Consider the following 60,948-nt stretch of genomic DNA (forward strand, 5'->3'; position numbering starts at 1 on the left):
TATTTTTTTACTTCAAAATGTAAAGAATTAATTTATATTTTTTACTTCAAAATGTAAATAATTAATTTCTATTTTTCACAGTTATCTTAAAACAGGAAGCTATGAGAGAAAAAAAAAATTTAGACAACAGCCCAGCAACTGAACAGATTACTGGATGCCATCCCCAAAACCTGGTTCACAAAATATCTGGCTCACTGGTCAGGGAAATGGGAAGTCTGTGCAGTACCTGATCTATTATTCTGAGCTGCTAAATTTTTCTTCTTACCTCTCCATCCCTGATGCATTTTAGCTAGCACAATCAGTGTGATTAAGAAGATGTTCTAAGACAGTGCAAGTGATCCGTGAGACAATAGATACATAAAAGCAAGGGTCAGGAAAAGGAGCTGCTTTGGGGCTTGGATTGAGTTGCCCCTCCATCGTGCAGCAGAGTGAAAAAACAGGTGTCTGCTTTAGGACAAGGGAAACATTAAGAAAAAGGAAGGTATAAAAAAAAGAAAAAATACAACTGGTGGGTTTCCATTTTCCTTTTTCTTTCCTGCCCCCCTCACCACCAACAGAGAGATAACAAATTAAAAGACTTGGTGTTGTCAGTGAAGCAGGGTCCAGCCTCCATCAGCATCTAGAATCCAATTTGAAATCATCATGCCATTTTCCAGGTAATAGATATAAAAGTTTCTGTAGCAGACAAAGCACCTGAAGTTGGATCACATCATCAGTTTTGTACTGATGAGACATTGGATGGGTTTTCTATTACATATCCGAAGACTGAACATCTGTCTTACCAGAAAGCTTATTCAGGCTCAGCCAAAAGCTTTCATTTTCAGGGATACATGTCATAATTCGAGCCTAGTGAACTGGAGATATTCTGGGGGAAGCAACATGCCAGTACAGAATATTTTAACATGGCTGAGATTGGTCTAACATGGAAAGGACGCTCAGAAAAAAGGGAGCCTTGGAGTTTTCTATTCCTGTTAAATTTTGAGAAAATGAGCAAATTCTTTTCGCTGTAATTCTAGTCTGCTATATACACACTGGGCACCTAACAGGAGATAAAACAACAAAAAACCACATTGGCTCTAAAATAAATTTAAAGCATGTGGCTTTTTTACAGCGGCATAACAGGAGAATTCTCCCAAGATAAGGCATGCTCTGGTTTGCCTGCTGAAGGTGGCTGCCTGTGCAGTGACCAACCTCCTCACCACACACCTCCTCAGAACACCTAAAGTATGCTGGGGTAAATATTGCCCAATGTGACCATAAAATAGAAGCTTCCTGGAGTCAAACCATACTATAAATCAAGCAGCTGTTAGAAAATTTATCTTCCCAAGAGGACTTTTAGAAGACAATCCATTTTGGATGCTTAAGTATCCAGGTACAAAACAAGAGGGTCCAGCCTGGAAACAACTTTTTCACACAGGCAGCACCATCAATTGTAAAGTAACTATTCACATGACTAAATATTTTTCAGATTCATGGCTTTATTTCTTAAGTACTTTTTGTAGAAATGGCATCCTAAAGCCTCTTATGGAATTAAATAACACTGTCCACTCTCTTGTATCTGATATAAATTACAGAAAACAGCATCATAAAGATATTGCACGGTGAATAAATTAAGCCATTCAGTCGTAAGGCCAATGACCGAAGGAAAGAAAAATTAAGAGACATAGGCAAAGGAGGAAAGATATGTTTCAAGATCGGGTTTGAAAAGAGAGAGAGTTGATGAGGCAGAGAGACATATTCATGCAGTGGGACTGAAAGTACCAAGAAAAACTTTCAGATGTTCTGATAGCCAGACAAACCAACCATGGACAGGCTTGACTAGACACATGGTACATGGAGGCTGTCACACATCTTCCTACACAAACAGCAATTCTCACACCTCACGAATTAATTATAGGGAAAAGCCTGGTGCTTGACTGGTCTATAACTTGTTATGTCTCTAGTTTTTCAGTTCACTGCCCTATAAAAGGCATTTATGCTAGCACAAATCCAGCAAGACACTAGGAGTATAGCTTCAACCCATAAACCAGAGACATACGGAGTGTTTCCTGAGAGAAATAACAACATTTGTGAAGGTGCTCCAAACCCTTCTGCGGTTATGTGCAGCCATCTAGGGATACCAGCAATCCAAGGTGCTAAACAGGTGCACAAGATTATTGCAGACACAGCAGTACAGGCAGAAACTCCAGTCAGGTGGCATTGGGTTTGGTTTTCACGTCTATCAAAACTCATGGGCCACACCCATGTTCACATTTAGGTGTCCTGTGCCACTCACTGCAATGGACCTTAGATACCTAAATGCTTCCATGAGCACAGGTTGTATGCCTGGTCTTCAGCAAGTCATTTAAAGATTGTGTAACTCACACCCTTCCCTATCAAGCTGGGAGGTTAGCACTTGGTAACAATAAATTAGGCCACTGAAAAGTTCCTGTAATAACACACAGCACTAGAGCCATGACATCTGCCTAACACTTCAGTGTTGCATCAGCCAAGAGACAAACACCCCAATGCCACATTGGCCATATAGGGCTTACTGCCCCTACAGGCAGAGCAAAACACTGTCAGACCCAGAATGAGATTTTGAAAGTTCAGTTAAAACCTGCTTGTATCTCAGTTTCACCAGAGTTGATGGAATAAAGCTGGAGTCGATGGGAAAACAAAGACAAATTATTCCTTCCATCAGATGCAGAGATAAAAGGTGTACACCTTTTTCCTGCTGCCATACTGGCTCTTTTCTCTTAAGGGAGGAGGGATCAGTTGTATGATTATAAAAGACTCATTGCACTACGTACATCTTCACTCCAGGTCTTCTTGTCCCTGTTCCCACATGCTCCTTCTCCCAGTCATTGTGCTGATCAACGTCCCAGCCTTTCTATTCCTGCCACCTTCACCAAGAAGACTCCCAACCCCATCCGAATCATCCAAATTTTTATGTTTCCCTAGAAAACTTATCATCTGAAGTTCCCACTCATGACAAACAGCTTAGGTGTGACCTGAAGAGCGGTGCTGCAGAAAGTGCCCTGGGGGTCCTGGCCAATGGCAAGTTGAATGGGAGTCAGCAGTGCCCTGAGAGCCAGGAGGGCCACCCATGCCTTGGGGTGCATCAGGCACAGCATCACCAGTTGGCAAGGCAGGGGATTGTCCCACTCTGCATCACTCTCGTGTGGCCTCACCTCAAGTGTTTTGTGCAGTTTTGGGTGCCACAATATAAAAAAGACATTAAGCTATAAACCAGTGTCCAAAGAAAGGCAATGAGAAGGGGAAGGGCCTGGAGAGGAAACCTCAGGAACAGCTGAGGACACTTGGTTTGTTCAGTGTGGAGAAGAGGAGACTGAGCGGAGACCTCATTGTGGTTTTCAACTTCCTGAGGGGAAGCAGAGGGGCAGGATGAGGCCGGTCTAGTAGACTGCCACATAGAATCCTAGATGCCCATGCCAGCAGGGTTGGAACTAGATGAGCATTTAAGTCCCTTCCAACTCAAGCCATTCTATGATTCTATGACTTAAACTAGGAAATCCGCAAAACAGTCACATTGTTCAGCTGCTACTAAAACATCATGCTAACTTTTAATACTCTATTGAAACAACTACTGATGAATAATATGGTCTATCCTGCTAAACAGAAAAAGAGATAAAAATCAGTTGTCTTGTTTTTGTCTGGAGACAAGAGGAAAATGTAATCTTACAGGTCTATTAGTTGAACAGGTAATAAGCATTTAGGTTCTCAGCTTTGGCAAAGACTTTTCATCTTTCCCAAGCCTAGTCACACCAGCCTGTGTTTTTCATGGTGCTATCTTTTTTTTTTTACATAATGATACACCATAGACTATGACTCTCTGAGCACCTCCATATTCATAGAATCATAGAATTGTAGAATTATCAAGGTTGGAAGAGACCTATAAGATCAGCAAGTCCAACCATCAACCCAGCATTGCCACTGTAATCAGATTATTTTTATCTGGAGATACAGCCAAATCGTGCTTCCATGAGCACTGGTTGTGAGGAGTCAAGGAGATCAAAGAACTGATGAAAATGCACCACTGCTCTTGAAAACTTGGATATTAACAACCCTTCCTCTCAATTTTCTCCCTTAGTGCAGAAATGTTGTACCTGCTCAACACAACAGGGTATATTGAAGTTGAAATCAAGCTTAGAATTAATATAAGACTCTTGGAAGGAGTTGCCCCAATGGAATGATTGCTTAGCAAATTCCTCCTAGGAAAGGGAAGGGACACATCTTATGTCTTATTGAGCTTGACTGTTGAAGTGAGGCTCCAAAGATTGCCCCCAAAGATGGCAAGGTCAGACGTTTGCAAAACAAACACATTCTTAATATGCTCTTTACATACCTCTTACATACATACATATATTACCTCTCTGAGGTACACTCACTAATTCTTCATTAGGCTGATAATCCCTCTGCATGAAAGGACAAAGACTACAGATTTTTCCATGGCCTGGGAGCCATGAGGTCAGCTTTACTGAATTAATTTATCAATAGAGTTAGAGCTTCAATTTATCTAATATGTTTTACCTAATAAGGCAGTTCCTGTCGTAATTACTGTTGTAGAGATAGGGAAGTTAATCTTTTTAGTGATGGCTCTGGAGTCACCTGCTGAGAGATGATCTGGAGCTCTTCAATAAAACATTCATGCCTCCTCTGCTACACTTAAATCTATGTTAACAGTTTCAAAAAGCTAAAAAGTCAGGTATATGCTCTGCAGTGATCAGTGGCACCACAGTTAGATATCATTGCATTCAGCTCAGTCGGATAAAAGTTCAGTCTTTGGTAGATTTAGTGGTGGGTGGAAATGACAGATGGAATTTGTGTCTTTTGTTCAAAAGCTTTGTTCTCCTCCTGTATTAGTTCAAAGAAGTTTTCTGTGGTGTTTTGCTTGCTATCCAAGAGACCTGAAGCACCAATCATTCTGCTTTGTTCCCCCTGGAAAATAAAATAAAAGAAAAATACCATATTTACTGAGAACAGCGTGGGGAGACAGAAAAGGCAAAAAAGGGACATACATCCACCCTTTCCCTCTGAGGTGACCCTAAGAAGATTGCACAGGGTAATTGAAAGATTTATAATACAAAGAGCTAGAAGCAACTGATAAGAATGGCAGAACTTGACAGGAATGACTCTGCCATGTAACAAAAGTTAGTGTGGTTGAGTAGCACTTACAAACTAGTTACACCATGCTATTAAATCCAGGGGACAGTGGTTGCTTTCATCTGTTAATGACAGAGTTGAGAAAGACTGTGATTATCAGGTGAAAAATGGTGTTCAAGTGTGAATCATCAAGTAATTTTAAACTTTTGACCCAGTTAAGGTTACAGATACCTGCAATCTCAACAAATGGGAAACCAGTAAACTGCCACCAGCTCGCCAAGGAATTCAGCTGAAGAAGACTCTGAAGAAGAAAAGCAACAAATATAACAGCTGAAGGTTAAAGTCTAGTTAGCAGTGGCAAGGTCATATACAGTCCTGGGCAATAATTTCCTCAGAAGTTGAAAGAAATATCTCTTATAAGGCTTTTTTCAAGCCACATTCAGAAATTTTGTTTGATGTGCTTCTTCCTGAAGAAGATAGTCAGGCATAGAGGAAGAACTTACAGAACAAAAAATTCTGCAGTAGACTAAAACATAAGGATTGAGATAAAATTATCAGTATTTCAATCCCTAGAAGGAATGCCTTTTGTTTCATCAATATATTTTTCTATGAACAAAATGGAACTTGAAAAATCCTTGAAAAATCTTACTAAAAAAAGGCACACAAGGGTTAGCATAATTTGGAAGATGCAGCATAAGTGGAGCCATACTGAATATGAAGATGAGACACATTTAGTTTAAACCTCAGAAAGGGATTTTCTCAAAGGAGGATGAAACATAATGTTTGCTATGTGCAAAACATAAAGATTGCATCACCATCCTTTTAGATACAGCATATGAACATATCTGCTGAAAGTCAAAAGTGAAAGACTCTAGGAAGCTGCCAGACCTAGGGAAAATGAATATTCTGCAAATATATTTATTTTACATGTAAAGCAAAGCAAAGAAAAATGTTGTTAAATATTTACTCATCACCCAGTAGCTTATTAATCTTTGTTGCAGCAAATACAGCTGACTATAGAGTGTGGGCAGAGATGGTCCTTACCAATAAATGAGCAGAAGAATCCCCACAGCTTGGGGCTCCTAGGTAAGCAAAAGCCCTAACAGGGGCAGTCACTCAGCTGCAAGAAGAGCAGATGCACAGGCAAGCCTGGCCATTACCCTTACATCCTCTTATCTCTGTTTTTGCTCTGTGATTTCCTTCATCTGGCCCCCAGAGCTGTCCTGCTCCAGCAGACATCTCACAGCTCTTACTGCAGCGCCGCTCCAGAATCACCGGAGTCCAAGACATGGGCTGTATTCTGATTACCTACCTTAGGCACTTAATATTGAGGGTTACAACACCTGAAAATCAACTGCCTTGTCCCAGCCTGGACTCAGGAGCAAAGGCTCCTCAGCTGGTCTGTGGGGAATCTGATTCAGGCTGTCAAATGTATTTTTCTCCCCTTTGTCCTTTAGGTTTCCCAGACACAGAGCTTTCTACCTCCACCTGGTAGGGAATGCTGGTTCCCAGCAGACCTGCACTGGAGCTTGGTGCAGTTTCACACCACATCTGCTGAGAGGAGTCAGGAGTTCAGGCATTCTTGTGATGGATCGAGCAGCCACAGTGATTCCCTTTGAACACAATGTGGTGGCAGATCCCCAAATCCAGGAAGAGGAGACTTAAAATCTGAACTCTACTTCAGACTGAGGGGAACAACCCCACCAAAATCCCATTTTCCTAGGAGTACCTGGCTGTACAGGAAAGAATGTTCCCTTTCTTAAAACTGTGCCTTTTTTGTTTCCTTACACACTTCTGTGCAGGACTCATAGCACCAGAGAACAGACAGGGAACCTGCCTGCGCCACCAAGAAGAAGTCAGAGAGGTCTGATTCATGGTTGCTGTCATTAAGTGGCCCTTATCAATTCAAAAGAAAAATACCAAGCCTCTTGGAGCAGGACACAGATGGCCTTGAGAAAGTCTCCTCCTCATGGATGGCATAGAGGAAGTTCCTTGATTAGCTTTTGATTGAAAATTCTTTTTTTAAAAAATTAAATTAACACATCACACATGGAAAAGACCACAAAATAGTTAACAGAGAACTTCACTGGAAAATGTGCTAAGAGTTGCAGTGGGCCCTGGCAGTAAAATCATGACTGACTGTTTTCCTTGGGGATACACTGGCCTTCAAGTGTGAGTTATTTAGCCAGAGTCCAGAGGTCTGTCTTATGCAAGAAGGCAGATTAGATGGTCATAGCAGTCCCTTCTGGTCTTTTGCAATTAATCTATGACATGATGTCAGAAGGTTGGTTCATCACAGCCCAAAAAAAAAAGCAATTTCCTTGCTGATAAATGAAAAAGTAAATCAATTTTTAGTCCTAGATGAGAATGGGATTCCACTGGTCCCCAGGGGCTGTTTCCCTGTTCAGGCCCTGAGCAACTGAGCAAGGGACTGCTGGACCAGACAGCATGTGCTCTTGCCAAGACCTGGATTTATTCTCCCTGTTTCCACCAAAATCACAGCCACAAAAGGTGAATTCTGGCTTTTGAAGACACTGATGAGTTTAAATGGGGTCTTGGCTTCTGAAAGAGTACAGAATTCTCAATGATACTCACTTAAACAAATTATGGAAATCAGGATATTTATGGAAAAAAAGGATATTTATGCTGCTGGATCACAACCTCTACATTTTCCCCACTAATTTAGTTTTTCAAGTCAAGATTGTACACTGAAAGACAGTTTTCAGGAAATTTTACTACAGAATTGTGCAGGTGTTGAGTAACTGATTCTCAAATACTTGTGTGGTACCAGGGGCAATGCTCTTCTTACCTCCAGTTCCTTCCCCAGGGAGGGAAGTAAAACATGAGAGAACAGAGACAAAGGACAAAAGCCAAATAAGTAAAAGAGAAGGGTCTGAAAGTGGAATAAGCAACTGTCTGAGGCCCATACTCCTACAACCAAGCTTCACAATCCCTCAAAGTTCATTCCTTCCATTTCCAAGACTCATACAACTTAAATCTCCGCGTAAATTTAAATCTCCATTTAGCTAGCACTGTTTTCTCTTCCCTGTACTGGGATCCTACAAACTGAGAAAACAACAGTGGTCAGAGCATGTGCCTTTTTCAGCTGTAGAATGGCTGCAATACAGAATGGCAGAAGGGAACCTAACCACAAAGTGAGTTATACACCATCATCCTCAAGCACTGAAACTGAGTGGATTACACGGCCACTACATTCTTAATGATACTACTGCCAAGAGGATTTCTCTGCAGCAAATGTAAATGTAAATTTTTCATTAATACAGTTGCAGAAATGATGTAATTTATTATATTTTTTTAATTTCTCATTGGTTATGTTTAAGTGTGTAGCAGAATAATCGATGTGCATGTCTACAAGGACAGACACGGAGAAACTGCTCAGAAATAATGTGAAGTGGAGCCAGAGTGTCTTTATTTTGTATTTGAGGCATCTTCCCAGTCAATGAACCTCTGTGGAAGATTAATGTCATTTGAACTTTTATTGTGGAATATCATTCGTGCACTGTCACACTTCACACAAATGGTGCTTCAGTCACAGCTGGGTAACACTCCAGCATATTATTTCCCAGGCATTTGAGAGTTTAGAGAATTATTGAAGGGCAAACTGTACTCATTTTGTAATAAGGCAGAGTGCAGTTGCAGTCTCCATATGAATTCAACAAATGGAATCAATGTTAATTTCATTGAACGTAGCAAAATAGTGGTGATAATAACCCCAGTGAAATATTCCACTAGAGAAAAGAGACGGAGAATAGTGTCACAGTGTTTTATATTATCCACATGGGGAATTCTAGACAAAATACAGAAATGGGTGTGGAAAAAAATACCTTAGTAATTTCTGAAAAAAATTATACTCATATGAAAAATCAAAACTGTTATTTCTCCCAGTCTTCATGCTTTGATTTTAAGAATTTGTTGCAGAAGAAAGAACTAAAGAAACCAACTGAGATTCACTTCCTATTTTTACCAACCACATCCAGCTTTGAGGCAGTGTAGATGTTTCAATTTGGCACTACTGTTTGTGCAAATACATGCTATGCTGATCCTGAAAGTAAACATTTCCCAAAGCCATGATTTGTTAGCACCGTCTTCACATATTATGGTCAATTAGTCAATAATTAGTCAAATAATTAAAAATATAATTATGCAATGATGTTGCCTTATTTTTAAATTAAGGACTTACTCACAAGCTGATTCCTTTTTCTGATTATATGTTTCTTTGCTGCTAAGCACAGAAAGTTTAAGTACATAAGCCTTGGTTGCTTTTTCTCCCTTTTAGATTTAAAACAGGATCCTGTTAATAAACAGACAAGTGCTTATTAATATGCTGTCACCAGCAAGACACAAATGTGCAACTAAATACTTATGCATCTCCCCCAGATGCAAATATATCTGTAAGAGCCATCACTGATGTGTTAGAGACCTCTAGAGCTGTAGCTCTTCTCATGAAACTACAGTTGCTGATGTTATCAATTATTTTATTAGGGCTGTGGCTCAGGTATACAATATCAAGATACAATTTTAAAAACTAAACAAACAAAAAGACCCTATAATAAAACAAACAAACTCACTAACTAAAAAATAAGAGGTCCCTTGCAGAATTGTCAAAATATCTTCAATACACAATCACAAAGTGCTCAACACTCCAAAATGGTTTCAGTATCTTTAGACACTTGCTTGAAACAGGGGGATATGAGCCTTCAGAAGCGCCCTGATGTCATGCAGAGGACATGGCACCACTGCTAGACAAAGAGAGAAGTGTCAGTGTTGTGTACTGGCACCCAGAAAAGTAACTTCTACATAAACATCACAGCCATAGGACAACCAAAATCAGGAATTCAGTGTGTCTTTAACCATCCATTCATTTATCTGGCTCCCATCTATCTATACCATGGGACTTGCAAGGTCTGCAAGGAGGATCTAGGATAGCTGGGAGTGAAGCAAGACACACACTTCTCCTTACCCTTCAGAGCTATATCTATGTTTCTAACTTAAGAAAATAAATTTATTACTCCAACACTCTCCAGTGACTATATGCACCCTCCTATGCAGTTACCTTTTGTAGTTGTGTTAATGACACACTAATATTCTGAGAATTTCTTTCATCTAGGCACACAGTTATCAACAGGACTGCCTAGTGCTATGCCATGCTCCATTGCTGCCACCTCCTTCCTCTTCACCTCAGGGCTGTGAAGAGACCTTATCTCCCAGCAACCTCAAAAAGTTAATGCTGGTCACACAATCAAAACTAACACAGGACTATCCATTTGTTCACCTGTGGATGGAAATGGAAACTCATACAGAAGAGCAGATAAAATTTGGACAAAACATTTGCCAATCATCTCATGTTTTTAAAAATGCTATTATTTATTACATGTAAACCATTCCTATCAAAAACTCATAAAAATCACCTTAGGTTATTCTTAAGTACATTTTAAATCACCACTATGGGCCAAGCCATCCTCAATTAAATCTCACCAACAATTGCATCCTAATGATTGGAGGGTTAAATACTGAATCACAGAACCACAGAATGGGTCAGTTTGGAAGGGACCACAGTGGGTCATCTGGTCCAACCTCCCTGCTCAGGCAGGGTCATCCCAGAGCACATGGAACAGGATTGCATCCAGATGGTTCCTGAATATGGGCTGTGAGGGAGACTGCACAACTTTTCTGTTCCAGTGCAGTCACCCACATAGTAAAGAGGCTCCCAATATTCCAGTGGAACTTTCTGCATCAGTTTTTGCCCATTGCCTCTTGTCCTAATTGTTTGGCACCACCAAGAACCTGGATCCATCCTCTTGACATTCCCCATTCCAACACTTATGTACTGATGAGGACCTCCCTCAGTTGTCTCTTCCCAAGACTGAATAGGCCCAGCCCCCTCAGCCTTTCCTCATAAGACAGATGCTCCAGAGCCTTTATTCATCTTTGGAGCTCTGTGTTTCTCTTGCACAGAGGAGCCCAGAACTGGACACAGCACTCCAGATGTGCCTCACCAGGGCTGAGTAGGACAATCACCAGCCACTTCAGACCACTTACGTGAGTGGGGTTCTTGCCTGAACAAGGTGTGAGCAAAGAGATCAAGACTTGACTGTGGTTATGAAGGCAAACATGCTATTCCAGTCACACATAACATAAACTTCTAAACTAAATGTATCCAGGGAGCTATCAAAAAGATTCATTTTTGTAATATGGATGTTTTTCCAAGAAAACTCTCGACCATAATTGGTACCAAGATGTGGGCTTGGCAGGTGTATAGAAAACTTCAATTTTTGTCTCTTAATACATGGTACTAGAGATGGGAAACATTTTTGCCTTCATACAGGACCCAGATGGCAAACTGTGAAAGCTTAATTTCAAGAGCATTCAGGCTGACAGCTCTACAAGCAGCTAGCTGAATTTAACTTATGTGATTATGACACATGCACAGGACTCTTCAACCAAGTGGTCCAACACTCCACCTATTAGAGGCACGGCTATGGGATCTGTGTGTGCTGCATCAAAGCCTTTACTCTGCAGAACAGGTCTGGATTGCTACACTAGGAATCACACGTGCACATCCATACAACTTACTTCCATGGCCTAGCTTGTCAACCAGGATATTGGTTCTATTTCTGTTTTTGTAAAGGGTAATGAAGTCTAAACCTGAAGGGTTTCACTTGTGTTATGCCTTACCCAACTCCATGCTGGCACACCACCTACTGACAGCCTAGCGTTGCTTTCCGTGTTTATTAAAATCCTGTCCCTACGTGAGCCCAAGACCTCTGACCCTTTGATGTATGGCTGTGCAAGCCAGAGCAACAGCATTTGTCAAGAGTCTAAAAAGAGAAGGCATTGAGAGAAAGGGTCTCCAGGCCACTGGTGGTATATTGATAAAAATTAATAAGCTCAACTGTTCAGCATTTCAAGCCAAGCAGTGGGAAACGAATTGTCTCCCAGTCGAATGAGAAGTAAGCAGTCAGACAGCTTATCAGCAAGCAGTTAATGAGACTCTGGTATTCTGAGAATCTCTTTCATCCAGGCACAAAGTTAGCAAAAGGAGTAATAATTGTATGGTAATATCCCATCCTCTGTTTCAGGCATCTCCTTGTCTCCCAAGCACAAAGTTCAGTTTAAGTTTCTTTTGATTCCACATTATTTTAAGGTGTTAGTGTATTTCAATGGTTGCAGATATGCAGTTGGACTGTGATACATTGAACAGAAATGTATTAAAGCACCACCTTTTATATTTTCTGACATTTCTTTGTATACTCTTACTGCATGGTTCCTTAAGGCTGAACTTCCTGGCACTATTTTTGGCAATGTTTGATATTCTTTTCCATGTATTTACTTTGAAAAGTAGCACCCTTATACCTCACAGGCTATTCTAAGAGAAAACCACAACAAAATAGTTGATTCTGATAGTGAAGTTAAGCATGTCTAGAGAGAATTGACACCAACTAATGAACCCCCCTTTCTACAACTTGCAGCTAGCTGACTGTACATTAAGTTAACCAAGCATTCCTGAACTTAGTAATGCTGGGATTTGACAGACACTTCACGTCATCCTATCATCTTTAACACTACTTGAGGTATCCTGACCACTGACTTTGCCTCCTTCAGCAACCCAGTGGTAGCTACTCATCTCTATTTCCCCCTGACTTCTCATGGCACCTTGATTTCCAGATCTCAGCCCATCTTTTTTACCTTAACTCACAAGAATACCTTAAAAACACTGTTTCTGGAACTTTTGGTGCAAGGAACACGAGTGATAAAAAAGGAGGGAGAAGCTATTACATGTCTGACTGAAGAGCTGTGTGATCATCCTCCTTTTCCTCTGCTCACAACATGAAGAGTACACAGTCACATCAATGGAATTCATGTTTCTCAGTGCCAAGATCATCATTTGCTCGTTAGACACTAAATAGACATTTAGGATAACAAAGGAAGTGATATTTCCTATGGAGGTTGCTAGTGTTGCAGTCTCTTAAAAAGATTAGTCTCTGGAAGTATCTGGTGTGTCTAATCATCTCAAGGGTCAATTGGAAAGAAGATTAAGACTGGTCTGATCCAATTAACAGGGATTTGAGAAAGAAACAAAAAAAAAGTTGTAGATTGACGTTTAATAAATCCTCAGGCACAAGTCTGAGGAATTGATACAGGATCTGCAGAGCTGTACAACTGTGTGTTCATTTTGGTATGTGTGGTCTTAATGAGATCACGCTGCTGCAAGGGGCTTTGCCCTCCAACTGATGTTTCCCTGTTTGGTGTGTGTAGCTCAGCTGAGATGGCACAGGGCATCCAACTCCCTCTGCAGCCACATCCAGCCTGGACCACCATCATTAACCACTCTGGGGCAAAACCCGATGCCTTAATTTGCCTGGCTTAGGGTTAAAGTGTGAAACATTGGATGAGTTCCATAAGTCACACAGGTACAGCAGGGAGCATAGCCCTGGGATCACCAATAAAAAAATCACTGTCCACAATGAAGACTTTTCTACCTGGAGACAGAAGAAGCAATAAGAGTTAATCCTAAAGTAATATCACAAAGACCATCAGGAAATGGGCATGAGTTTCTATTGCACAAAGGTATTTGTAGGAAAAGCACGCTCTTTATCTCAGTTTTAAGTGTTGCCACTAAAATTCCATGAAATCTAACTGCAACAATTAAACTAATGAAGATCCAGCAGACGTTGGATCTGTGATATTTTATAGCATTATTTTAATTGGGGAAAGAATCCAGTTTTGCTAAAATATTAATGTAAGCATGCTCATTTTGCTTCTGGATTCACAAAATGCCTCTCTTCAATAGCTTGTTCCTGTTTCCAGTTCCCACTGTTGCTTCTTCATCATACTAGTAAGACAGCAAGAGGGAAAAACAAAGGACTAATAGTCTTTGTGCAGTGAACTGTTGAATGTAGGCTGTGAAGAGGACAACACAGAGCCTGACATGAACACATTTTTTCCTCTATGAGTGCACCTTGGAAACATGTCCAGTTGAAGCCAAATTGAGTTCAGACCCCCCAAATTTCCTTTTGATTATGTCTATCCTGTATGAACGAAAGTCACAGGAGACTTTCCAAGTTTTGAGTTTCAAACTGCAAATCTCATTTTGGCCAAAATGCTCCATAGTAAATTGGGAGGTTTTCATATAGCAACTATGTTTGACTTACTATGAAAAGATAAAAAAAATCTCAAGTTTTGCACTCAGCCTAAATCATGGGACCACAACCATCTAGGCTTGTCATGAGACCTTGCCATTTGGAACATTTCTAAAGGCCTAGAGAAAATTCTTATTTCTGACTGACTGTCAAGAGGAGTTCTCTTTTCTGTCCCCACAACAGAAACCTCAAACTCCGTCCTTTCTATAACAAGCAATCCTCTGCTGTTTTTTTTTTTCTGAATCACTCTGCTATATGTGCCTCTCTCCTGTTATACATCTGTTGTGGCACAAGCTCATTTCCCCACTGTCATTTTCTGAGTCAGTATTTGTACTTCTGTCTCATATTATGAAGAAAACATCTCTAGTGGCACTACATTTTAATTGGTATGAAAATATTTGGTAGCATAGTCAGTAACACCCACAACTTTCACTTATTGCTTCTCTCTCTCTATGGAATACTGGCATCATCATCCACTTTTAAATAGCATTATTCAATCCCTTTTTTTTTAATTTCACTGATGGGACTCTTAGTTTTAAGCAGTCCATTCTACTCATATGTCAGACTTTTTCAAGGAAGTATCCTAGAGACATGAGAAGGGAATTTAATCATGACACAAACATCAGTAGACTTTACACCAACATCTTCAGCTGCACTTACAACCAGAGCCTGACACAAGGCCAGATAGGACTATGAAACAAAGTTATTCCTGAAATTTCTGTGGGCAGGTTTTCCTGGTCAGCAGCTGTGGCCACAGACCAAGCTGAGTTCTGCTGGAAAGGTCCCATGAGTGAAATAACCATGACCATGTATCCTGTGTGTTACACACTGCTAGAATATCAAAGTCTTTACACCTGCAGCAATTTTATGAAATTTTACTTGTATGTGACATAGGGTATGGTAATGAATATGTGGGTGGCAGGAGGAAGTCTATAAACAGACTGCTGTCTATTCAGAAACATTCAGGTAACAAGAAGAGCCTTTTGAAAGAATACGCACAACATTTCTCTCTCCTACACGCACATGCATCCATACCCACCAAGTCAACCGATCTTCCAGAAATACATTTTAAATAAGGTCTACAACAGGAAAAAATCATTGTCTCTACTTTCTGTCCCTTGGAATAAAGTGCATACAGGGCATTGTGAAAAAGATATTCTAGGTTCTAAGTTAAAATGACTTTTTGTGCCCCTTCTGTATTGATCGTCTCCACAGCAGTGGCACTAATTTCCTCTAAAGTCACAGTTAATTCCTCTATTTTTTAGAAGCTAAGCCAAACTGAGTGGAAGGGCATTGCTTCCTAAAGAAGATGCTTGGGCCTCAAATTTTGGCTGCATTAACCTGGGCCTAACTTCATTTACAGTAGCACAGCTAAAGGGTGCAGACCTCTCCTTTGCCTCACTCAACCTTGCACATACCCATGGGCCAACCCCACAGCCACAGCAGCCAGGAAGCTCTTGTGCTGCCAGCACCATCCTTGCAGAGGAATCAGCTCTCTCTAGGAAGGGAGGAGCCAGGCTGCCATCCCTGCTCACAGCGCTGAATGAGGCACAACACGGTCCAAAAGAAAAATAAACACACGCAAAACCTCAGCCACTTCCAGGAAACACTTTTTTGTGCTTCACACTAATTCCTCATTTAAATGGACATTTTTCCAACATGTATCACCATGTGGAAGACCAGAATAGATGAAGAAGAGGAGCACTGCTCACATTCCTGTGTTTTATAGTCAGCCAGAGGTAAGGACAGTGATGGGGCATAGGGTGAAAACGTGTTACAGCAGCCTTAGCCATGTGCTGGGCAGCTCTGAGAGCCAACTCAGCCTCTGTGACTGTTCATGCACACTAAACTCACAAACCTACAAACCTACAAACTCCTTGGCAATACCTGGGGCCTGGCTCAAATGTGGGTCTGGAGGTCGAAACAAAAGGGACATCCCTTGCTCTGGAACCAAAGCATGGCCTAGAAGGAGGCATTTATTTGCAAAGAACCTGGGCTGAATTCTGATTTGTGCTACATTTGGGATAAAACTAGGATTAAGTTATCCTGTGCTGTCAGGTAGATCAGCTCAGGACTTCTGTCACTCAAGCAGGTGGTACATAGAGCATAAATCTGCAGATATTTACACACAGACATACAAAACCCACTATCCATTCCATTTCATGGGTCATTAAGAGTGTCTGTAGCGCTTTATATGCAGTTATGAATAAATTAATTGTAAAATATAAACAGCGGTCTTTATTTAGAGACAAAACTCACTTCTGGGAGTTTTTCTAAAAAAAACCCAAAAAACAAAAAATAAAATAAAACAAAACGAACCCACACAAAATTAAAAAATTTAAGAAATGTAAGCGTGAGATCCACATGAGAACAAAGAAAGTGTAGTGCTCCATCTATGAAAACCACGCAAAGTTCGGCAGAAAAGTGAAAGAATGCAGTTTAAAGAAAGAGACGAACAAACAAACAAAATCCCAAAGGAGTCAAAGATGGGAAGACACCCAGATCCTCGCACCCCAGCCGGGAAGGCGCTGGAGCCGCGGTGCCAGCATCGCCCGGCGGGCTGCCCGCTCTCTCGCTGTCTCCCATCCTCGTTCCCCGTTCCCGTTCCCATTCCCGTTCCTCCCGGCCATCGGCACGTCCATGCTGCCATCTAGTGCTGCCGCCCCGCTGCGCACCCGGCACCGCCCGCGGAGCCGCAACAGGTGCGGGACGGACGGGACCGCGCCGCGGGACCGACACCGGGGCTGCGGGACCGACACCGGGGGGAAACGAGCCGGGGAAGGGTCCGGAGCTCGTTGGACCCACAAATCCGGTGAGGAGTAGCTGAGGGAGCTGGGAGTGTTCAGCCTAGAGAAAAGGATGCTCAGGGGTGACCTTATTGCTCCGTACAACTCCTTAAAGAAAGTTGTAGCTGGGGGGAGGTTCAGCCTCTTCTCGCAGGCAATTAGAGAGCACAAGAGGTCACAGTCTTAAGCTGCACTTCTGGGTAAACGCTAGGAAGAAATTCTTCAGAGAAAGAGTGATAAGATACTGGAATGGGCTGCCCAGGGAGGTGGTGGAGTCACCATCCCTGAAGGTGTTTAAGGAAAGACTGGACATGGCACTTTGCCATGGTCTATTTGACAAGGTGGTGTTCAGTCATAGATTGGACTCAGCGACCTCAGAGGTCTTTTCCAACTTAGTTATATTCTTGCTGAATGTGCAGAAGGGGTTGAAACCCCTTTCAAGCCCAACAGGATGACAGAACATCTTCCCAGAGCTGGCAGGAGTAACTGCCAGCCAAGGAGAACAGCCCTCAGCGGCATCGCTGAAGCCCAGGATAAAACTCTGGTGTTTGACATGGGTCCACGAAGTAATGGGAGTGGGCACAGGCAGCAGTAACCAAACGATGTGCAAACACCTGAGACACAATACAAGTGCAATTTCTTCCAAAAGTTTCTTCCCACGCAACAGAAGAACAGCGTGGCCATGCAGTCTTTTCAGGATTTTAGAACTCTAAAGGCTCAGTTAACTCTGTGTTGCTGTAAGCATCTGTTTATATGGGGAGTCAGCCAGTCCCTCCTTCCCATTGCCCCTTCACACAGCAGGTTTAGCATGGTTGAGGAGATGGAGCATTAGCCAAGCCAGCACCACAGATCCAGAGGCTGGAAGAGGAGGTGGGGAGAGTTTTCCCTTTGCATCAGAAGTGCCCTTTAGAAGTGCCTCTTTAGAACTTTCATAACATCTACACAGTCATCAATCACTAAGTAGCAGCTTGGAGAATAAGGCCAGCCAGCAACTACCAAGAATACCTGAACTGGTGGTAGCAGAAGTCCGGGAGTCCCTCCTGCCTGCACTGGAGAGTTGCACAAGCAGCCACCCAGGCCCCTGGAGGAGGAGAGGCCAATACTTTCGAACAGAGAATAAAGGAGTTCCTGATATCCCACATCTTCATTTATACAAGAAGCATCCAGGACGGGAGGCGATACAGCTTCTCTTCATAATCACCACATCCCAGAGACAATTTCTGTGATTTCAAAATATGTGTGGGGTGAGATTTACTAACAGCCCCCTTGTATCTTGGTCCAGTGCTGCTCAGTCAAGTCCCTCCGACTCGATTCAAACACTCCACTTTACCAAATCCCAAAAGAGCAGAAACTCTCTGCCCTGTCATCCTGCTTTGCCTGGTTGAAAAGTGAGATGTAGAGTTATGGCAAGCAAAGCAGGCAAAAGAAAACAAAGCAAAACATAAACAATCCAGATAACTCTGTTCAAAACACCAAGCCAGGGAAACAGGAATAAGTGGCATGAAACAGCAGAAGGAAGCTGAGGTCAGTGGGGAATTAGCAAAGAAGGGTGAAAAATTGTTTTAACTTTTTGGTTTGTTTTGTTTTTCTGATGCAAAGCCCTAATTTGTAAGGAAAGCAATTCTACAAAGTCTCAATTTTCATTAAAGAACAAGCATCCCTAATCCTCACAGCTGCAGAAACGAAGGGGAAAAAAATTGGAACCACAGTCCAGCATACTCAAACAGCAGGATAAAACAAGCAAGAAACAAAATTAATGGGTTTGAATCCTCAGGGAATTTAAGTCCAGTTTCTTGTGGGAACTACATTTCCATATTTAGTATTATAAGGACTGAATGGATGAAAGACTACCATGATGATGACAACAGGAGTATTGTAATAAGAGCAAAAGCAGGGAACAAAGTATGCACTAAAAGGCTTGTACAAAAGTAAAATACTTACTTGCTTAAGGGACTCACACTTTGCTGATAGATGCACCAGGACTGGAACTCCTGACATCCCTGGACTTTTTTTCTTTTTCTATGAAGGGAACTGTTAATTTTAAGTGTCTGGAGTTAGGGTCCTGGAGAATAAGAAGCTCAGGTCATAGAACCCTAACCAATTTCCCTGTTTCATGCTGATCAAGCCAGCATTTTGCAGGATGGCCCAGCAAAGAGCATTGCACAATTTTGGTGAGTGTCTGGCTTGGTGAACAGCTCTCCCCTTGGCAGGTGACAAATTTGGTTCTTAGTTTTGCCTTTTGATGCCTCACACAGCAACTTTCTTTGTTTAAACAGATACTCTCATCCATTTTATATTATTTCATAATTCTCTAGTTAAGACAGTGGAGGCCCTTGGTTATGCTGGAATTCAGTTACCTTGTAGGACAATCCTAGTAGTACTGCACTTTGCTATAGAAAAAAGGAAATCTCCTTTATGGAGGCCAGAACTGGTTATTTCTTAAAAGCTGGTGCAAGGAGCAATTATCAGTAACTTTCTTCAGATTTATAACTTTTGCCTGCCAGATTTAAGGGCCAGCCTCAGAAAAATATGAAGGAAATATGTTCCTGCCAAGACACTATTATTAGAAAAAACTATTCATGGAAGAGCCATTGTTTTGGGGTATTACTGTGGCAAACTGCTACTGATAATCAATAAGAGACTTATAACAGCTTTGTCTTAGGAAAGGGATATCACATCTCCCATGGATGAAACAAAAACATTTTTGCATCATTTATTCCTATCAAAGAAAGTTTCCCACTAGTAGCAGTGGAAGATGTTGATCAGCTCACAGACTTCTTTAAAATCAGCTTAAGGACAACATTGCAATCACAACAGCATTATGTGGGGGCATTTTTGTCAGCATTGACAATTTTTATCCTGTACAAATGGTGGTGTTTAACAAAGACATATGTTTACACAGATGGAGGAGGGAGGTTGTAGTAATGGTGTGATTGAAAGTAAATTGGATTGGTTGAGTAGCTGATGCCAGCTGCCGTTTAAGTCTAGGAGTAGGTGGGTACTCGAGATGGGCTGTAGTCACTGGGACCAGATATTGGAAGTTTGCTGGGTACCTCATAATCTATTTAGATGATCCTAAACCCATCACTCATCAGCTGAGAGCTGGCTCAGGGTTTGGGATTCAGGATTCAATAAGGCATTTTGGGTTTGGGTGCTCCTATCCTGAAGGAAGAAATGGCTTTTCTATACATAACATCTCTTTGGAGGAAGGCACACAGCACATAATGAAGGCTAAACTTAAGTATTCTTACAGCTCTCCAAAAGGAGAATTTATTTAAAGACCACCCTCTCTCTCTTGCCCAATGGTGACTGACTGTCCAGCAAGCCAGACACACAGACAACTGTATTGTTGTTTAGCCAGAAGAGCACGACATTGACCTTGCAGAAGAAACTCTGGTCCTAGAGCGCTAATGTGTTGGCTGGTCAAAAAAGGGTTTCTAAAGATAGAAGCTCGCTTTTAGAATTTGCATCTTTATGAGCTACTACTGCTGGAATATTGAAGTACCTCAGAGCTAATGGGAATGACAACTTCTTCCACTTAGTGCTGGTCTCACATGAGCACAGGGTCTGCTCTTCCTCACATCTCTGTTTACAAACCCTACTGCAATCTAGTGGTGTTGGGATGAGGAACAGAAAAGGACCAGGAAGGGCTGGGCTACATTCAAGGTTTCATTTCATTTTGTGGTGTTAGGTTTTTTCCTTCTCTTCTTCCTACTCAATTAATTTAAATGATGCGGGAAACTCTTACACATTCAGGGTCTTCACAAATGATAGTCAGGTGTAGTTCTTGCTGTAGTTAACCAGATATCCATCCATTCTACAGACAGGTCTGCATCATGTTTCCCTATGTATACTATGAACAGTGTCTCAAAAAAGTATTTTTTAAAATTTAGACACATTATAATTTTTTAAATTTCTAAAGCTATTTTTGGTGCTTTACCCTAATAACTATCATTTCCTTTTTTAAATTTTGCAATAAAATCATAAACCCTTGATTCATTGAATTGCAGCTGACTATTTAGCTTTACCAGCATCAGGTTCATTATACTGGGGGTGGTGTGTGTGTAAGGCTGAAGAAAAAGGAAAACAGTACAATATGGCATTCTTAACTTCTTTAGCCAGCCACACAAATATGAACCACAAACATAATATATTAGAGAGGGTGTGACTTCTGAGACACCCCAAGCGAAGAACTAGCCATTGCCAGCTTTCATTTACAGGTTCCTAGCTTTGAAGAGGGTAGCACACACGTATTTGATAACAATCACTGTGAAATTATGTTTCAAGAAGCTGTTTTCACAGTGAAGGCTTTTATACAAAAAAACTATCTACTTTTTTCTTTCTTATAACAAAATATTGCAGAATGGTAGAGAATTTTAATTGTTGAAGCTATAACAGTGAAAAAGGTTTCAAAATCCAGTCATTATTTATTTTATATTTGATTAGTCTGTTGAAAGGTTCGGTTATAACTTCATTTAAACAGCAGGAGTATCCTTCAAGCAGATGTAATTTACTGTTACAAACAGCAATGCATTTTATACACCAGAACCTCTACACATATGGAGAAACAAAAGCAGCTACATTGACTATAACAATAAGATTGCTTCAGCAGCCTAAATGACAGAGTTAATGCTCACCTATGTTAAATGGCTGCTATTTCCCTATTACAGTGGGTGATATATCTTCATTGTTTCAGTAATGTAGCTAACAATTGAGAGTTAAGTAGTAGCCACTCTTCACCTTCAGTAAGCTTCACAGGTATTTTATATGCAAAGAAATAGACTCCTTAAAATATGCCATTTACTACATCCCACTGAATTACAGTGAATAAACAATAATGGTTATTTGCTAAAACATTACAGCACATATTTGTTGTAGCAAAGGCGGTAAAGCCATGAAATCCAAGGACAACGTATAAGCTTCTAGTTTTATACTGAGATTATGAACCTGAATGGCATTATCAATATTGAATGTAGGACTTCCATATGAATGATATAGGGACTTACAATCAAAAATTCATGATGGCATTTTAAGTTTTTATTCAGAAAAAAAATACCTAATCTTGCAGTAATGCAAATTAGATCTTCACCTTTGGACAATATCATGTAAAGCTAAATTAGCACCGCTCCTCTGGCCATAAGAAGCAGCCTTTTGTGGATGAAAGGTCGCTTTGCCTGTGAATTGCCTTCCAGGTTCCTTCCACTCCCTCCAAGCCTCCTCAAAACGAGGACTGCCTGTACTGGAGTATCTTCCTACCCTTTAAAGTTAAATACAAAACAATACACCATGGATACTTGTCCAGGGAGGGAAGCATGGCCAAAAGGTCACACCACAAAAGGGACAGTTTGGTGTGCTATCACTGTCCACCTGTGCTATACACAGGGGCAGGAAGGGAGTTTAACCAAAACATGTGCTTGACAAGTAATTAAAAAGAAACACCACATTTATATAAGATATATAATACTGGGTATTTGGGGAGTCTAGAAAGGAGAAAATACCTCCTTAGAGAACTGTTAAAGATTAAAACCCACTAACAATATTAATTGCTGGAAAGAACACAAATACCACAGTCAGGGTGGTGTTTAACTCCAGGGAAAGCAGCAGATGCCTTGGGCACTTTCTGCAGGCAGCACTGCTGAAATAGACCATGTTGTGCAAATCTTTTGAAATATAACATATGCAAAGGTAGCTGATTTTTTTTAAAAACAATTCAAAAGGGTATTTGTTACCAAAAGTTCTTTGCTACCTAGAAATTCTGTAAATCAGTAAGGACTATTTTGAGATGAAAATAGGCTTTTGACCATGCCTTTCAACATTCTGATGCAGCAAACACATAACTCACTAAGGAAAGTTGCTTGTGACAGGTTTGACTTTCCTACTCCAGCCCAGAGAAGTTGACAGTGCAAAGGTCCCTCTTGAAATGGAAAACATTTCAGTTTATTTATGAAGTGAAGCATGAACTAAGAACCAGAGACAGCTCACAAAATTTTACACTTCCCAGGATTCCTTAGCAATTTGGGTAAACAGATTCTGTTGTGCAGTCTGTAAAATGAGGCCAGTAGAAAAACCCTTTTTTAAAGACCTTGTGTTAGGTATGTTCACGTGTCTGTGGGATCTTAAGTGTGAACAGTGTGCCAGCTGCTCCCCAACTCACCATGGGCTCATGAGGGATCTCACCCTCCCCTTCCACCAGCAAACATCCAGAGGGGCAGCTCCCACGGAGAAGCTGACACAGCAACTCCCTGCACCGCTGGGTTAGCATGCCGTGACCCTAAAGGACCTCCAAGAGAAGAGGTTTGAAACAGCAAAGTATTACCTCAAACAGAACCCCCTTACTTTCTGTATTTAAAGCTAACTCGGTGCTCTGACAGGAAGTTAAAACAAGCTCCTGTCACATGGTGGGTTTGTGGTACTCAGATTCCTATAACTGCTACTTAAAAGACCTTTGTTATGCCAGTCAGACATACTGCCATGCACTGCTAGCACAGAAGTGCTTCTGACATAAGAAGTTTGGTTCCGCTTGTGATTTTATTCCGCTCCTTAGAAACAATAGTCAGAGTAGCATAAGCAGTGCTGGCTGATCAACCTGAACTGAAGCCACTGGGCAAGTATTAAACAGTACAGAAATTATTTAGCAACTAAGTTCTGTATCTTGGTAGCCACAAGAGAGAAAGCTGCTGGGAACTTGATCCAGATAGCAGCCTTCAGATCCTAACATAATAAACAACTTCTACCATGACAACTGGCACAAAAATCTGTTAAAAGTGTGCATCTCCTCTGAGATGTGTTTGTATCTTGAGACTTTAACTGCTTTAAGGGATCTTAATTTATTCCACAGAGGAAGCTCTAACTCCTGCAATCACTTGCATAGTACAACATGCACATAAATGAACAGTAACTTGAGGAAACTTTAAAATAATGTAATTCTGATGTGGCACATGTGTCAGCTTACAGTTAAACCTTGCTCTCCATCTGTTTATCTATATACATGCAAAGTTCTGCAAATTTAAATCAGTTTTTTTCAACCCTATTCAAAACCTGCAATGCAGGCTAGACAAAGACCATTGCCTGCCCTCTGTAAACTACAAATAAGGCAATTTCTTCTTCTAATAGCTTTATACTAAACTTGAGAGCAGGAATCTCAACAGGCAGTCACCCCTGGGGCTAATGAGATGCTATACCTCACTGAGGAGGTCTCCAGTGACCCCTCCACTCATTCCTTTTTGCCAAATCATGTGCTTTCAACTTTTCCTGAAGAATTACAATCAGCATCAGAGATAGGTTCAGACATTATTCTCATCTCTCTCTGTATTCAACCTTAATTTTAATAGACAGGGGTTGTTAACGTTTTAGGAACTCAGAACAATTAGGTACAGACAAACAAGCAGGAAAGACTTTATGATCCAGCCATCTCCCAAAGGAATATGGGAAGGAGTGGTGCTGCTAATTTTTATTAGGTGCGCTTTTAAACCCTGTTAGTTGACAGCTAGAACGTGTTCAGAGGCAAAAAGGCGCACCCACATTTTATTTTATGTTGCAGGCAGTTACAGGAGTACTTCACACCTGCCAGTTTGCATCTGCCTAGGTAGCCAATGTTTTCTTCCAAATTAGCCCCGCACAGTACCCCCCTCACCAGCTTACACAGCCTGTGGCAAAACTCAGCCACATCAGCTATTTTTGTACAGAATAAGCCATAGGTGATTTGGAGTGGGAAAGCCAGAGTATAATGTATTTCACTGTACTGCACAATGCTTACAGTGCTTTGACAGCTTCTCACAGAGGCACAGCTATGAGCCTCAATTTTGCCTCTACCCATCCCATCTGCATTTACTCTTATTATGTGGAGACATGGTAGTGATTATTCCATTATGCTGTACACAGCAATAACCCTAGAACAATTCAGGAGCTTCCACCACGATGTAAGCAGTGACTTCCTTGGCAACTTTGCAATGCAACACCAATGACATGGCTCCCAGTTCAGCTTCTTTTTAAAAGCTTCTAGTTTTGCAGTATTTTTTGATGTTGTATCCTTAGGTCAGAACAAAAGGATTTTCTTATTCTTCACCTGACCCCTGAAAAAAGTACAAGCATAAAATTGATGAGTCTGTGCTATGACTTCCCCCGCTTCCTGTTTTATCAAAGAAATTTCTCCTGAAGTGTTGATTTTTCTTGATTTCCCTAATGAAATATGACCTACATAGCATCAGTCATTAAAAAAAAAAGCTAATGTCTAAAAAGCCCCTTAAGAATGAATTTGAGATAATACCCTCAAGAATCATCTGCTTACTCACTTTTTACAAAAACCTTTGTTTGTAATGTAAGCGTGTTCTACACACATACAAAGGCCCCGCTGTGACATACAACAAAGGACTCACTATGACTGGACATCTGCATTCCTCTCTGTCAAATTATAGATTAATAGACTTCTAAAACCAAAAGTAGCTTAAAAGAATGCCAGAACGCTTAAGAAGGCACCAGATTTTCTTTAGACATTTAAAAAGGCACCAGTCATGCTTTGTTTAGTTATATTATCCTTTATTATTTTACAATGTATTTCAAAAACTTTTACAGATGCCTTAAACTGTTCTACAAGAGCTGCAATACTGTCATAAAAAGCACACCTATAGACCAAATGCACAAACAAACTGTAATACCTACTGGTATTGAACCATTAATATCCAAAGGGTGTAGTCTTTTAGTAAATAGATGTGCAGTAATGCAAATGCAAACAGATGTTAATGCAGAAAAACAAAACTCTGCATTCATGGCTATAGAACAGAGGACTTTTCAAACACATTTGGTACTGTAACATTCTAGACAGCAATATGAATAGCATTACATATTTAAAGCAATACATGCCCTGAAAAGCCTGTATTTTCAATCTGTGCGTGTAAACCTGAATCAAAAATAAACTAGATATATTAAAAAAAATGAGACATCTAGTCTGCCAACAAGATTTTGTTGCCTTTTTTCTCCCCTCTTAGAATGACAATTAACCTGGGTGGGTGAACTCTGACCTCCATTATTATTATCATTTATTATTTTACATTATCATATCCTCAGCATTTCTGTAGTAGTACTGTGACAGCCTGTGAGTTTTTTTATTTATTCCTTGTGCATAGGCACAGGAGAATAACTTTGATGCATTAAATTTCTTTTCTGAGTCTCCTAGTGGTCAATATGATTCGTATTATAACAAATACATTACCACAAAAAAGCACTGTATAATGATGTTTATAACATGTTTTAAAGTTCTCAGCTGTATTTCTCTGGTGCAACAAAGCAGGGGCATCGCAGCTTTCAAGCACTGTGTATTGAATCCCCTCACGCACAGTGTTGACTAACAGCTCAGATATATGTTATTCTCTACCTACAGAAGTTTTGCTTTTATTATCACTTCTGCTCACAGGAATTACTAAGACATCTTTAAACTTATACTGTCTGTAAGTTACAGGGCAAAGCCAATTGTTTGCACATGTTTTTAAGCCAAGCTGATGTATTTTCATGGGAGTCTGAAAGACATTAGGAGGAAACAGTAATTGCATATTGGGATTGTTAGGGGAAAACAAAAAAAAGGTCAAAATTTACGAGTGTGGCACTGCGGCAAAAGAGGCATTCTGTCCTGCTTTATACTTCAAGTTTAAAGTTTTAGTTACCATTAAATATTTCCTAACAGTAAACACCATTTCTTAATCAAATATAGTCTACATTCCTCTATTCTCTGCAGGCAGAGCTGCAATGGGTCATCACTACATTAGACCACAGCTTTTTCTGCTAGTCTTCCCAGCTAGCCTAAACAGCAGTCAGTGGTATTTATTAGTTATATATATATGTATATATATATATATCAGTCAGTCACACCCATCATTACAAATATGTTCTAGTTTATTTACCGTACAATGTATGTATACATATTTGTGTTATTTCAGTCCCTTTTTTCTTATTTTAAGCACTCCAATGGTTAAGGGCAGGCTGGGGAAAAAATCAATATACATACAAGGGTTACACATTTCAAGTCTGTAGTGATTCTAGTTTAACAGCAAAAGGGGGTCCTCGTGTTCATACTGTGAACACGGCTGGCAAAAACAAAGCCTAAAAAAGAGGCAGACTATTTTTTCTCTGGAGTCAAAATCTAGAAAATTGAACAAAACAATGTTAGTCCAAAGGGATGTAGAAATGACCAGGGCATTTCATTCAATGTACAACTGGAGCTATTAAGAATTTTCTTTCACAGAGGCCCTGAGAAGAGTTGAATGGATTCTCTCTGCCATGTGTTTCACGTGAAGTCAAACTTAACTTAAAGCTCTATAGGAATAGCATAAACATTTGGTATATAACAGTGGACCCATTTTTAAAAAGTGAAGCAATAAAATCTACATGAAAAACTAATGAAGGAACAATTTGATTGGAGGCCTCCGTCCTTTGACCCCTGCCCTATCAGGCTAAACGTCCAATAAAATGTAAAATGCAGCATACATTTGCTTAATCTAAAATTTTTGTGATGATTTATTGCAAATTGCACTTGGCAGTTCACCACACCAATGGAAAACTGGCCCCCTTGTTGGTTCATTCACACAGTCTTTCAACACCAAATACAAGTCACCAGTAGAAAGATCGTGATAGAAAGTTTGCTGCTGTGCTGAGCCAGCTTGCTGCACCTTCTGGGTGTGACCCAACACGAGACACTGCTTTGTCCTGTTCCTTAGTAGGGCTCTCATCTTCTGGCAAATACTCAGGTAGATCTGTGTTCTGCTCTACTTCCACTGGAGTATCTTGGAACGGAACTAGCATCTGGCAAAACACAACAGATTAAAATTATGTCAAATGTTGTAACTTCAAAGAATGAATAAAAGTACAGTAATTTCACGACTATAAGGCACACCCTTCTGAATAAAATTTTGGCCCGAACCTGGAAGTGCACCTTATAGTGCAGTGCACCTTATATATAGACAAAGTTCGGAAGTTTGCCAACCCAGAAGTGCCAGCTGCGAGCCGCGCAGGGAGCTGGCAGGGCCACAGCTGCCAGGTGGAGGCGAGGCCTCAGCCAGCAACCGCGTGGGGGAAGCCGACGGCAGATCCTCGCTGCAAAAAAAAAAAGTGCGCCTTATTGTCCGGTGCACCTTATAGTCGTGAAATTACTGCAATAATATATACATGTTCAGGATGATAGCCATGCACATTGTGAGACTCCTCCCCATTGCTCTATAGAACAAGAACATGTATATTCTAAGCATAATAGGTTCCATTTATAAGAAAAGCTTCGGCTTAATAGGGAAAAGAAAGTATCAGGTAAATAAAGACTAACTTTTAGTGCAGTTGTGAAACAAAAGCACATCAGCAACTCCAACCAAGAAAACCCACCATGTTCATTGTGACCCTTTTGATATCATGATGGAGATAATCAATTACAGGACTTTTGTCCTTCTGAACAATAATTTCTGTATACCTGTTCTATGGATTCATATCCTGACATAGGATATCCTTGATTCCCCTTGTACTGAATGTGTAGCACTCATGCTTAAAAAATTTTGCCTACTATTAGATGGTATGGGCACAGAGGGATCGATATGTAAGATACAGCTGAGCTGTAACAATTGGCATTTAGAAAGATACAGATCCTACCTCCTCACCACTTTCACTTTTCACAACTTGCTGTGCCTTCATAACTTTGGTTGATGCTATTGCCGTTGCCAGCGCCTACAAACGCATAGAAAAAAAGCAAAAGCTCAGTGTAACAGAATGCAATAATGTGAGGATCTGGAGAGTTACAAAGCACTTACCTCTGCTTTTAAATCTGAGCGAATTCGGACCACACATCTTTGAACAGCCATTTGGAAGGTAAAACTAATAACACCTTTAATTTTCAACAAGGCTTCCTCACAAAGATTCCTTCGAGACTGAAAAACAAACAGAAATCCCACAACTAAAAAACATACCAGGTGAAAATGCTTACAATTAATTGTTAAGGTGTACCTGTATGTCTCAAAACACATGGTTACAAAAATGTGGTTGAGTAACAGAAAAACTAAGACTTATATTTTAGTGCACAAATATTAGACTCTTGCCACAAAAGAAAAATTTGCTTACACTTTAGAAGTCAAAGAAGGATGGAATCAACTGTAAATAATTAGAGGAAAGTGCTGAAAAGCAAAGAATGTTTTTCTCTGTGTGATCAGCTAAACAGTCCCCTCTGGTTAAGTTCTGATTGACTGAAGTGCTCATTGATGAGTAGTTAGTGTTTAAGTTGCTATTTATCAGACACCTTGGCTCCATACTGACTGAATGCATCAAAGCAGCTGTTGTATCTTTCAGCTGCTTCATCTGTGGCAGCTCACAGACATCATGGCACAGCATACACTTAATTCCTATTTTAAAGGGAAAGTATTTGGTTGATAACCCACAGAGTGCTATGTTTAAAGCAAGTGACATCACCTACTGTGCTGTAACATCACATTGACCCATACTAGTTGCATCTGCTACATTACCTTAGAATGTTCTACTTTTTTTCCTCTTTTAGTATTTGCACAAGATGGTCACAAAAAAGAATTAAAGTCTACCTGGAGAGACTGCTAGCACAGAAGAGGATAAAAAAAAGATGGACTGTATCAGAAATAAACTGACAGCCTTTACACAGATTTAAAATAATGACACAGTTATCTCTTCTTTTCCCTGCAAGGTTTTAAATAATTAGTTATTTCAAAGTATATTTGCAATAGTTACCAAATAATCACTAGTCGGTATTCACTGTATGCACAACAAGCAAATTAAATTCTTTCAATCTCTGGAAGAACAAATGGAAGCACTTTGGGGTTTTTTTTAGCAGTTTAGCATATATATATCAAAACAACTCATTTGTGTAAGTTTATGTATTGAAATAGCAAATATTTTTGTGTTTTCCAAAAAATAACTTTGTCAGATATGCTACCTTTACTATACAAAGGAAATATTTGATGCAAAGGTGATAGGCTGCCTTACACAAATGAAAGCTGAAACCTACTTCTGGACTCAAGAGGCAACACTTCCATAGCTTCTCAGCCTAAAAAAATGTATTCATACATGGATGTGTAGCAATTCTGTGACAGAATTCAGTTTTTTACTCCTAAGATCCCAGGTGAATCACAGGCACCTCAGTTTATTGCAAAATTAGGCTTTCAGTGATCAAGTAACTGGTGAATTATTTCTTAAAAGGCAAAACTTAAGGTCCACACAAACTCCTTAAAAAGCTGGTAACTTGGTAGCCACCAGCTTGGCTGCACAGACATACTTTGCAGAAGACATTTGACTGGCAGGCAGCCACAAACCCCAGCCTTAAACTAAATAGCTTTCTGCATAGTACTCCTGAAGCATGGACACAGGCAAAATGTAGGTTATTTCCTTACACACCAAACCCTGATTACCATGCCCCTCACAAATACTACTAAAATGCACAGACTCGAAAACTGACTGAGGGGCATGCCACAAACTCCTCAGTTACTGTCTTGTTTTTTACCTTTATCACCAAATTTGATCAGTAGATCTTGAAATTAAAAAACCTGACAACACATTAAACAAAAAAGGACCTTTGCACTCTCTTCCTAAAACAATCAATATCTACTATTTGAGGTTTTGAAATCCACAAGCATTTGTAGGATCTGCAACCATTCCTAACAGCAGCTTCCATTTACAAATGCCAATGACTGAGAACACCATGTCTAAAGCTCTGTGTTTACTCACTACGCCTTCTCATACATGCAACCTAATATTCTCTGCTACTTAAGTCAGGAATAAACTATTCAATGAAACTAAATGGTTTTTCTTGCCCACAAGCCTTAAAATCCTCTCAGTCCCAACTTATCATAACATTTAAAACAGCATTAAGGGGTGTTTAATTTCTGGTGAGCACCTCTTAACATTTATTTAATCATTTGATGAAATACAGAGTTACATACACCAGCTGTCTCTCTGCACAGCCAGATTTTCCTTTAACAACAAGCTAGGAAAACATGCTGGTGTGATCTACCTGCAGTTTTACTGTCTGGTGAAGACTATCTAAATACTCTATGTTTTTTCACAATACCTTGAAGCTTTGCAGAGAGAAAACTCAACAAATATTGCTAAATTCCATTTGTTGAAAACAAAGACATGCTTTTAAGACAGAATTGGACTACAGGCAAAATATCTAAACTCACGCAGCAGAAGTGGATGAAATGTCTTGCTTGGAGATAGCTGTGAACAAACAAATCAACTACAAACTTAAAAACAACAGCTTATGGGACTGAATTTAAAAAATTCAGAGTGTAGAAAAGCCAATGGTGTTGACAAAGCATTGCCTTTCTAGATATGGCAAGTGCTGGAAGGCCAAAACTGTAAAAAATATTTGTATAAAGTGAGCTAGAGCAGCATGTTATTTCTAAAGGAATTAACTATGGCCTTATGAAAACAGACCAGTGGGTATGCTGTTGGTAAACTGGGCCCGTGGACATGCTTACTTGGCAGAATGTAAAGCAACAAAGCAAAGGATCAGGTTTGATCATTTAAAATGGGTACAAAACTGAAAGATACAGAGTCCGGAGGGCACTTGTGGATAACGTGCTTAAACAGCCTACATGCTGTTTGGCAGCCGTAAAAAGGCAAACATGGCCCTGGGGTGTTATCTACAGGGGTATGGTAGATAAATCCGTAGAAGTTATTCTGACATTGCATAAAGACTCGGTGAGACCTCATTAATTCAAATGCCATTCTGGTCACTACAGTAGAAAAGATCTCACAGACAATGAGAAGATGCAGCAAAACCAACTCAAAGAAAATACAGCATTTCTAAATTAGGAGTTAAAAAAAACACCCTAGTGTCTGAAATATCTCATAACTAAAAGGTAAATTTTTTTAGATAAACACACACATTCACAAGAGATCCTTAAGTGAAAAATGCTGAAGGCACCTTGTTTATTCTGTTCTTTCTTCAAAATCATTATGAAAATTGCCTTAAAACATCTTCTTTAGGTATTCTGAACAAGCTTAATGAATGCAAGATTTTATACATATCTCATGCTTGAAAATACAACTCACAGAAATTGCTGACAATTGATGATGTCACACAAGGAGCCTGGTTGGGTTTCTGGGGTTAAAATAAATCTCAGTACAGCATGCCTTTTTTACACAAACTCTGAAGGTTTCCTTACCGAATCATCAAGGCCATCTATATGCAAAACCACTGTCTTGGCACGCTTATTTGTGCTGCCGAGGAAAAACTGTGCTTTCCGCCGACGATAATTCATCTCATTCACATTGTCCATGTCTGACATGTTGGAAGATTGAAGGATATCATAGACTTCAGAAGCCAGAAGTTTAGTCTCTCCTGGTGTAGTGGTCCTTAAAGAAAAAAAGGAACTAAGATTTCCAAGTATTTGTTTTCACATTAGTACTGCAAAAAACTATTGATTACATCCTTGCACCTGGGATATTCCATGTAGTATAGTCCAGACAAGGCAAAAATGTTAAGTGGGGAGAGCAGAAATTGGGTAAAACTTTTCTTTTCCTGATTCCAATTTTTATGTAGATCTGTTGCTTCCATGGTCATTATAAACAGGTATTTTCTCAAACAACATGAACACAGTTTACATCAGTTTGACATCTACAAGCCAAACACGATAGTACATAGTCAGTGCTCCAGGGTTACTTTGTGTTGAGCTTTATTTTTTTAATAACAAAACTTCTCCAGTTGTCTTGTGACATGCTTTGCTTCCCACTTTTCTTGTTACATAATAAAAATAATTTCTCTGTAGAACTCGCATCTTTCCCAATGTTTTCTTCCCCAAAGTTACCGAGCATCAGCAGCACAGCAGAAACACAAATTTCCTTGAAGAATCCAAAGGGCTAATCCTGATTAGACTAAAGTTTATGGTATGAATTATATGATAGCATTTTTTTTAGATAGAAAAAAAAGTAGATAATAGACAACATATATTGAATTCTTATAATTAAAACTAATTTTAATAAGCTACTTATATAAATCTGTTTTCCAAATTCAGCCCTGTTTTAATTATGCCAGTGATTTAAAGCTTTGTATAGAAACAAAATTATTACTGCATCAACTTGCAATTAATCTTAAAATGATGAATGACAGCTTTGCTGCTTTGTTTAGCAAACACTAAGTAAGTAACAAGTACCTTTAGATTTATTTTTTTTTCCATCTGACTTCCTTAATTACCAGACATTAAACACATTTTCCATCCTACCATATGGACAAGAGAGAACACTAAAGCAACCATGTTAGGAGTTCTTGGCTTGTGGGGAGTCTCAGCTAGCCTTTTTTTTAAACTTCTCTGCACCTTGTTTTGAACAGCACCCATTTGGAAAGGAAAATGTCAGTTCTTGTGATAATTCAGTAGATTAACAAAGGGGGGAAAAAAAAGAAAAATAAAAAAGCAATAAGCAAATAACCAAGACCCAGAAAGGGAAAGTATTCCAACATATGTTCAGTTTTAAATATATGCTTATGTTCTGCTTTCCTATACTGAAAAATCACTTATGTTAATTCACAACAAGTGCTGGGAACTCACAAAGACTTCATCTTTATCCTTTCACACTTTATTAGATAAAGTAATAGAACTGATGATAAAGTCATGCAACTGGATACTTTGAGGCAGTAATAAATAAGCTTTTGCTGAAGTGATAGCTTATCAAGAGATTAAGGAATTAATCTACCTATTAGTTTTGCCAATTTTTTTCAACAATAATCCTACCCATATCAAGTGATTTACAACAGAGGAGTTTTACTTTTTGGTAAGTTTAAATACAGTTCACTAAGCAAACTATTGCCACAATTCCACCTACAGCACCCACTATGCAGTTGGTAAGGAGTTTTGCTTCAAAACAATTGTACTGTTGCATCACAGAGTTAAAAAAATAAATCAGAAAGATAAATGGGAAAAAAGCATCCTTAATATTTGCCTTAATACACATGTGTGTGTGTATACACATATATATCTATCTACACAAAAAAAAGAAAATTTGAAGTGTCACTAAGTCAGCAAATATAAAATATTCAAGCACCTAAAAGCAAAACATCAACAGTGATTATCATGTTTTATTCTCCCAACATTATAGTTGGCACAATTCTTGAAAACTAATGACCTGCTATTAACTGCACAACTGAAACAACCTGTTGTCTTTAAAACACAAAAGTAAATTGGGTCTTATTTGACACAGTTATTCCAAGATCTTCCTAAAACAAGTCTATACTGAAAAATTTTATATATATACACACACTCAAACAAGATACTCAGATTACTTCCTGTCTTTTTCCAAACAGAGGATTACCACTACCTACCACTAAGTTACCCTGTCACCTTACAAACAAACCACAAAAATCACATGCAAGACTTTAATCTTATTTAAAGAGAGTCAGTAATAAGCAACTGACTGTGTAATAAAAAGCAGCAAAAAACTCAGACACTACACTACAAGGGGAAGGACAATAGCTGCCACTTAGAAATATCAGACTGTAAAGCAATCCCAAGTGAAGGTACATACCAGTTTTACTCTGCAGAAACTAAATGTTACACTTTCAGCAACTCAGTTACACAAAGATGACAAAAATTCCTAACAACACCTTCTACAGTTTTAAATATACTGGTAAAATAAGTGAATACACGTTTTTAGCAATCTATTATTCTTTCATTAAAGCAACTTCCTCAACAGTTGTAAAAATAATAGAAACCTTTACATCTCAACATCAGATTAAAGGAATTTTTTTTATAATGAGCATGGTGAAACACTGGCACAGATTGCCCACAGAAACAGTAGATGCCCTATCCCTGGAACCATTCAATGTCAAATGGAATATTCAGTTTCAGTTATCCCCGCTCATTGCAGGGGGTTTGGACTAGAGGACCTTTAAAAGATCCCTTCCAACCCAAACTATTCTATGATCTTTAAGGAAAAAACAAAAACCAAGAACAACCTATCTGGAAGCAAGTATAATAAAGCCCCTTGGTTGAAAAACCAAGGTGATGTTCAATGGGGAGTCTGTTTCCTTATATACTATATTGCTAATAAAAACAAACAATGAAACTGCACATAAAATTAAACCACGAAACAGTGGAAGTTATTTTAACTACTGTAACTCATGGGCTGTGGTTTTGTTCCCTAAATTGAGAAAACTGTAGAAGAGTTTTGAGGGCACTGACAATGGCCCTCCCAGCATCTGTTTGTCAATAGTTTCAGCTAACACTGCCCACAGATGTCTGATCCAGCCTCCTGCCACCGTCAGGGCAGCACAAGGGAACTCTTGCTCTTTCTCCCTCTCCCACTCCAGTGTAGCACTTCGGTCACCACAGAAGGTGCAGGTAGATACTATGAAGTCACTGTGCAGCTAGAACTTGTATGAAAACAATCAATTATTGGAACAATCTCACCAAGGGACATGGTACAGCTCCCATTGCTGGAGGTTTTCAACATACAGCTGGACAGGGCACAAGAAAGTCTCATCTAGGGTCCCCTTTCCCAAGAAAAGTTGGACCAGATCATCTTTTGAGGTCCCTTCCAAGCTGGGCTGCTCTGAGATTCTGTGACTAGTGCTCTGCTACCCTGCTAGGGAAATGGTAGCATCTACTTAGAATAGAGAAACAGTTGGCAAAAGTTAGTTACCATCTCTTTCAGAGGCAGTAAGATCTTACATTACTTCAGCAAGATTCAGAAGATGCCTGTCAAAACCACAATCCTTTAGTTTTCACTGTCTTCCTGAATTCCTGTCATCCTAGATTGCTGCCTGTCCTTCCATTATGTTCACCCAAGGCTGGTTGTATAAGAAATATGAACACAAAATCCAAGTGACACGTGCTGTATCTGTCAGAAGAGGATACAAGAAATAGTTCTCACTTTCTACACTATTAAAAATAACTTTTTAAACATGGTCCAAGCGCTGCAGAGGTTTTATTAGAATAGCAAGATGTATTTTAAAGTTTTAGCTAACCTTAAAGGACATGAAAATTAATGGCTACAATTCCAAAGCTGTGTGTGATGTGGGCAGAGTACAGATGCTTGGGAAAAAACATGTAAGCAGTGTACAGCATTATGGTTGTACAACTCGGATGTGACTGAAGTACACTCACAGCATCACAAATGTTAATAGAAGGGCATGACAACCTTCCTAGCAGAGCTTTGTCTGATGTAAAGGTAAAAAACTTAGTTTCTTCCTTCAGAAGAAGCACAAAGACTGAGAAAGACTAATACAGTGATTTTCCCCTTTTAGAGAAGGGTGAGACATAAATAAGCTTATAAATATATACATGGAAGCATGGGTGTGTAAAATATAATCTTATCCTTTTTAAAGCTATAATATTTTATGCTTCTTTTTAAAAATAAATGTGTGTACATACTTGTAAATTACACATAAACTCCTGCATCAGAGTAGACCCTGTGCACAAGCACAGGAACTATTACTTGCCTTTCATTAGTGGCACCCATTGTGCTCTAAAGACACCTTAGCCAAACATGTAACAAACACACTACAGTAGTATTTCATTACCGTGCTTCTACTGAGTTTATAACATTGACAGAGGTTTCCAAACAAAACGGGATTTTTCTTTACCTAAGACTCCATTACATCCCAGACTCTACCAAAACGAGATTTATGTAATTTAATTCCAAAAGTTTAATACTGTAGTAATTCTGCTTTTGGATGTACTTGCTCTGTTTGTCCACTACCCACAATAAGATGACAAAGTTAATTATCCATTAATGAAATTTCAAGGCTCTGATAATCTCTGAACCCCTGGGAAGGTGATGGAATAAATGTGAAGGTGCCCAGGAAGGGTGAGCTCAGATTCACAACGAGAAAATCCTGCCTGAGTGTCCCAGGAGCCTTCTACAATGAAACAACTGGCTTCACTGGGATGGGAGAGCAAACGGGTACTGTCTGTTGACACTGGCCCTTACACAATACCCACAGAGAAGCTGATGAAGGATGGACTGGCTGACCAGATTGTGATGTGGACTGGAAACTGGCTACATGGCCACACCTAGAAGGTGGTGATCAAGACCATGAAATCCAGCTGGAGGTGAGTATGTAACAGTGTACTTCAGGGATCAACACCAGGTCCCATTCTGTTCAGCACCTTCATTAATCACCTGGTGAACAAACAGACCCTTACTAAGTCTGCAGATGACACAAAACAGGAAAGACTGACAGGTATTTCCAACAGCTGTGCCAGAGACCTCAACAGGCTGGAGAAATGGGCTGACAGGCACCTCATCAAGTTCAACAAGGGCAAGTGCAAAGACCTGTACCTGGGGAAGAACAGCCCCAGGCACCACTCAGATCAGGCACAATCCCAGAATGAGCAGCTGGAAAGCTGCTGGACATGAAGATCAGCATCAGCCAGCAAGTGCCCTAGCAGCAAAGATTACTGGTTATCCTAGGCTGCATTGGCAGGAGTGCTGCCAGCAGGTAGAGGGAGGCGATCCTGCTCCTTCCATCAGCAGTGGTGAGGACTTGCCTGGAGTGTTGTGTGTGTCCAGGTATGGGCTCCCCAGTACACAAGATGTATGAACACACTGCAGAGTCCAGAAAAGGTTCAGGAAGATAACTACAGGGCTGATGAGAGAAGGAAGAGAGATCTGTGATAGTTGAATCTAGAGAAGGCTCAGTGGGGAGCTTACCAATGTACATAAATACCTGAAGGGGGTGCAAAGAGCACAAAGCCAGACTCTTTTCAGTGGTGCCCAGTGCCAGGAGCGGAAGCAATGGGTACAAACTGAAAGGTCAGAAAACACTTTTCCACTGTGAAGGTAATTGAGCACTGGCAGAAGTTGCCCAGACAGTAGCTGTAGAGTCTCCATCCTTGGAGATACTCAAAAGCTGCCTGAACATGGTTCTGGGCAATGTGGTTTAGGTGTCTTTGCCTGAGTAGACAGGAGCTGAACCCATGACCTGCAGAGGTCCTTTCCAACCTCACTTACCTGTGAGTCTGTGAACACATATCGAGAAATCATTAAGTAAATTCAAACAGCAATATAGATGGAGCACATCCATTTTTACCTACTTGTGTATCTCTAATCTTTCAGGTTAAGAATATTTTAGAAGACAGACTTGAGTAAGTAAAGCAAAAATTTATTTAATTTTCCTGCCAACTATTTTCCTTACACATTGTCTTCCAAAGAGTTTTGCGTGACAGCTTACATAATTCTAATGCATCTGACAATTAGAAAGACTGATTTCAGAAACTTCTTGCTCTCATATTTAGACTTACAGTTCGCTGCTCATCTTAAATAGTTTTATCTTAAGGCATCATGAGCTAAAGGCAAGACTAGATGGAAAAAGGAAGGCATCGTTCTCAAAGTCATTAGAACTTGTCAGTAGGTATTGCTGATGTTGTCACCATCATAGAACCATCCTTGAATGGTTAAGGTTGGAAGAGGACCCTGAAGATCACCTAGTTCCATTCCAACCCTCTGCTATGGGCAGCAACATCAACTAGACCAGGTTGCTCAGAGCTGCATTCAACCTGGCCTTGAACACCTTCAGGGATGGTACATCCAAAACTTCCCCAGGCAATCTGTTCCACCTTAGCTTTTAGCAAGATCTTATTACACACAGTCAAAGAAAAACTATTGAGATTATTACACCTTATAATAACAATTTAGAAACGTTTAATACAAAACTTAAAAATCCAATAGTTCACTGGTTCAAACGTGACATTGATTTTAGGAGAACACTGCTCCCAGGTTTCTCATCAAAATATATAATTTCTTTGTAATTCTACTTAGTACAATAAATATTTGGTAAACAGAGTATAAAGAATATAAAGCCAAAGATGAGATCACACAGGCAAACTACAAAAGTATTTTAATCTCAAGTAACTTCACAACATAGATCAAAAAGTCAGCATTTATAAGCTCACACTGTTACTCTCTTATCTGCATCTGATGTAGTTCAGGAGTGTTCAATTTGTAATCTATGGACCAATCTCAGCCTTGTACTGATGGGCCTTTTTTCCCCAGGGTTGCTCACGAGCAAGCAAACTAAAGAGACAGAGAGACTATTCTCAGTTTCTAGGTTTAGAGCTAGGTATCACTTGCATCTCAAGGCTGACTGGTGGGACTGACCTGTGCAGAGCCAGGAACTGAAACTGATGGTCCTTGTGGATCCCCTCCAACTCAGGATATTTTGCAATTCTCAAGAAGCATGGAGAAGAGCTACAGTTCATTCCCCTCCTCATGGAGAAGAGCTACAGCTCATTTGTCTAAACTGAGAAACCTCTGTGAGAAAAGGGCAACCAGAGGTACACTCTATGATAGAACTCATGCCCCAGAACTCTGTTAAGATCCAAGAAAGAAAGCAATACAGGAGAAAGGTACACTTGCAGCATACCACTGACATGACAACACTTTTTACATAGGGGGTATTTGCACTGTATATATTTTCAGTAGGCATGGTTCCATAAGTAAGGGAGCATGACATATAGCCTTACAAATCACAGACAAAGGCTGTGGTACAGCCAAAGAGAAAAGGTGGATGTGCATTGTGTGGTTCATCACAGTGCTCTTGCCCACTAATACCTAGGAAACCAACACAAAGAAAAGAGCAGCTCTGTAAAAGCAAAGAAAAATGTAGCTAACAGTGGTGAAGGAAAGATAAACTCTAAACTCAAGACTAAGGAAACAGATCTTGATGTTTTAAAGTTAGTTCAGGTAAAATTTCCTGTATTGACATCTCAAGGATTTTACATAGTAATAGAAAGTAGTACCTTAAAGTGCAGATGTGTAAAAAGAATTCACTACACAATTCAAGTCTAACAAATATGGAGAATCTGAGGAAGAAAAATATCTTCACTATCCAAGTTAAGGTTCCAATATTTGGCAAGACCTCCGTGAATGCAATCCTAAATAACCTACCCATAATAAAAGTAAAAACTCTCTGACTTAAGAAGCCTAAATCTCCGAACAAAAGACTGAATGCATAATTTTTCCTTCTAAACACTGGTTTGAGACCTCATTTACAGAGTGACGCAAGCACCTTTCTAAAATCTTAGAGAAAACCTATCATATAGAAGCAGATACTTTAATTTAATCCTGATCCTCTTCACACATGCAAGTACTGTCCCTGTATTTTTCCCCTAAGTAATGATATTTTCAACCATCATTTTATTTCCATAACAAACTTCATTCATTGCAATGCATGTAGTAGCCCATATGACACAAAAAGCACAAGTAAGAATTTCATGGATTGACAGGAATTCTATAATTCTATTTTATCACTGCTGGGCATATCAGATCCTTTAAAGTATATACACTGAGATTTATTATTTAGTTATAGGTCACAAATGGCTAATCAACATATACTCAGACCACTATGCATTAACATTACTATTTGTACAAATACTATGTATTTGTTTCCAGGTGAACAATTTCCTTTGGAATGCATTCTTCCTATACTTAAAGACAGAAATTGTTTCCAGCAACTAAAGGGAACAGTAAGATACAAAGAGTTACTACTTTCTGTAAGAAGTGGGGTGGGAAATCGCTAATCCTTGATTTTAGAAGTGAGACACAGTGATTGACATGGTTTTGATGAAAACTTGAGCATGAATGACAAGCCTAAAGAAAGAGCATGGTAATAGAGAAAAAGCAATCTGTTTCAAGACAGTTATCTTGATCTAGCTGCTTTTCTGCCTGTTCTGCTCCAGTGCCAGGGCAAGATTCTTTCTTATCTCCCTGAATGCTGCTCTTTCTTGTAAGCTTTTAGTGCATCCCATGATACAGTGGTCTCACTCATAAGCACATGACTGCTCTCCTAACTCATTCCAGGCAGCAGGCACGTTATTTGAAAACAATTTGAAGAGCAGTATTACTTCAGCACACACCTTCTCAGAGTTGCAGTATGGTGCTACTACCATGCTACACCTCAGTTCCCTCTAGCCTCAAAATACAGCAAAGACCAAGTAATACTATAGAGCAGCTGCTTTCTGAAAAGAAAAACGTCAAAATCCTGAAGAATACAGGCATCAGGATCCTTATGTTGGTCAGTAACAATACAGTATGCATAGTAATGGGTTAACAACAGGGAATACAATTTGTAGGTGTAGAAGAGGAAAAACAAGAGAACTTGTAGGACTGGGCAAGCTTTAAGTGACAGAATAAGCAGCATCACTACGGATCTTCAATCCCCAAAACCAAGCAGGTGGACTGCTCAATGAACCTATGCATAGTCTGAGTACAGTAGTACTATGTGCCTACACTCCAGTGGTATCAACCATGTGCTCCAAGGAGGTTGCAACATGGAAATAAGGTATGGTCACACAGATTTTCCAAGAATGCTCCTTAGAATTGCAAGATGCCTGTCACTTGGCAAGCCTTCCAGACACTCCTCATGCTGATAGCTGAGACAGTTTGACCAGGAGACACTAAACTAAAAAGCTTGCAATGAACAAGGAAATCAGATGTCTTAAGGTTGATACTGTACTTAACAAGACATACCCCGCTGAAATTAGGAGCAAGGATGGAATTTCCCAATGCCACTTCCAGCTCAGTTTACACCATATACCTACTGACCCTGTGGATGTACAGAAATCCCGTGTAAATGCTGGGATGTTCTGAAGACTGTTGAATACAAACAAAAAAGCCTAAATATTAAATGAGTTGCAAATATGAGTAAAATCACTGTACAATCTCATTAACTGCTGTAAAAGCAGTGACTGTAATATAATTTAAACGTTCAGCAAACTGATTAATTACTTTGGCCAATGTTAAACCCACGACACCATATTTAGAAAATTTTCTTGATTCATTCTATTGTCCTCTGATCACAAGAAGAGAGTGAACTTTCAAGAATGGGATAACAGATTTGAACATATGCCATATGCTTAACCCAGCTATTCATCCAATTTTGTTTAACTCTTGCTATTTATACACTAAATGGAAAATCAACTTTTGATGTCCCACAGCTTCGTATCTACCATATGGACATACTCTATATAAAAAAAGCCCACAAAAAACTGCAGGGCCTGCCTGTTAACTCAACTAAACTCAAAAGGTTCCATAGCAGCATTTGACAGACAAGAGTCCACACAACAGACAAACTCCATGTTGAATTTCACAGTAGCTAATTCCAACATCTTGCCTGCTAATGAACAGTAATTATTTCATGGATGGCAAAATTATTGTTTATTATAGGGTTTTAACAAATTGCATTGGGGTTAAAAAAAAAAATATATATCTTAAGGGCAACAACTGTCTCTGGTCCTTTACAATGAAAGCTATAAAATGTTGGCATTAAAAAGCCAGTTATTCCTGGGAATGATGCTGTGGTGACTAGGTAGAAGTATTGGTAGTGCTGAAATCAGGCTCAGCAGAGAAGCATTTTAGAAACTTCTTGAAGGAAGTCAAACTCCAGTTTCATGTGTTATCAGCATGCTAACAGCACTAAGTATATAACATAATAACAGTTGATTAAAGTCTACAATTAGCTGGAAAAATCCATTTATATCTTAAAATCCCCACTGTTTATTTTAGTTTTTAAAAGCAAAGTTCATCTGATTACTTCTCTGAAATTTATAGGAGAAAGTTAAAAAAAAAAAAAAAAACAGAAAAAAGGGTTTGAAAGCTCTAAGATACAGGTTTCCCTAAACAAAGCCTGTATGAACAATAAGAATTAAACTACAGCAGCAACCTGTCCCAGAGGGAGAAAAAATGCAGGTTTAATCTATGTAGACATATCTATGAGCTTTGTTTTTTATTCATTTGCTAATATAGTTAATATCATGTCAGTAGAGACTCAAAGTAGGTTAATTATACCATCTTGTTTTCCTACTCTTAAACCACTTATTAGCAAGGAACTGACTTTTTTATTTTTAAGCAAGTTGCTGTTAGCTTCCACTTCTAGTCAAAGGGACTGCAGTCCACATGCAAAACAGGTTGAAGCATACAAGATTTAAAAGAAGTGTTGTGGGAACTTGATGATGTACAGTACAAATACAGCATGTGCTAACAATTTTAATTTCTTTCAAGTGATTAGACAGGACTTTCTACTGCAAAATTCAGTGGAAATACTTGCCAGAAGACATCAGATACTACAAAGATAGCAGGTACTACAAAACAAAGTATCAAAACATATTCCTGGCTAGAAATACTTCCAATTAAGAATCCCATAATTTAACATTAATTGTTCCAGAATAAAATTCATTTTCTTCTGAAATAACAGCTCCATCTAGAAAGTACTAATGAAGGTTGTATCATCATTAGTATCTTCCCAAGCATTTCCCTTTGTAGTATTTATTGCCTGTAATACCCATCTGAAAATATGTAAGTTCTGATCACACACCAGCACCTTACTATGTTTATTGATCAAGTAGCACTCAAGAAAAAAAGAAAAATAAAAGAGTAATCCACTTATGGTTTGTTAGAAAAGAAAATCTGCAATTTTTCTGGGGATGCTTACCATGAGGGTCAAACATCAGGGACAAATACCACCTGTGGACAAGGTCACTATAAACCCAATGTAGACATCTGACACTGGCAAGGGAAGATGAGAAACCTCAGTCTTAAGCATGTATCAATTCCGTTTTCATAAGTAAAGGACTCCAGCCTACAATACCGTCAATCCACACCTGCACTAGTATGAAATACTTCACCACACAATTTGTTACTTCGATTTCAAAGTATCTTAAGCCTACTTAGCTCTTAATTTTAGTAAGCATCAGTAGAAGTCAGGATATTGAAGAACCTACCTCAGCACTTTTTCTTGTAAACTCAATAGTAACCAGAGAAAGTACTGTATTCCTGAAATGCTTTCACCACCAGCTGATGACAACGTTGATCAAGCATTAAAGGCATCCTGTGTTGCCATTACTAATCCTGACTCTTCTGCCAATCCACTTAAATCTCCACCCTTCCACATAGGTACAGAACTGCACCACAAAATGAAAAGAAGTTGCTTTTTGGCACACTATGTCAGGCAGATCTTGAGGCACTAAGTTCAGCATTATAGTATTTGTTTCCTATCCTACAGTCAGCAGTTATCTAAATACCAACTCACCATAATATGATATGTTAAAAAATAATAGAATCTGTCTTACTCTATAAACCACTTCATTTTTTAATAATCAACATTTCTGAGTTCCCTATTTGTTTTAATATAAAGTCTGCAAAATAGGAAGTACAAACATCTTAAGCTTAAATTACTTCCTAAAATACTTAACTCCCTGTTTCAGCCAATTTCTAAATAAAGAATAAACTGGATAAGACACTGAGCACAAAAGGTTTTTAAACAGATGTGTTTTTATGAAAGTTATTTTATAGTTAATAACTTTTTCCTCAGTGTTTCCAAGTTCTCTATTTTTTAAATTCTGCAATACTCATCACAATATTTCCTGCCTACAGTGAAAAGCAACTAGCACATTTTTACCTTCCCAACTGTTTTTTCCCCATTTAAACAGAAAGCACTCAAAGCAATTGCGGCCCTCCCTCTGTCAGAAAAGCAAGAATAATGCCTATTTACTCAGTAACAGGTACTGAAAATTCTCTTCCAGGTTTAGGAACCTACAATTTGGTAACTGCACATAAATCACCGCTGTAGAACTTCAGCATCTCAGTGGAGAGGTAACTACTTTCATTGTTTGTTATCATATTCTTAAGTAATTTCACGATTACAAGCTGCACCTGATTATAAGCCGCACGTCTGGGTGTCAGCAACTGTCTTGGGTTACAATACAGAGTGTGGTAAAAGGTATCTATTCCATCACCATCTGTTGAGGGTGGGGGCAGTGATCCTTATCTCTGAAGGAAATACTCTGCTAATGGGCCATCCACTGAAACCAGGCAGGGCATTGTTCTTTATCTTTTCACAACCCATCCTTCCTCCAGCGAGTCATTTTCTGCTAATGGCCCATTGAGTCCCACTGTGGGACTGATAAAATTACTGCATCCCATTGGAACTTGCTCCAGCCAGGGGGAAGAGCCCAACATTTCTTACCAAGATAAAAATGGAGGTTTTGGGACACTAAGGGAGCCCCTTTCTCCACTGGACTCCAGAGGAAAAATGGATTTCTCCACATCACCACTGGACCTCTGGAGAGAAACTGCACCTTCTACAGGAGCACTGCTCCAATTGAATCACATCTGTCACTGCAGGAGGATGCAACCACCATTGAATGGGACTGCTACCAACACCCTGCCTGACGGGGTGTCAGGTTGTACTCTGACTTTGTCAGGGTTTAGAGTTTGTTTCTTTGTAGTACTGTATTTCTATTTTAATTTCCCTAGCAAAGAACTGTTATTCCTAATTCCGATATCTTTGCCTGAAAGCTCCTTGATTTCAAAATTATAATAATTTGGAGGGAGGAGGTTTACATTCTCCATTTCAAAGAGAAGTTCTGCCTTTCTCAGCAGACACTTGTCCTCCAAACTAAAACAGCAACTTTTTGTTCTTTGTCTGTATATAAGCCGCACCTGATTATAAGCCGCACTTCTGGGTTCGGACCAAAATTTTAGTCAAAATGGTGCGGCTTGTAACGGAGAAATTACTGTAAGTAAACCAGCCAAAGGCCATAATTTTGAAAAACTTGCAGGTACTCTATAAATTATAAACACTGCATTAACAACTACTTACTTTGTTATCTCACTGTTTGTCAGTTAGTTAACATGATGCCAAGAATATGGAATATTTCTCTCAAAGAAAAGAGGTAAAAGAGATTGCTGAAATGCAAGCACCGTCATGGCAGAGAAAGTTTTGCATCAACTGCAAGTGCAGCACAGAAACCAGTAACAAAAGTTCTGCTGTTTCACAGAGCATGCAAATTCTTTGACGTATCACAGTAAAAGCTGTTCTATTGTAGTACTGTAGTAAAAAAAAAACAGGATGTACTGAACTGGTACTCTGAAAAGTCCATGGAAGCACAATACCTGGATTTCAGTGAGACACACATCAGGCACTGTAAAGCTGCACAACCAACAGTCCTGATAGAAGTGCCAGACATTAAGTGGAACATTGAGGTAAAAGCAGTAGCTTGGAGAACAAAGAGCAAAACTAAACCGTATTTCTGATTGCATCAAAAATGTTGTAATAGGAATTGACAGAATGAAAAAATAGAAAACACAAAATCCAAAACTAGAGATTAACAAACACCTAAACTCTTGAGTACAGAAACGGTACTGATCATGTAGAGCTCAATAAGCAAGTTGCATGCAAGTAGAAATTATGACTGTGTAATGTCTCTGACTACAGAGAGCTCCTGAGATAAACAAAAAATCCCCAAAAAAACCCCACTGACATCACAAGTACATCTTGTAAGGGCACAGAGGAGACCTTTCCATTGGGCCATGCTTTGGTATTTTTTTGTGAACAACTCTACACACACAATCAGTAAGCTTATCCTAAATTGTACCTCTCAAAACAAGTCTTTAGAACAGTTATTTACATGACTGCTAGTTTCTATTAACCCATGCAAAATATAAAATCACAGTAGCATTTCAACATGTAAATTGCTAGTTATATTCGAATTGTTGATGATTCAGTCTTTAACTAATCTTACAAATGACATCCATCTTTCCAAGACTTTGAACCTTATTTCCTTCCCTCACACAGCCATAAGCTTTTCCCAGAAAGCTTTTTACATTATGACTAAAGTCTAAGTTAACACCAATATTATAACAGCAGGATTTTAACTAATGTTTTTTGTGTTTTAGTTGCCATCACTTGCCCCTGTGTGTGCACCTCTGTGTTGGGATCATAACTTCCTATATAGTTACTAACACTGAAATACACTAGAGGAACTAAAGACTGCTGAACCAAAGTCTGAACTTTTGTTAGTTTGCCATGATCCACATACAAAGAGCAGGAACTTGTACTGAGAACACATCTAAGTAAATGAGGTAGCTCACTACGTTAAACCCTCTCCTATAGATACAACCTCCTTCAAATAAACCTTTGAGAGACAAAAGGAGCTTTCAGTTATTTAGACCAAATAAAGTGGTATTTTTAAAGACGACATATTGATGTCTCCTAAATTTTGTAATAGTTCATTGTTTTGTTTTGGGGGGAAGGGGGCAGAGGAGGCTTTTTCAAACACAACTTCAAGAAACAATCTATTTCCAAGACTTTGGAACATTTAGAAAATATACAATACAAGTATTATTTAAAGAAACTCAGGGTATCTAGGAGAGAGGGGGATATTAAGCTACTTTACTTAACAATGCTGAACAGAACAGCCTGCAGGCGTCTTCCTGCTGTGACCTTCTATATTAACAAATGAATTGCTCCAGCAATAAATACACTGGAGTCCCAGAGCCTAGCCGTGCACCAGCAACCAAGGGTGTTATTTTATTGGGAAAAATAACAGGAAAGGGAAGGCCAGGAAAGTTAACATGGAACAGACAGAGACGTGTGTATTACTTTTCCTCCAGGTGATGCACTACAATTTGGAAATAGTGACTAAAACCAACATTTTTGGAACCTACTGCTCACACAAAAATCCAAGGCCTAGGATAATCGTATCTTTCTCCAAAAACACAACTTCCCAGTGCAGAATCACAAGTAGAGTTCAAAAATAATCATGCAACAGAATCATGCTTCCCATTACCCAATCTCAACTGTTTCTCAATTTTGACATGTTAAAGAAACGCCACATGCCAAGGATTACAAAAACAGCATTACCAAGTGACTCAGGCAGAGAAAAATAAAATCTCTACAGTCTCTAAAAAGCTGTTTCCTTTTCAGATCAGAATTTAAGTATTCTGATTAATAACATAAATGCATTAAATGTAAGATGTTTACAGTTTTTTAATTGTAATTTATCATAAAGTATTATCTTGAAGCTAGTTATATGGCAACTTCCCTTTAATCATTAGATATCCCTTTAAATACATAGTTTGTCTACTTCCTAATTAGTATATGGCCTTTGCCCTGTCTTTTCCCAACCACTCATCCTTTGACAAAGAAGAAAAAATAGCATACCACACAACAAAAATAACAATAAAACTATTGTGATGCTATATCCCTATTATTTTAATTTCAACAAATACTATCTAAAATGCTTAGCTTTTGCCTTTTTTTGTCAGACATCATAAATTTAAACTTTGCTAGCTTCAATGAATAATTAAATTTTCAAAAAGTGCAGGTAATTAAGACTACCAAAAATTAAAACTGAGTAAGAAGTCAGCAATTATAAACTGCATGTATTTTACCAGATCTGCAAGGGATTCTAATTAAACACATATTAATTGCCCTAATCTTCTTAGGCAAGTAATAAATTGGAAGAGCTGATTAATGCACTGGATTTAGTTCAGCTTGTTAAATCTGACAACCTGGCAAAGGAAGGCTATCTTGAAAAGCTCTTTTAGCTAAGTAATTGGAATTTTACTCTCAGTAATTTGCCGTTCCATAATAAGAGCTATTTAGTATATTGACTCTTCATCAGTGTTTTTTTTAAATACATACTAGTTATACTGACACTGTACCATTGTGCTGCTCAAAGATTATGAAAAATTATGAACTTTGACCTTTATTGTCCATCAAAAGACACTTTTGCTCTGAACACAAATTAGTGTATTTCCTTGTAGGCAATAAATCCTAATTAATTTTAATTCTAGAAGCTGCTAATAACATTTTAGAAAGTCCATATGGACACATTAAGTCCCCTACACAATTCATAAAGCCAGCAACTAGACCAGTTTTCAATACTAAATAACTGCTGATGACTGCTGGGATACAATGAAACACCAGTATTCAAAGAGCTTCAATCTCTTCTCTCTTTTTTACCTATTTATACAAACACTTCTGCACATACACATGACAAGGGAGTGTAAAATTTTTGTAATATCAGCCATAAAAAACATTGTAAAGTTGGAACCTCCAACTAGAGGTTCCTTCCAGTAGAGAATTGGAAACGTCCAGGTAGAGATTTTAAAGGTCTGATATCTCCAAGTTACTTATTCCTAGCTTGTAACATGGAAAAATGCATCAAGTTTCACTTAAAAATAAGCACACGCAGATGAACAAAAAAACAAAAAAAAACCAATTCTCCCTTGCTAAAGAAAAAAGCAAGACAAGGGAATCAGAAACTTTTATACTTGAAAAATGTTTTGAAGTATTCCATGAAAGCTGAAACAGCTCTTCATATGTCCTAGAAAATGTGAAAGTATATAAAGTCTTCCACATGAAGAGCTCAGAAAGTCATGTGTTCCAAATCAAGTTCAATCAGAAAACAAATCCTAAATATAAAAATATCTAGCTACCATCAAATTTTTGTTCTGTATTCCTTAGAGCTGACATTCCATACTTCTCCTGTAGAACCTAGAACTTTCAGGATCTACATTTAAAATTTGTTACTCTTCTGTTAGCAAAATCTAGTGTTCATACACCTTGAAAATCACTCACAGTGAACCCGAAACCTATCCTTTGTTCCTCAAGTGTAGTGTCAACTAAGGAGTCAGTGAGACATCAATTTTGAGCAGTAGCAAGATTTTTACAACTGAGCTTTAACACCTAGAATAAGTAAAACACCAAAAAGTTGAACAGATAACACTAGAGGACTGATAATTCACAGAAGGAGACACGAAGGTACCTCAAAGAACAGTCAAACTCAATTGTCTCAAATATTTCCTACCCATTCTTCATGATGCAGTGCAATTTACTGCTTATCACTGAGGTCCTTAGCACAGGAGAAATACTTTACTGTGAGGGTGGTGAGGCACTGGCACAGGCAGTCCAGAGAAGCTGTGGATGCCCCATCCCTAGAAGTGCTCAAGGCCAGGTTGGATGGAGCTCTGAGCAACCTGGCCAGGTGGAAGGTGTCCCTGCCTAAGGCAGGGGATTGGAACTAGATGATCTTTCAGGTCCCTTCCAACCCAGGCCATTCTATGATTCTCACTGGATAAAAAGGTAGCACTCAATTTCAACTCTCATCCTCAGAAGCCTTCATGAAAGAAATAGTACTTTGTCATCATGATATTAAGTGGTACACTCTTTTTTTCCATTGGTTGTGTATTACTTGCAATGAAAGGGCTAGGGATTGTGCCTCAGGCTCCCATGTACTACTGCAAGAAGCCATCAGTGGAAAACCAGTTCCAACTACTTCCCAGCTGATGGCATTGACCATTTAAGGATCTGTTAGACTTCTTAGCTGCACTTAGGTTATCAAGTTCAGATATGGAATTTCTTGTCATCCCTCTAACACAGAAACCTTCAAGGCTTATAAAAAGACACAGGATGAGAAAAGCCCTCAAATTTCAGGATTTGCTTAACAGACAGCAAGAGAACTAGAATGCTAAATACCTCAACTTCCTAGCACAGTGTCAGCTCAGCACTGCTGAACATAAACTTAAGTTTGAAATATGACAAATATTCAATTTGTGACTTGCCTGTGCTCCATTTCATTGCTCGAGAAGACATACCACAGCTTTATAGACAGCAGAATACGGTTGGTCATAAATCAGTACTGAACAGGGAAAGCCACTGAATATTATTTAGTTAAGTGAGAAAATGGACAGCCAGAGCTGAAAAATCCTTGGTGAACAGGAACTATTTAGATGACAGGATGTGCTTCATCTGTCAGGAGGAAAAAGCCAGTGACTACAACTTCTGGTCCAGAAGATGCTGGTTCTGTCTCTCTTGAAAGAAAGAAACAAAAACTGGAAAAGCAGAATTCTGACAGAAGTTCCTATATTTTTTGTATAATTTGTTTGCATTTTTGTAACACATTACCAAAAATAAATTTAAATCCCAAACTAAATTCTGAAAACAATAAAAAAATATTTTAGATAGAGCAATGAGTTAAATAAACAGATTCTGGAAAGTACACAGGAACAGAGAATATGGAGTCATTTAGACCAAAGTATCTATTAATGTTTAGTTTCAGTTCAACAGACTACAATATTTTCTGGTAAACTGAAATAAATTAAAACCTAGGACCTGCATTTTTTAAAGCAAATCAAAGATAGTAGAGGCCTTGTTTCTTGCCCTACAGACTTTCTAACATAAAACCCCACAACCAAAACCTAATAGTAGTAAAAATAATTCTACATTTATCTTTTCGGCACTTTTCTATCATCTTTCCCCATATTTATGCAGGCAGTACAAAACTTAACTTCAGCATTTCCTGTCAACATTAAAACCTAAAATCCTGACAAGCACATGACAAAGTCTTGTGGTTGAAGATGCTATGTATTTAAATTTTCATCATATCACACTTTCCAAATGTTACCAGCATACAAATCAAATGTATGTTCTTACTGTTGCCAAAGAGCTAGCTAGAAAAGAATAAAAGAAACACCTACAAGATTTCTAGTTTTCATTGACTTATATCTCACTTCCTGGACATATCTGAACTTTGCTCTTTAGGCCCTTGAAATTGAAACCTAGAAAAAAATGTTGAAGAGATTTCCATAAAATTCTTCAATGTTCCCCAAGCAATATTTGCAAGCTACAGAGGTTTATAATGAACTACCATTCCTCTCTCAACAACTTTTCCAGGATATCTCTGCACTCTAAATAGGCACGCAATCGATACACAAAGTAAGTTCTTTTGAAACATGTGCTTCTGTTATTACCTAAATGTTTCAGGTCTCATTGTTATTATAAAAGTAGCAAAGACTTCTGTATATTTCACTTAATAATGCTTGCCCTTAGAAAAGGTGAATATCATAAGACTTAATTCAATTTTTTTCTCCATACATCATAATAAAACATCACTCCATATTAAAACTATCACTTCAAAAGTTATAATTATTACATTTTTTTTTTAAATGACACATCTCTTCAAAATTTTAGTAGCTTTGTTCATTTTTCTTTTTAAGACATGTTTTAAATCCTTGTGTTTTGCCTAACTGGTGAATCACAAGACGATATTCAGGCATAATGCTGAACTCCATGCCAATATATAATCGTCTTTAGCTTTAGCACAATTAATGAAGTACTTAAAGGTAAACAGTAATATTTCCTAGATCACACAGAACTTGAGTACAGACAATAGTTTCCCCTCCTTCAGGTTCACACATATGGATAAGGAGTGTCAGACAGAGGGAAATACAACAACAATCCTGCAATATCCAAGAATAGTCCTCAATCCTGGGCTGCATCAAAAGCAGCAGGACAAAGGAGGTGATTCCGCCCCTCTACTCTGCTCTTCTGAGACCCTACCTGAACTGCTGAGCACAGTTCCAGCATGCCCAACATAAGAAGGACATGGAACCGCTGGTGCAAGTCCAGAGGAGAGCCACAAAGCTGATAAGAGGACTGATAAGCACCTCCCTTACAAAGACAGGCTGAGGAAGCTGGAGTTGTTGAGCTTGGAGAAGAGAAGGCTGGGTGGAAATCCCATTGTAACCTTTTGATATCTGAAGGGACCTACTGGGAAGCCAGAGTAGGACTCTTCATCAGGAACTGCAGCAATAGGGCAAGGTGCAATGGTTACAAATTGAAAGAGGTTAGATACTAGGGAGAAATTCTTTACTGTGAGGGTGGTTAAGGACTGGAACAGATTGCCCAGGGAGGTTGTGGGTGCCCCAACCTGGCAGTGTTCAAATCCAGGTTGGAAAAGGCCTTGAGCAACCTGGTCTAGTGGGTAGGGACTAGATCCTTAAGGTTCATTCCAATCCCTTAACATTCTATGATAATAGGATACACACCACCAAGAACTGGCACAGCTGTGCGGTGAAGGAACTAGCAAAGTCAAGTCATGTTTTTTCTAAAAGAAATTTGTACATCTACATCACAAGTGACAGAGGTTCAACTAGCACACAAAAATATTCAAAACCTTTATAGTTGAATATTTAATATACAGTTTCACTTGTGTTTTACCCTATTCTAAAGAATTGTTTTAAACAATCATCTGAGACATCTCAATGCAGCAACATGGCTTTTCTCCTCCCCCACAGAACAGCTCCTAACATCTCCAAAGTCTAGAGCTCCAACAGAGCACTACCAAGCTGTGTGTCAAATAGCCACCTTCATATAGTTTGATGGCAAGTTAATTTTTACTACGACAGACTAATCTTTGAAGGAGGCTGTTGGGGTTTCTTTTGAAGAGTGATTCACCTTAGTTCATCACATAAATTGCTGTTGATTATATGCACACGTGCATTATCTCCAGTGTGCACATACACAGATATTTTCTAATATTTAAGACTCAGCAGTTAGAAATCTTGAGAAAATCCAACAACTGCAAATTTTAAGAGCCATAACCCATCTGACATTTCATACGAAGATATCAGAGACCACTACAAAAACCACTAATTTTAACTCCATCTGCAAGATGTTTTCTCAACACAGAGCTACAGATACCTCCAAAAATACACTGAAACAAATTCCCTACCCAAAGGTGGGGTTCAAAGAATAAATGTGGCAGGTGTCAAGCAATTTCTTTAAATGCACTACTGCAAGGTAACCTTGTACAACGATGTGAAGAATTATAAGAGAGCCTGAAGAAAAAGGACAAAACTACTTATCTTGCAACAATGAAACAATGAAAACTTGTTTAGCAAATGACCCACAAATCCTTTTTAGGCTATGACTACTTCAAAATACCATAAAATGAAACCCATTAATTGCTTGCAGCCACAGGATTTCAACAAGGAAATATCAGAAACTCAGTATGCAAGTTCAGTCCAAGTTTTACTTGGTATCACAATTAGATGTTTACACTGCTTGGATCCAACTTCCCATTGTAAACTTACTTTTGTATTACATTCTGTAAGCTGAGCATCATACCCAATTCACTCTTCATCTTTTCTCTGTTGACACGGCACTCAGCCAAATAGCGGAGAGCCTAAAACAAAGAGGACCACAGCAGATCAGCAATACATCCAGTACATCAGTCATTTCTGTTAGTGCACATCTGCAAAACAGTCACAGAGGCAGTTCTAGTAGGAAGAGAAAGAATTATCACCTACTTTGAACATAAAAAAAATATTTTATTTTTATAAATACACAGAAAGTACAGAGTATCTAATCTATGAGAGCCTAAGGGACAATTTAACAGCTGTCTACAGCTATGCAAAAAGCCTTTACAAATACAGTTGAGCCCAACTTTCCTCTACAGCAGCAGACAAGGGGGAACAGCCACAAACTATAGCTTGGGAATTTGAAATCAGGTACTATAAAAAGCTTTTCTCCTGCAAAGGTAGTACAACACTGGAACAGATGACCTAGTGGAACTGCAGAATGAACGAGACAAAGCTACAACTGACCTGATTGAGTGCTGGTGAAAGTCCCAATTCAAACAGGAAACTGAAGTGAATGACTTCCAGAAGTCCCTTCCAATAAATATTTATATGACTTGAGATCTAAAGTAATTTTTATACATGATGCTTCCAGTATAATTTCCATCAATTCTGTGGGCTCCCCCAGTACTAGAAACCTCACCACTACCAAGTTCCTACTGTCCACAAAAAGAGGTCTAACACAGGTATTAAGCTATTGAAGAGCAATTACAACTTCATCATTCCATGTAGGAATAAGAACACAAGCAGCAGCAAACTTCTTAGCTTACTGTGAATTAAACTGGGAAATTGCACTTATTCGTTGCCTGAGGTTTTTATTACTTGACTTTCAAGGCAGATTCTTTGCACAATTTTATACTGTTGACCCCAGTTGGTAACTGCATATTCATATGAACCTCCTAACAACACTCTTCCAATTGAAATGTCAGTCCTTTTCATGAGACAGCTCTCTATTGTTTGTGTCAAGAAAGTTTTCTTAGAAGGAGCCTCCAAAGGTGTTTTACTGATGTAGGTACAAGAACTGCACTTGAAAAATCCTGCAATACACAAATACAATGATTTATAAAATGGGGTGTGTGACAAGGTTTAGAAGTGCATCAACTCTTTATATATAGTCATGTAGCAGCTACACTGCACAGTAACTGCTTTAAAAATAACACGTTCCTTAATCCCTTCAGAAACAGAGGACTAATCATTGGGGGTTATTTTTTCCAAGTCGTCTTCAGCACTCATCAGGTAAAATTCACAAGACCATTTCACTGCCTTTCAAGAAATTCTGGTTTGCTGTCTGGCAAGGTAAGAACTTCAGATGAGATTTTAGTTATTTCCGGATGCGGACCAGTATCAGTAGTTGCAGTTTATACATGTTGTATACACATTCATTATTTGACTTTTCAGCTATGGAGAAATACCTAAATGATAGCTTTCAACTAACTTGCATGCTATGAAATGTATCCTTGCTGGTGTAACAAGTTTCTCATTTTTATTCTGGCAATTTAGTAAGGGTGCAACTCAGCTGGACAGAAAAGTCTGCTCTCTTAACAGCTAATTTTTTTGAGTCACAGCTCAAATAAGACTTAATTGATTCAACTTTTCAACACTAGGAAGTTCCCATTCCTCCTGCCTCCCATGGGAGACACAAAGGTCTGAACCTTCAAAGAAGTGAGATAATTTACACTTATTAAATCTAGTATACTGAAAGCATAGGGGAAAGTTAGCATTATGAACTTTGGCTCAGCTTCTGTTCAGCTAAAAACCTGTGATAGCTGTAAGGTAAGTTAATCATAATGAATAGGACTATCTGCATACTTCAGTACAAAATGCACTGCTGCCAGTCTTAATAAAAAGATATCTTTGATGGTTTTTATGTAAAATTTTAAAGTAGCTCCTTAACTTCAGAGTCCTATTTTATAAAATTTTAGTCCAAATTTAAGAGGAGAAAAAAAGTACTATTGCCTACATTATTTCTGATTTTTTGAATTTAAATAATTCAAAACATCTGGCATTTGAAGTGTATAATAAAGAATTTCTGAAAACAAGACTAGAGAAAACCAGAAATATACAGAAAGCATGTATCAATTCTTCATCAGATATAAAGAAATGACTGAGTTGAAACTGCACATGGGGAGAACACCCTCCCTAAAAAGTTCTACAACACACAAAAAATTATTTATGGATTAAGTATATGATTTATACATATTATTACAATTTCAGGTACAGGAATTGCTGAGTAGCACAAGAAGAAATTCAAAATCAGTGCCACACATCCCTTTATTAGGTACACATTTAATGGAAGATCATTACTTTTAACAATTCCCATTCAAATGGAAGCACTTTTTGACCAACAGGATGACTACAAACACAAAAAGACTTCTCAGAATGGAAAAAATATAAAACATGAAGTCTAAAAAGTTGTCAGCAAAGATATTTAAACCTTCAGAACCAAAGCAGTTCAAGAACTCATGAACAAGGAGTCTGAGCAGCAGACCAGAACTTATTTCCAAAATAAACTGATCCATTTCTCATTGCAGCCACATCCTGGTCTCTAAACCCTGACTCTTAATCCACTCTAACTGTAGGTTATCACTACACAGAACAACAAATCTGCCTCCCATCCTCACCCAAGGAGATTTCCTTTCAACACAGCTTGAGTACTATCAGGGGCTGGAACTGCAGGAACCACACTGCAGACTGGATTAGTCCTCATCACTCTTGACAAAACCAGTCTCCTTTTACACAAAACTAATTTTTGTAACATGATCAACAGCCTGATTTCTGAACTCATGCAGGCAGTGAAAATACACAGCCCAACACAAGAAAGGAAGGAAAAAGACAGTGGGACATCCAAACAAGATCTTTTAAATTCACAGTCTAAGGAAACTACGCTGGGAAGAAAACCAATGCAATACATTTCCAAGAACAGTAAACTCAAATCTGTATTCTCCTACTGAAGGAAATTATAGTCCACCAAATGCAAGACTAATCCAAAAATCTAATAGCAGCTCACAGGTTTCCTGGCTTATGGGACCTCCCTCCCCAAATCCAAAAGAGATCACAGCCACTAAAGTAATTTCAAAAAGTCCACTAATATCCACGATGAAAGCAATACAAATGAGTGATATAAATCAGTGATATAAAGTATAACGTACACTTGCATGTAAAAGCCAGGGCTCTTTCACATTCTTTACAATTCAATAATGACATAATTGAGAAAAAGAAAAAGAGCATATAAATTTCAGTAACTTAAAATCTTAGAAGTCTAATTCAATTCTTAATATCTGACTTTCTTTTCTCCCAATTCTAACTAAGAAATACATTTTTAATCTAATATTATTTAATATAATAATTCAGGATAAGAAATCACTATTTCAGCATTTATGATTTAGAATGAGAAGAAACAGACAAAAGCTGAAACATATTGTACTAGATACTCATATATTTTGGGTTGCTTGGTTCTTTCAGTTTTGAGAGGGTTTTTCTTGTTTTTAATACCATGAGGCTATTCAAATGTTGCAACAGTGTGCCAGAGAGGTTGTAGATTCCTCATCCTTCAAGATGCTCAAGATCAAGTGGACACAATCATAAGTTGTGATCTAAGTGCACCCAATTTGGGCATGGGATTGGACTACATCACCTTGGCAGGTTGTTTCCAATCTAAGATATCCTATGATTGGATTGTGATTTTTATAACATGAATATCAAATCACTGTCCATATTTCCAAGCTCTATGATTTCATCTTAAAAAAGATTTAAGGGTCCTTACCTCCCTCCACACAAAAAATGAAATAGCTGTATTAGGGAAAAAATGCAAAGTAAATTAATATATTTTTAAAAATTCCCTGGAACAATCTGTCAGTTTTTAAATACATCGTTTTTTTAAAAAAACACATGTAATGAATATCAACATAACATAAAACCAGGCATTAATTTTTACACTTTTACTTGTCCAAACAAATTGTTTAAACAGTCTCATTTGTAAACTGCTTGTTTAAACAACTTGTTTAACAAACTTTAAAGCCCTAGCAACATAGAAGTTTATCTCCAGAATACTTACTAGTAAAGCTGAATGAACAACCTGAGGGTTGGGATGGTCCAAAAACAGAATGAGACCTGGCAGGCATCCTTGATCCTGAACAATGGCCCGTCTGTTCAATGGATCAGCTGCTAGATCTCGGAGTTGGTTAACTACAGACAGTGCATCAGGCTCCTCACTCATAGCAGAATTCATCTTTTCTGCACCATTCATTCAAAATACCTGCTGAAGAGAAACAAAAAAAGCTATTACTACTATCACGGCATTTATCATCAATTAAAACATAGACCAAAAAAAAAAGCACAAAGAATGATTTGTTCTAAACAAAAAGGTATAAAAAACCCAAAGACAAGAATTTATGAAAGGTGGATGGAATTGATAAGGATGTGGGTCCTGAAATTTAAACTGGAAATCTAAGCTTGCTATGCAAAGAACAGAAATATTTGGTTAATGAGGTTTTTATTTGTTTCCTAGATATCATTTCAGACCAGTCAATCTTTATCGGAGTATTGTGTGTTGGGTTTTTTTCCTTAAACTAGTGACAAATGTTTTCAATAAATCCAATTTTCTCACAAGGCACCCTAGAAGTCTATGAACATCCTTCTGTGTAAAGGTGCAAATTCAAAGTATTTTCAGAGTAGCTTCAGCAATCAAAACATTTTACAGAAAAATGAACCAACAAAATATTAACAGTGCATCAAGAACAGCGAACATTAAGCTTTATTCTTAATCTATATATCAAATAGCTAATGTAATGCCATAGATTCAAAGGCAGAAAGGGTTTTAGAGGCTGGGTTTGAGTTGTTTTTTCTCCTTTTCACGAATATCCCTCCACAAAAAGAGCTCAAGCAGGTCACGCCTTGCACCAGTCGAAGTCCAAGCCACCAGATCAATTTCAAAGGAGACACATGTTAGCTTGAGAGTATCAGATTGCAGAGCTGTTTAATAATAACTGCTTAACAGGCAACAAAAGCAGAAGTTTGCTCAGAAAAAATGTTAAAATCTTTGTACAAAAAACCAGTTTCTTTGTGCCTCTGAAACTACTAAATGCTAACTGCAGTCCTGGTTGTTGCCAGTACCAACTCAGCCAAGTAACTTTAGGCACAAAAGTGGGAGTGAATGCACATTGTTAACTTGCTAAATCACTCATTTCCCCCCCAAATAAAGAACAAATACAATTTTAAAGTGATAACATTCTTTTAACATAAGTTGCCAACATCACACTGTTTTCCCTCACGGAAGGTTGGCCTCTGAGGAACATATATTTATCACACTCATCAAAAACATGCATTTGGACCATGATAATCTCTGACATTTTCACATAGAAAAAACGCTGTTAACCTCTAAGCCAACGCTCCCTAATTCAGGAAAGAGAGTGCTAGAGTGAAAAGTACAGGCCAATGATTAGTCTCCAGATTTCTCCTGACTATCAGAAATCAAAAGGATATCAACTGGGAGATACAGCAGCTCAACCAATACAAGTTTGTGTTTCCAAAGGAAAAAACTCCAAATTAAAACAAAAACCTCAGCAAGCAAAACCACCAAACAAACAAAGCCAAAGCAACTCTGTTGAGTATTATTAACTATTTTTCATAGTACACAAAGAACTTATTATTCAAGGCTTAAAAATCAAGTCAGGTGTGGAGCTGATGCTAATCAAAGTCTCTGACTTCCAGGTCTGTCTCCCAAGCACCATATCATTCCTGATAATTCCAGATCATCCTGATCATCTTTTGCCTTTTTCCTTCTAATCCTCTGAAAAAAACCCACCCACGAAATTGTTTTACCCTCTCCCATTCCCTTAGACTCCACTCATCTGAAGGGAGCTAGAAGAAAGATGGAGAGGGACATTAAACAAAGGCACATAGTTATAGGACAAGGGGTAATAATGTCTTTAACCTGAAAGAGGGTAGGTTTGGATTAGATATTGGAAGAAATTGCTGTAAAGCTGGTGATGCATTGGAACAAGCTGGCTAGAGAAGTTGTGGCCGCCCCATTCCTGGAAGTGTTCAAGGCCGGATGGAACTCTGAGTAACCTGGTGTAGTGGAAGGTGACCCTGCTCACGGTAGGAGCGGGTAGAACCAGATGCTCTTCAAGGTCCCTTCCAACCCAAGTCATTGCGTGATTCTGTTATCCCCAGACTCTTCTCCAGTTCTCCTAAGCCTCAACTCCGGAGATAACTCCGAAATCCTCACCCTTCTCCATGACCTGCAACAATCAATTCCATCAAAATTCGCATCCCCGCCCTCTTCCCGGAGATTTTAAATTAAAAATATTAGGTGGTCTTAAAATAAGATATCTAGAATTCAGGCGTCTGGCAGAGCAGCGAGCCAGTTGCCTGATCCTGTCTCATTTTCGTAGCTTTCAGATCAAAGTCTGGTGCAGGCACCGCAGCCCTATCTCTCTGCGGCTCTCCCCCTCTGCTCTGTGCTCTCGCCAGGGCCCTGAAGAGGAACGTCCACAGCTCCGCTGCCAGCCCTCCCTGGGCGGCCGAGGCCTCAGCGCGGCTGGGACCAGGCCCCGGGACTCCGTTTCCAGGCCCCGCGGTCGGCGGAGACCCAGCCCCGCAGCCACGGGGAACAGGAGCTCCGGCATGTATTTGGAAAGCAGAGGGAATCTCGGCCGCGCACGCCGCCCCCTCACGGCCCTTCCCGGCGCGGCCTGTTCCCCTCCCCGCTAGGGCCGTACCGTCGCAGAAGCTGTCCCTGGGCGGGCTAGCAGCTCAGCCCCGCGCCCCCATGTCCCGCGGGGCGGGGCGGCCTGCGGAGAGCGGCGGGAGGAGCACGGGAAGAAGCTCGGGAAGAACCGCGGGAAGAGCACCGGGACGAGAGCGACCGCACCGCCCAGCGGAGCCCGCTCTGACCCGGCACCACGCAACACCGCGCAGCGTGATTGGCGCGTGCGGAGCGCGGCTCTTCCCCAATCGTGCAGTTCTTTGTTCCCGAGGGGGCGCGGTGCAGGCCGGGAGATGTAGTCCGAGGGCTGTAGTCCAGAAACACGCCCCTGGTGCAGCTCCATTCGTTTTGGATTTGTTTTTTTTTCCTTCCAAAGACGGTATCACCAGAAGTTGAATTTACTGCTCAAGTATAGCTTGTACTGTAAAACAATCTAGTGTGAACCACATCTAATGCTATGGACAGAGAGTGCCCATCTCCTGATTTGTAACCCGAA

The 60,948-nt window shown here is 39.2% G+C and overlaps 1 protein-coding gene across 2 annotated transcripts; it reads right to left on the minus strand.

Moving 5' to 3' along the window:
• Positions 1 to 25,571: 25,571 nt before the first annotated feature.
• On the minus strand, positions 25,572 to 60,664 carry ARMC1 (armadillo repeat containing 1). 2 transcript variants are annotated; one of them, XM_033071959.2, is made up of 7 exons: positions 60,466 to 60,664; positions 57,798 to 58,001; positions 53,699 to 53,790; positions 32,212 to 32,401; positions 28,834 to 28,950; positions 28,676 to 28,750; positions 25,572 to 27,844 (listed from the first exon to the last, which is right to left on the minus strand). In XM_033071959.2, exons 2-7 carry the CDS (start codon positions 57,987 to 57,989, stop codon positions 27,653 to 27,655), a joined length of 858 nt encoding a protein of 285 aa, XP_032927850.1. In that variant the 5' UTR covers positions 57,990 to 58,001; positions 60,466 to 60,664; the 3' UTR covers positions 25,572 to 27,652. The 2 variants fall into 2 exon arrangements, with proteins under 2 accessions (XP_032927850.1, XP_032927841.1); XM_033071950.2 differs by having other exon boundaries at positions 57,798 to 57,998; positions 60,466 to 60,663.
• Positions 60,665 to 60,948: the final 284 nt, after the last annotated feature.

This window comes from Catharus ustulatus, chromosome 1, assembly GCF_009819885.2.
Source record: "Catharus ustulatus isolate bCatUst1 chromosome 1, bCatUst1.pri.v2, whole genome shotgun sequence".
Taxonomy (NCBI): Eukaryota; Metazoa; Chordata; class Aves; order Passeriformes; family Turdidae; genus Catharus; species Catharus ustulatus.

What these genes read in the sequence shown, in the direction of transcription:
- ARMC1 (XM_033071959.2), bottom strand. Translation starts at nt 57,989, where the DNA reads ATGAATGGTGCAGAAAAGATGAATTCTGCTATGAGTGAGGAGCCTGAT. An exon ending in TTACAGAATGTAATACAAAA is followed by an intron (nt 32,402 to 53,698) that starts GTAAGTTTACAA and finishes TTTTTCTTTAAG; the next exon opens with GACCACTACACCAGGAGAGA. An exon ending in TAGATGGCCTTGATGATTCG is followed by an intron (nt 28,951 to 32,211) that starts GTAAGGAAACCT and finishes TTTGTTTTTCAG; the next exon opens with TCTCGAAGGAATCTTTGTGA.